Raw genomic sequence first — 72,089 nt, 5'->3', positions numbered from 1 at the left:
AAAAAACCGAAGTTAAAAGTCTCCAACGGGTATGACTTAAGGACCTTTAACTTCGGTTTTTTGGTGAAAACCGAAGTGGAAAGTCCACTTACTTCGGTTTTTACCAAAAATCGAAGTTAAAAGTCCTTTATAAGTCCCTTCCCTAGACCCGAACGGTCATCTTCTCAAAACCTCTCTCCCCTCTGTGCAAAATGAAACCCCCAAAACCTCCATTAACCACCGTGAGCCAACACCCATTTTGATTCTCCAAGCCTTTTTTTTTTGTTTTTTCTTTATTTCTTGCAATATTTCTACCCTATAAACCGAAATATAGTCCAAAAATCTTTTTTTTTTTTGTTTTTTAGAGAAAAAAAGGCATTTGGCCGTGGGTTTTTTCTCCATTTGAAAGTGGTGTTTCTTGCCGGATTTTGGCCGGATTTTTGACATTGCAAGGGGATTTTGAGCTTCAAAACAGGTATAGATTACTAAAATGTGGTTTTGATGATAATTTTTTAATTTTCTATGTTTTTTTTAATTTTTTTTATTATTCTGAATTTAAAATTAATATAATTAATATTTTATTAATTTTTATAATTATTTGTTTATTTTGTTAGTTTAAATAATGTGATAAAAATTAGGTTTATTATAAATATATATATGCATATTAGTTAGTTTTAGAAATTTTTACAATAGATAAATTTGTTTTTTAAATATTTGAAAAAAAATAACTTGAAGATGATCAAAGTGTTGTTCATTAGTTTCATTAACTAGTTTGATTTTTTTTATTTATTGATTTGATAATTAATTATGTAGTTTACTAATTATGTAATGTTTTAGTAGGGTCGTTGATTGAGTGGTGAACTTTGTTGTTCATTTCGGGTGCATTGAAGATTAATATTGAAGGTTAGTTATTTTTTGTATTTATATTACTATAAGATTTATGTATAAAGATAAGACTAATGTAATCATGCATATTAGATTTAGTGAAAGTTATGTTTGAAAATTAGTGAAGTAGGCTCTGGGAAATTTGCGTGCTGTGGTGATATAAGGATGGATTGATTTATGCTTGATTATTTTGTTTGTTTGTATTGTTGTTATAGGAAATTTTGAAATTGCGGTATGCTATAGAAACAGAGGATACTCTGCCGAATTTTTAAAAAAATTTATAAGACTAGAAACTAATAATGATAGATTCATCTATGCTTGATTATTGTGTTTGTTTTAAATGGTTTTATAGGTAATTTTTAAATTACGGTATGCTATAGAAACAGAGGATACTCTGCCGAATTTTTTAAAAAATTTATAAGACTAGAACCTAATAATGATGGATTCATATATGCTTGATTATTGTGTTTGTTTGTATTGGTTTTATAGGTAATTATGAAATTACGGTATGCTATAGAAACAGAGGATACTCTGCCGAATTTTTTAAAAAATTTATAAGACTAGAACCTAATATAAGTTTTTTTTCTAACTTATTAGGAATTGAATATTGTTATTAGTATGGATAAATCATGGATGCTTGAGAGGAGAGAAACATCACAATTTCAAGATGGATTCAACAAATTTTTAGAGTTTTGCCTAAAGAATTGTAGTGATCCACAAAAAATTCGTTGTCCTTGTATCGATTGTGGTAATAGAGTAAAGGGGAATATTACCATGATAAAGGATCATGTATTTTGTTGGGGATTTGATATGAGTTATAGTAAATGGTATTGGCATGGAGAATTATTAAATGATGACCCATATCCATTAGGTAGGCGAGGTATAGATGATTTTGAGAGTAATGATTTTGATGATCATCCTATAGAATTGCTTGATGAAGCACAAGAAGAGTTTTTTCATAATCCAGAAAAATTTGATAGTATGGTTAGAGATGCAGACAGACAATTGTTCAGTGGTTGCAATAAACTAAGATTGCCCACAATGGTTAAATTTTATAACATAAAAGCAGAAAATTGAGTTAGTGATAAGTGTTTCAGTCAATTTTTAGCTGCTTTCAAGGAGATTTTGCCGCTAGAAAATTGTTTTCCGGAGTCTACATATGAAGTAAAGAAAACATTAAGTTTGATAGGGTTGAAGTATGAGAAGATTCATGCATGTCTGAATGATTGTATTTTATATCGTAAGGAGTATGCAGACATGGACGCTTGCCCAGAATGTTGTTTATCATGGTACAAACCTAACAAAAGTAAAGAGATTAGGAAACTTATTCCTTAGAAAGTGCTATGGTACTTACCTTTGATTTCGCGGCTGAAGCGATTATATCGAAGTGCAGAACACTCTAAGAACTTAATATGGCACGAGACTGGACGAGTGAAAGATGGTAAACTCCGGCATCCTACAGATTCACAGGCCTGGAAGAAGGTAGATTATATCAATCCAGAATTCAAAAATGAACCAAGACATCTTCGTCTTGGTTTAGCTGCTGATGGAGTAAACCCGCATAGATCTCTTAGTAGTAGGCATAGTTCATGGCCTGTCTTCCTGGTTATGTACAATCTTCCTCCTTGGTTGGTGATGAAAAGGAAGTTCATGATGCTTTCATTAATGATTTCGGGCCCAAAACAACCAGGACATGATATCGATGTTTACTTGGCACCATTAATTGATGATTTGAAAGAGTTGTATGAAAATGGTGTTGAGGCATATGATGGTTTTAAAAAAGAAGTGTTTAATTTGAAAGCGGTGTTGTTATGGACTGTTAATGATTTTCCAGCATATGGTAACCTATCAGGTTTAAGCACAAAAGGTTACCAAGCTTGTCCAATTTGTTGCACCAACACAAGGGCCCGTCGCTTGTCAAATGGACGCAAAATGTGTTATATGGGTCATAGACGATATTTGCATTTAAGTCATCCTGACAGAAATAAAAAAAAAAGCATTTGACGGTACTGTGGAACGAGACATTGCTCCTTTGCCATTGTCAGGTGAGCAAATTCTTAAGGAAGTAGAAAAAGTTGACTTTAGGTATGGGAAGAAGAATAAAAACAAAAAAGTCAATGGATGTTTTCAAAGAAAATCAATTTTCTTTCAACTTCCTTACTGGAAAGATTTACTCGTTAGACATTGCTTTGATGTCATGCACATAGAAAAAAATGTATGTGAAAGTATAATCGGTACATTACTTGATATCCCAGGTAAAACCAAAGATGGTTTGTCTAGTCGTTTAGATCTTGTTGAAATGGGTATAAGACACCGCTTGGCACCTGAAGAAAAGGGGGCTCGCACATATTTGCCTCCTGCTTGTTTTACATTGTCTAAAGAAGATAAGCAAGCCGTATGTCAATCATTGGTAGGGATGAAAGTGCCTAATGGTTACTCATCGAATGCTCGAAACTTAGTGTCTATGGAAGATTTGAAGTTAATTGGAATGAAATCACATGATTGTCATATATTAATGCAACAATTACTTCCAATTGCCATTCGGTCAGTTTTACCAAAAAGAGTTAGAGATAGTGTGACAAGTGTGTGCATCTTCTTTAATCAACTATGCGGAAAAGAATTGGAAATGAAGAAGTTGAATGCATTGCATGATGAAATAGTTGAAACTTTATGCAAGCTTGAAAAATATTTTCCACCATCATTTTTTGACATCATGATACATTTGATGGTCCATTTAGTAAGAGAAGCCAAGTTGTGTGGGCCAGTTTGGGCGAGATGGATGTATCCATTTGAAAGGAATATGAAGGTGTTGAAAGGATATGTACGTAATCACCATCGCCTTGAAGCTTGTATGGTTGAGTGTTATTTAGCTGAAGAAGCTGTGGAGGACATTTGTTAGCCACCGTTTATCTCCTGAGTTTATGGTACTATTGTGTATATCTATTATGTATATGATTTATTAGTTTTGAAATACTAATAATTGCTTAAAAACTTATTGTTACCTATTTAATGTAGGCTTTGCGGGAAGCACAACGTGAAAGAGCTCTCAAATATACTTCGAGGCATCGTACATCTCGTAGAGGGCTTGCCAATGTTAGAGAGGACCTGGTAAGTAATTCGCATCACTATTTTATAACTGTCAACTTATTATGAAGAATATTGCACTCACCAACTTTAATTAATTGTTGTATGTTGTAGAAAACTAAACTAGGTGTGGCAGATGTAGAACGGTACCAAGTATGGATAAGAGCACGAGAAAAAAGGAAGGTTCTTGTTACAGATTTGGACAAACAAATTGAAGCAAGAATTGTAAGTGGTTTCAAGCAAGTATTTTAAAGTAATTTAGGAATGATAAAGTTCTTATAAGTCACTAATATAAGTGACCACTGGTTTGTTCCACAGAATGAGCTGAAAGAAAAAGTTAGTAGTGGAGAAATCATTGCAAAGGGTCGGAATGACATATTAACGCAAGCTTTAGGGACACCTGAGCACCCAGGGCGTGTTAGAGCACTTGGGTATGATATTATTTTTTATTTGTTGCATTTAACTTAATTCTATAATATTTTAGTTTTAAAATAAATTTGGTTGATTATTGTAGGTCGTTTGCGAAGATTTCGTCCGTCTTTGGAAGAAAACCAAAAATAGCAACAGAAATGGCTGATGTTGTTAGTAAGAAAGATGCAGAAATTGCGAGGCTCAAAGCAGAACTTAAAGCTTTAGAGGAGGAAAAAGCTAAACAAGCAGGTGGGATAGATGATATGGATGAACACGACAAGGATGACGAGCAGAGCGACGAAGAATACCACACACCGCACATGCAGGATGACACACCGTACATGCAGGATGTGTTACTTTGTTCGGATAATATTCATAATGTGGTGGCAGAGGGTGTTATCATTGATGGGGTGGGTCCACTGACTATTCATGGTATTCAACTGACAGACGAATATGCGAGGGTGCGAGTCACCAAAATGTTACAAGAGGATGCTGAAATCCCATGTTCTGTTGGGGAGATACACTATGTTCGAGATACTTATGACACATTTCTTCCTTGGCCAAAAGATTTAATTATGACTGACCAGGTATAAATGAATTCTTTAATTTGTTACCTATTAAAATATTTGTTGGTCCAGTATTTTAATATTATTTTAACTTGATGTTGTGTAGGGTCCTCTAAGAAAGAAACCTCCTATGTCAAAAAGTTCATCCAAGGATATGTCAAAACCTCCTATGACTAGCCCGCATCTATCATCAGCTGGGTCTCACATCAATCCAGAAAACACTCTGACCGAAGGCCAACCATTTGCCGATCACATCATGAATCGCATCCATGTTAGCCTTCAGTTTATGGTGAGAGAATTTTGCAGAGTTAAGGGAATAAACTCAGTCGTCTCCATTCCAGTGGACCCAACATTCATGAATCGCGAGTCAATATTCCTAACTTCAGAGGATGTGGAACAAGTTGCTACCTTGCATATGATTGGAGGCTCAGCAATGATATTCGGATTAAGGTATCCCTTAAACTAATTCTTTGGAATGATAGGAATTTAGAATCAGTTATGAGTACTGCTCTGTGATCTGTTGAAAATTTTCATAGACATTGAATGTTTACAGGTTTGGGAAGTCCAATTTATAGGGGAAACTCTGTAGAGTCCAAGAACTTTACTTAGCTAATTGTTTAGTAGTATTATAGTATGTTTAGTGTTATCTTTGTTACTATGGATTTTTGGTTCAGACCGGGAATTATTTGGACACTCATAGTAGTACTTATAGATTTTCTAAGTTTAACCTATAGTTTAAGAATATTAAGTATAACCTAAGGTTTGATTAATGTGACTGATATTAAGGATTATATTATTATATTATAAGGTTTAGACATCAACCAATAGGATTTTAAGCACATGTTATGAATGGTAATTAAGGATTAAGTATTTTTGAGGATTAAATTAAATAAGGGTAAAGTTTGAATGTTATAGGGTCAGTCAGCAGCTTTGAGTACGTTGGGGGCTTAGTCAAGGCTGTTTACTCCATTCAAACTTAGCTAAAAATGTGTAAATTCGTGTTTAAATATTCAGCGTATGCCGATATATCGCAGCTATAGGGGGCGATATATCGCAGCACGTAGATACGGAAAACACGAATCGATGCACGGTCGCCTCGGGAACAAAGGTCCAGGCGATATATCGCCTATAGGGGGCGATATATCGCCTCCACCAGCATGTTTTCAAATACTTTTGAATTCTTTTCCTTTCAGCCATTCAAACTCCTTCAACACTCCAGCATCTTCTGAACGAGTCTTCAGCCTCTGCTGAACGATTATTCAAATAATTTTCACCTAAAAAGCCATTATTTTTATTCAAGTAAAATCAAGATATTTTCATTCCCAAACTCTATAAATAGGACCTAGTACCCAGCCATTATTCACCATTTGCTCTAAGTTCAGAAGCTGCTAGTGTTAAGTGAGTGTGAGAGTGTAAACACTTGGTTTGGGGGAAAAACTATAAGCTTAAACATCATAAGCTTATCAAACACTTTGGGAAGTGAGTTCTATAGTATTTCGGTGAATGTTAGATTGATCTTGCAATCTTTGAGGTAAACCCAAAACTCTAGTTCCTTTCTGTATTTTATGTTATTTTCCTTTCTCAAAACCTTCTACTCAGTCCCCTAACCTTATTCTTATTTTGGTTAGGGAATCCAAGCTCTTAAGCATATAAGTCGGTAAGTATGTTTGTTTTATGGTTTAGTCTTTCCATCTCTTTCATTTCATCTCCTTTCTTAGACTCACTCTTTCTTATGGTTTTAGGAGTGTTCCAAAAGTCCCAACTCAGTCCATAATCCCGGTAACTTTGGTAAGGAAAATAGGCTAGAATCTATATGTTTATGATTATGCTATTTTATGTGTTATGTTTTCATATGTTATATGTTATTGATGTGTATGTTGTAGGCTTGGGCATATGCCCTATTTGACTAACAAGACCCCAAAAAGATTGTGGGCATAAGCCTATTTAGCTGGTAAGACCCCACTAATCTCATGGACATAAGCTTGTTTAGTCTATGGGACCCCAAGTAATAATGGCCATTATAATAAGTGTATGTTATATGTATTATGTTAAGTCTTTATGTTTTCTTATGAAATTATGTATATGACTTGGTGTTAGATTTTCCTTACTGGGCATTAGGCTCACTCCTTTCTGTTTATGTGCAGGAAAATAAGCTTAGAGGCGGTAAGATTCGTGACGCTTGGAGGATGTGTATCGATGATGAATGGAGTCAAGGGGCCGAGCGTTATTTGATTCGAGGATATAGTCTCCTTTTATGTTTTCTTAATGGTTTTTATGTGTATTTTCCGCATTATTATGTAATGTCTTTTATTTTAAATCATGTTTTGTTTTAAAAACAATGGGATCCCATAATCCTTCTTAGTATTCTGTTTCTTTGTAAATAACTCTTATTTTTCAAGTTACTCAATAAATTATGGTATTTTTGTAAAAATGTAAGTTTTATGTATAGTTTCGATAATGGTCCAATTAGTCTAGATTAGTGGGTCATTACAAACTCTGCCGAAATTTTTCAAAATATTTAACACTAAAGAAAATTTTGCAGATGCATTTGGGAGTCTCTATTTCCAAATCAGCGTGTCTATTACAAGTTTTATGACATTGAACGTCTTAGCATTAATAATGTTAACGATGTAGAGCGATCAACCATTGACTTTGCGAATTGGTTGATGACCATGGATAGAGTTGGTCAACTCTACTTTATACCTTGGAACATACGGTAAGAAATAGTGTAAATTTTTTTTATTTGATTAGTCATATATTAAAAATTTAATTATTTTACTTAACATACGCTTCTTATTTTAGGGAACATTGGATGTTGGTGATTGCTATGCCAAACGGAAAAATCGTGTTCTTAGATCCATTGAAATCACAAAAACGTCCAGAAGAAATTGATTCAATGATAATGAGGTAAGTTTTAATTTTTTTAAAATATTTCTTAATATGCAACAAATATTACATGTTACTACATTTTAATAACTTTTGTTAATAATTTTCTTTTTAAATAGTGCATATTATAGAGCTTCTTCCAATGCATTACTCAGCAATCCCACAAAGATATTCAATGTTACATGTCCAAGACAACCACAAAGTCATGAATGTGGTTTTTATGTCTTGAAGTACATTAGAGATCTTGTACGGGCATCAAATGCAATGACTACCCTAAAAGAAAAAGTAAGTTCATTTTTTATAATTTATTTGCTATCGATAATCTATGAAAGTAATTTATATTTATTAATTTTACAGTTTGGTGGGAAGACGCAATATTGTGAGATTGCAGACCTCTTGCCAATCCAGCACGAATGGTTAGGCAAATTGATACCATACATTTATCAGTAAGCCTATTTTTGTTTAGTTGTAAGTTTAGTCTTTTGTAAATGTATTAATGTTAAGGCTAGTTATCTTACTTAAGTACTTGTATTTTATATGTTTATGTACAACATTTTTAATTAATAAAAGTTATCATATTTTTATTCAAAAAAAATTCTTAACCAATTTCAATTGTAAAAATATATATAATTGTAATACTATATAATTAAATTGTTGAAAAATAATTAGGCCAAAAAAAAAATATATTAATTAGATCAATTAAATAAAATCAGGCCAATATATATATATATATTTATATAAAATAGAAACCATCCATTTAAAAATAATTAGAAACATATATTAAATAAAAAATGCGGGCACTTTCTACTTCGGTTTTTAGGTAAAACCGAAGTAAAATGTACACTTTCTACTTCGGTTTTACCTAAGAACCGAAGTAGAAAGTCCCCTTTTACTTCGGTTTTTAGGTAAAACCGAAGTAGAAAGTGTACATTTTACTTCGGTTTTACCTAAAAACCGAAGTAGAATCCCCACTTTCTACTTCGGTTTTACCTAAAAACCGAAGTAGAAAGTGCCCAGGATGCTAGCGTATATACACTTTCTACTTCGGTTATTAGGTAAAAACCGAAGTAGAAAGTGGGGATTCTACTTCGGTTTTTAGCTAGTTTTTACTTCGCTCCGAACTACTTCGGTTGCGAATTTTAGCGAAAACCGAAGTAAATCAAGCTTATAAACCGAAGTAAAAGCCCATTTTCCTTGTTGTGAGTTTTTTCCTTAGAGCCTATTAGGGTAAGTTCTAACAAGTTCTCGACTGTTAGAAATTTTGGTGAAGATGTCGCTCCGAAGATCTGCACGTACCAACGGAAACGTCTCCAACGTTGATTCCAACGACCAATGATGCCCTCCAGTTCGCAGAAGAGGAGTGCGTGCTACTACTAGCCGCAACGCGCCGACACCGTCAGCTGACAACACCGCGGAAATCGCTAGACGGCGACAACAAGTCGAGGAACTCTTGCAGCAACAACGTCAACAGGCGCAGACTCAGCCTCAGCCTCCGCCGCAACCGCAGCCGCAGCTACAACAAATGGCCCTAGCACCCCAACAAGTTGGTCCATATGGGGGATGCCCAGTGACGAACTACGCGCCACATCCAGTACCGAATATGGAGTCAGTGTATGAAAGGTTCCGCAAGCAGCACGCTCCAAACTTCGAAGGGACTATAGACCCCTTTGAGACAGAAGAGTGGCTAAGGAATGTGGAGCCAATTCTTACGCACATGAATCTCAGTAATGCAGACCGCATATCCTGCGTCTCGTCAATACTCAAGAAGGATGCCAAAATATGGTGGGACTTAGTTCGCCGGACTAACGATGTCACCACCATGATATGGACAAGATTTGTGGAGCCGTTCCACAAGAAGTATTACACCTCGGCAGTCATCGCTAATGGTAGAAAAATATGCTCGTCAGTTCAACATATTAGTCAAGTTTGCACCAGAGTTGGTCCCAACCGACTTTACGAGGTTGACCAAGTTCGTCAGAGGACTTAGACCAAAGATGGAATTAGGGGTTAAGTTAGCAAACATGGGAACCACTACCTATGCCAATATTATAGAAACGGCAATAGAAGTAGAAAGGATTCAGAGGAATGTTAGTGAGGAGAAGAGGGATTAAACTAGGGGTGCACACGGGTCGGATTTTCAGGTTTCGGGCTCATCGGGTTCGGGTTTTGCGGGTTTCGGGTTAAGAAAAATGGTACCGAAACCGATCCGAAATTTTCGGGTTTTTTCGGGTTCGGGTTCACTCGGGTTCGGGTTCGGGTTCGGGTGTAATTTCGGGTTTTCTGGGCCATTTGTGATTTTGGGCCGAAAATCCCAGATTTGCAAAAATGCCATTTTTTTACACTTTTTTTTCAAATATACCATTTTTTTTTTTTCAGATTTCAGGTTTGATTTTGGGTTGGGCTGAACCTATTGGGTTTTGGGCCAAAAAGCTAAAATTTGCAAAAATACCATTTTTTACACTATTTTTCAAAAATACCATTTTTTTCGAAAATACCATTTTTTTTTTCGGATTTCGGGTTTGAACCCGAACCCGAGGCTAACAAATTTTCAAACCCGAACCCGACCCGACTTATGTCGGGTTCGGGTCGGATTTCACCCGATTTTGACGGGTTTTCCCAAAAAACGGGTTTTCGGGCTGCGGGTCGGGCGGGTTTGCGGGTTTTTCGGGTTTTTCGGGTCAAATGTTCACCCCTAGATTAAACGATGGTTCTAGACCAAAGTCTTTGCCTTGACCCAAGGAGGAACCCATGCTAGTAACAAGCATTTATAGGTCAGATCCTATCCTCGATAGTATATGTTCTAGTATCGCTTGATTGGTAGCAGTATACTCGTATATCTCGTTAGGAATGATAGAAAAACTAGACAAACCTAGTGAAAGATTTAGAACTAGGTTTGTAACCGAGTTGCCGTCGGGCAAAGTAGTTCTATCATCACGAATAGTACGAGGCGTACCGATCAAGATTGAGGACATAGAACTAGAAGAAGACCTGATAGAGCTAGTGATCAAGGACTTCGACGTAATACTAGGCATGGATCGGCTAGCACGGCATGGCGCAACGATCGACTGCAAACGCAAGAAGGTGATGTTCGAGACTCCTGACGGCCAGAGACGATGCTTCATGGGGCAAGCTTCAGGATTACGCACCCCGTTAGTGTCATCTCTCAAAACTCAACAAAGGATAGAGAAAGGATGTCATGCATTCTTAGCCAGCATCACGAACGTGGAAAGGGATACGCCACTTAAGGATGGAGATGTTCGAGTTATACAAGAATTTCCAGAGGTATTTCCCGATGACTTGCCAGGATTGCCGCCAAATCGAGAAATAGACTTCACGATAGAATTAGTACCGGGCACCGAGCCTATCTCTAAGGCACCATACCGGATGGCACCTACGAAACTCAAGGAGTTAAAGACGCAGCTACAAGAACTCCTAGACTTGGGTTTCATTAGGCCAAGCCATTCACCATGGGGAGATCCGGTACTATTCGTGAAGAAGAAGGACGGAAGTATGCGAATGTGCATAGACTACCGCGAGCTGAATAAAGTAACAATTAAGAACAAATACCCGCTACCTCGGATTGATGATTTGTTTGATCAACTCCGAGGCGCGACTGTATTTTCTAAGATCAATTTACGGTCCGGGTATCATCAGCTCAAGGTAAATGGAGAAGATATTCCTAAGACAACCTTTAGGACTCGTTATGGACATTACGAGTTCTTGGTTATGTCTTTTTGTCTTACTAACGCACCCGCCACGTTTATGGACTTAATGAATAGGGTCTTCAAGGACTACTTGGATAAATTCGTCGTTGTGTTCATCGACGACATTTTAATTTACGCTAAGGATGAAGTGGAGCACGAGGAACACTTGAGGATGATTTTGACGCGATTGAAGGAGCATCAACTCTACGCCAAGTTCAAGAAATGCGAATTTTGTCTTTCGCAAGTGGCGTTCCTCGGGCACATCATATCGAAAGACGGAGTTGCAGTAGACCCATCAAAGGTAGAGGCCGTGAAGGATTGGCCCAGACCAAAGAACGCATTTGAAGTAAAAAGCTTCTTTGGGCTAGCAGGTTATTATAGAAAGTTTGTAGAGGGCTTTTCTAAGATAGCCACTCCACTCACCAACCTGACCCGGAAGCAACAAAAGTTTAACTGGAACGATAAGTGTGAAGAAAGTTTCCAGTTGCTTAAAGATAAGCTTTGCTCAACACCAGTACTTAGAGTACCGACACTCGACGATAAGTTCGTTGTCTAATGCGATGCATCAAAGCTAGGATTAGGATGCGTGTTGATGCAAAAATGACAAGGTGATAGCCTACGCCTCACGTCAGTTAAAGGAATATGAGCAACGCTATCCAACTCACGATATGGAGTTGGCAGCGGTGGTCTTTGCGTTGAAAATCTGGCGCCATTATCTTTACAGAGAACGGTGCGAGATTTATACGGACCACAAGAGTTTAAAATACTTCTTTATGCAGAAGGAGCTCAACATGAGGCAGCGCAGGTGGATAGAATTAGTCAAGGATTACGACTGCGAAATCCTATACCACCCGGGGAAGGCAAACGTAGTTGCTGATGCACTTAGTCGAAAAAGTTATGGGAACTTAGCAGCCTTATCCGGAATAGAAAAGCCGCTACAGCAGGAGCTTATCAGTGCCGGAATAGAAATGGTTGTAGGCAAGCTGGCTAACTTGTCTATCCAATCGAATCTGCTAGAGGACATACGAATTGGTCAGGGACATGATGACACGCTAAGCAACACATATGGAAGCAGTCAGAGAAGGCAAGAATACAGATTTCTCAATATCTAGCCAAGGATTATTGAGATATAAGGATCGGGTATGCGTGCCAAGTGATCGAAGTATTAAGAGGACGATCCTAGAAGAAGCGCACAATACCCCGTACTCAGTTCATCCAGGGTCTACCAAGATGACTCATGACATCAAGGCATGCTATTGGTGGCCAGGGATGAAGAAGGAGATAGCGGAGTATGTAACTAAGTGTCTAGTATGCCAGCAAGTAAAAGCGGAGCATCAGCGCCCTGCAGGATTATTGCAACCACTTAGCATACCGGAATGGAAGTGGGACGATATAGCCATGGACTTCGTGACGGGTCTACCAAAGACGAATAAGCAGCATGATTCCGCTTGGATAGTCATAGATAGACTAACCAAGTCGGCTCATTTTCTGCCTGTTAGAACTTCATACACGGCAGACCAATATGCAGACATCTACATCCAAGCGATTGTACGATTGCATGGAATCCCCAAGACGATAGTGTCAGATAGAGGATCAGTATTTACGTCAAGATTTTGGAGAAACTTACAGAGAGATATGGGTACTAAGTTAAGCCTTAGTACAACTTTCCATCCTTAGACAGATGGGCAGTCTGAGCGTACGATTCAGATCTTAGAGAATATGCTACGCGCATGTATACTTGATTTCGGAGGATCGTGGAACACGTACTTACCACTGATCGAGTTCTCGTACAACAACAGCTACCAGTCGACGATCGAAATGGCACCTTATGAGTTGCTATATGGAGGAAGGTGTCGAGCACCGTTGCACTGGGACGAGGTAGGAGAAAGGCAGCTTCTAGGGCCCGAAGCTGTTAGACAAGCTCAAGAAGCAGTAGCGCTTATTAGACAGCGTATGCTTGCTGCTCAAAGCCGTCAGAAAAGCTATGCGGATACCAAGCGACGCGATGTGGAATTCTAAGTTGGAGATCAAGATATCTCCTAAAAAAAGTGTCAAGCGGTTCGGAAAGAAAGGCAAGCTTAGTCCCCGATTCATAGGTCCTTTTAGATATTGGACAAAATGGGAACAGTTGCGTATAGACTAGCCCTACCGCCAGCACTAGCCGATAGTCACAATGTCTTCCACATCTCGATGTTACGAAAATATGTGTCAGACCCATCTCACGTCCTCAAGTACGATACGATAGCGCTCCAGAAAGACTTAAGTTACGAGGAACGACTGGTTAGCATCCTAGATAGAGGGATGAATTAGTTACGGTCTAAGAGCTTTCCTATAGTCAAAGTCCTATGGAGCAATAGTTCTGAACGCGAGGCAACGTGGGAGTTGGAGGAGGACATGCAAGGCCGGTATCCGGAGTTATTTGATAAGTAAATTTCGAGGACGAAATTCTTTTTAGTAGGGGAGAATTGTAGATTCCAAGAACTTTACTTAGCTAAGATAGATAATAGTATGATAGTATTTATAGCATTATCTTTGTTACTATGAATTTTTGGTTCAGACCGGGAATTATTTGGACACTCATAGTAGTACTTATAGATTTTTCTAAGTTTAATCTATAGTTTAAGAATATTAAGTATAACCTAAGGTTTGATTAATGTGACTGATATTAAGGATTATATTTATTATACTATAAGGTTTAGATATCAACCAATAGGATTTTAAGCACATGTTATGAATGGTGATTAGGGATTAAGTATTTTTGAGGATTAAATTTAATAAGGAGTAAAGTTTGAATGTTATAGGGTCAGTCAGCATCTTTGAATACGTTGAGGGCTTAGTCAAGGCTGTTTACCCCATTCAAACTTAGCTAAAATTGTGTAATTTCGTGTTTAAATATTCAGCGTATGCCGATATATCGCAACTATAGGGGGCGATATATCGCAGCACGTAGACACGGAAAACACGAATCGATGCACGGTCGCCTCGGGAACAGTGGTCCAGGCGATATATCGCCTATAGGGGGCGATATATCGCCTCCACCAGCATGTTTTCAAACACTTTTGAATTCTTTTCCTTTCAGCCATTCAAACTTCTTCTTAAGTCCAGCATCTTTTGAACGAGTCTTCAGCCTCTGCTGAACGATTATTCAAACTATTTTCACCTAAATAGCCATTATTTTTATTCAAGTAAAATCAGGATACTTTCATTCTCAAACTCTATAAATAGGACCTAGTACCCAGCCATTATTCACCTTTTGCTCTAAGTTCAGAAGCTGCTAGTGTTAAGTGAGTGTGAGAGTGTAAACACCTGGTTTGGGAAAATCATAAGCTTATCAAACACTTTGGGAAGTAAGGTTCTATAGTATTTCGGTTGAGGTGTAGATTGGTCTTTCAAGTCTTTGAGGTAACCAAAACTCTAGTTCATTTCTGTATTATGTTATTTTCTTTCTCATAGTCTTCTACTCGATCTCTAACCTTAATCTTCATTTTGGTTAGGGAATCTAAGTTCTTGAGCACATAAGTTTCGGTAAGCATGTTTCTCAAATGGTTTAGTCTTTCCATCCCTTTCATTTCATCTCCTTTCTTCTTTAGACTCACTCTTTCTTATGGTTTTAGGAGTGTTCCAAAAGTCCCAACTCAGTCCATTATATCCCGGTAACTTTGGTAAGGAAAATAGGCTAGAATCTATATGTTTATGTTTATGTTATCTTATGTGTTATGTTATGATATGCTATGAATATGTTATGAATGTGTATGTTTGTAGGCTTGGGCTTATGCCCTATTTGACTAACAAGACCCCAAAAGGATTGTGGGCATATGCCTATTTAGCTGGTAGGACCCCACTAATCTCATGGGCATAAGCTTGTTTAGTCTATGGGACCCCAAGTAGTAATGGCCATTATAATAAGTGTATTATGTGTTATGATATGTCTTTACGTTATTATGAAATTGATGTGTATGACTATGTGTTAGATTTTTCCTTGCTGGGCATTAGGCTCATTCCTTTCTGTTTATGTGCAGGAAATAAGCGTTAGAGGCGGTAAGATTCGTGACGCTTAGAGGATGTGTATCGATGGTGAATGGAGTCAAGGAGCCGAGCGTTATTCGATTCGAGGATGTAGTCTTGTTTATGTTTTTTTATGGTTTTAAATGTATTTTCCGCATTTTTTTTATGTAACTCTTTTTACTTTAAGTTATTTTTGTTTTAAAGACAATGGGTACCCATATCCTACTTATTTTGTGAAAGTAACCTTTGTTTCTACAAGTTCTTAATAAATTATGGTATTTTCGCAAATGTATGTTTTAGTAAGAATTTGTATGTATAGTTCGATAATGGTCCAAGAAGTCTAGATTAGTGGGTCATTACACCTTTTAGTTTGGTTCAAGGTGTTAAATGATAGATATCTCATTTCAGTAATTAAATTAGTTTACTGAAATATCATTTACAAGGAACTAAGTGTTTTAAGGATAAAATACAATGAGGGGTAAAACGGCATTTTAGTCCTATCTCATTGTAGACCGTCTATAGAGGATTGAGTGACAATTATGGTTGTAACAATGGATAATTAATAGCGTATCTATATTTTTTATAGAGCGTTCTATGAATTCAAGAGTGCAATTCCGAGTCTATAGTGGAGTCACGATGAATTAATAAGTTAGTAAATTTATTTGTTATATTTATGATAACTTATTGGAGTTTGATTTCATAGGCCCATGGTCCCCATTGGACCTTGGATAAAATCATCTAGATAGTCTCAATTAATTGATTTAATCATCAATTAGAATTATCAAAGTTGACCAGGTCAATTTTGGATAGTTTCACAGAGTTGTGTAATTTTGAGAAGAAAAGAGAAATTATGGCAGATTTATTAATTAAGATAAATTGGTATCTAAATTAATAAATAAGTTTAAATCAAGGTTCAAATTATAAATAATTAATTTGATAAAGGATTTAAATAATTATTTAATTAATTAAATCAATAGAAAATAATACAAGCCTTGATTTTAAATCCAATGAGCTTATAATCAAATGAGAAATTTCACGGGCCTATAGCCCATGATAATTTCGACCTAGGGCTTCAAAATGGCTGTTATTTTATTGATTTTTTAATTAAATTAAATGGCCTAATTGAGTTTATAAAAGGAGTGCTTAGAGAGAAGTCAAAACATAAGTTTGATAAGTCACAAGTCAAATTTTCTGATAGTTTTATATTCTCTCTAAACACAAGTCCTTTTCTAAGCCACTTTGTTATTTTCTCTTCTTCTCTCTATATCTATCTCATGTGTTGAGAATTGGCCACACTAGTCTAGGTGGTTCTAAGGATACATTGGAAGATTGTGAAGAAAATAGAAGATCGGTTCAGTTTCTTGATAATACTCTGCGACAGAGAGGATACAAGAGTTCGAGAAACTGAAGGAATGACTCTTTAAGTCCGCTGCATATACTGTAAGTATTCTATTCTTTGTTTCTCTTTGAATTCAATTTTAGAAACATGTTTTAGGCTATCTCGTATTAATTTGTTCAATATTAGATATACATGAAAATAAATAAAGATCCTGTATAAGCTTTTTCCAACATATGGATCAGTATCAAGAGTTGTATATGATAGAGATTGTGCAATTTTGTGGGGCTCTGAAGCCTATTGTGTCAGATTCAGACTCCCTATGTGCTTCCAAGCTTTGGGGAAAGCTTATAGAAGGTTATGAGTACACAGTTGGAGTTTAGTATCGGTTACCATCCTCAGACTGATGGACAGTTGAAGAGGACAATTAAGGTATTGGAAGACATGCTTCAGGCATGCATATTGGATTTTGAAGGGTCTTGGAGTAAGTATCTACCATTGATTGAGCCTTCCTACAACAATGGTATCAGTTGATTATTGGAGTAGCTCCATATGGATGTTGCAGGGTAGGAAGTGTAAATCATCCATTTATTGTGATGAAATGGGTAAGAGAAAATGTTCGGGTCCTAAAATAGTTGAAAGGAGTAATGGGATATGGAGAAGACTAGAGCTCAGATACTCACTGTCCAGAGTAAATAAAATAGCTACGCTGGTCTTAAGTGTAGGGATATAGGGTTCCAAGTTGGGGACTATGACTTCATCCAAATTTCACCTTTGCTTAAAGTGAAGCAGTTTGGAAGGACGGCAAGTTAAGCCCTAGGTTAGTGAGACCTTTTGAGATCCTAGAGAGGATCTGAAACTATGGGCATAATTATTCTATGAGGAACAACTGATTCATGTCATGAATAGAAAAGATAAAGTCTTGAGGGACAGGACTAGTCCTCTAGGTAAGATATTATGGAGGAACAGTAAGGTCGAGCAAGAAACCTGGGAATTAGAGGCAAATATTCAGGATCAGTATCCATAATCGTTTAGATAAATTTTGAGGTCAAAATTTCTATAAGGAGGAGATAGTTGTAACGTCCCAAAATTTCCTAATAAGGCTTAATGCCTTGATTAGGGTGCTGGGAGAGCATAACTAGAATTATACGTGATTTAATTGAATATTATGAGATTATGTGAATTACATGAGTTATATTATAATATGATTGACTATGTATGTGTTAAGTGTATTAAATGTGCTTATACGCATGTTTCTGTTAAAAATAGCATTTTCGAAATTTTAACCTGTCGATGGTATAACTGCGATTATATTGTATTATGTGATTGCGATCAATTTATTATGTGGATATATTTGAGATATTCGACAGGAGTCGGTGCTTTTGAGCAAGGTAGCTGTAAAGTTGCAACAGGGACTAATACCCAGCTCGGGTGAGCCAAAGGTTATTTTGGTAATTCGGGGAGTTACTAGGACTCATTGGAGTACGAGTCGTATTTTGGAAATAAAATGGTATTTGGTGTTTGGCACAATTAATTGGGAATTATAAGGGTTAAGTGGGATTAGAGAATGTCAAATGTAATTTTTGCCCTTGGAGGTTTCAAGGGAAATACTAAGGGCCAAGGGCATTTCGGTCTTTTTGAGACCATGTGTACTTAGTCAAGGGGGTTGAGTTGATAAACTTCAGAAAAATATAACACACTCTCTCTCCTCTCTCTTGTTCCTTCTATTTCTCTCCCTTGTGTGAGTGCTCATTGAAGCTTTGAAGGAAACTCTTGAATTTCAAAGCTTGGAGGCAAGTCTTGTGGGAATTGAAGCCTGTTTTGGGAAGATTGAGGGCTGTTAAACTTGGGAAAACAACTGGGAAACGTTTTAGCAGAGGTAAATCCAAGTTTCTAAGTTTTAGTTTTGGTTTTTAAAGTTTTATTGAATTCTGATAATACAAACATGATTAATATTTATTTTAGCCTATAACTTTTTATAATAAAAATATATAGTTACATAATTAATTAATTCATAATGAATCAATTGCCCATAATTATCACATAATTATTTCCTTATCTTGGAAAATTAATTCCTTTGCAATTAAGTCATTTTCTCTACAAATCTTTCTTTTGACATCCTTACCATTGACAGTGTAGGACAGAGGTATAGTGACCATGGACTATAATAAGAAGCTCCAATAAACCAAATTATTTATTAAACTCTTTAATATAATAATCTTATTTATTAATTCCATGATTACTCCACTATAAATATAGAATTGCACCCTAAGTATTTATAGAATTATATTTATGGAGTTTTCTTTTTGTAGTCCATTGATATAATCAATAAATGTAGTTTTGTCCTCCATTTTTTGGTTCGATAATTAAAGTTAGTCAAGATTATCGTTTTACCCTTCTAATTACCTCTTGATCCTTAAGTACCATTAATTCACTAGCAAATAATTAATATATAATTGTATTATAGATTTGACTATTTAGTTCCAAAATTAACCCTTAAAGGAACCAATATTTGATCTGTTAGGAAAGTATGGATTCCATTGTTGTAAATCATGTTCCCAACCATTCATGATATTGAATCTCCAAAACAAAAGTCATTAGATTCATTATACTAAGAAACCTTATTGACTGAATAAAAAGATCTAATAAATACAAACAGGAACTCATAAATACTCAGGATTTAGACTAATCTATAAATGATAATCTATTAAAGAATTAATTCTTTATATCAAACGACAAGTTTATAAAGATAATCAATTCTTATCAGTCTTGTCATATATACTCTTAATTATATACAACACCTTTGCTAAGATGTCTATCCACATTAGTAATCTGAATCTAGATCACTCGCATCATGTATGCTTAGTAAACCGCACCAGTAACCATTTATTAAAGATTTCTTACTTTAATATGTTACTGACTATTTTATTCATTTTATATAATCTTAATTCTCTTATACTAATACAAGATCATATTCTCATGAATGAATACGGAATTTTCTTGATATTATTATATAGTTTATTCAAACATTAATTGTAACATTCAAATACAACAAAATTGTACTTTTATTCAAATCAATCAAATGTATTTATATGCTTTTAGGGCATTAATACTAACAACTTGTTACAATGAAAACACTTGATAACTTTTCGAGACTTGGATCTCCCTCTAGAACCATGAGGATTTCTAGTCTTACTCCTTCTCCGTCTTTCTTGTTTTCAATAACAAGTGCCCCAGAAGAAAATTCACCTTGTGCTTTCCTAATGGCATCTTCATTAAGCAAACTATCATTAACCATGTCCATGTTCAAAGTCCCATCTGGCGCGAAGTTGGAAATCGTTATTTCCAAAGTTTGCCAACTTTCAGGTAAGGATTTAATAAGTATCGATGCTTACATCTTGTAATGCCCCAACTACTCTAGACTTTGGAACATTAACAAAAACTATCCATAGACACTAATCCTTAATAAAACTTACAAATGAAATGATCATAACTTTATTAAAAACTTGTAAGAATAATCGTTAAACTTACATAAAACTAAAAGTAGGATATGGGATCCCATTGTTTTAAAATCAAAACAAAACATAATTGTAATTAAAAGAGATTACATAATAAAGTGTGGAAAAATACACATAAAACCATAAGTAAAGACTTCATCCTCAAATAGAAACTCTCGGCTCTTTGAATCCATTCCGCCTCAATACACATGCCCAAACTACCAAGAACCTTTCCCGCCACCAAAACTATTTTCCTGCACATATAAACATAAAAGGAGTGAGCCTAATGCCCAGCAAGGAAAAATATAACACATAAACCATATACATAAATTTCATAATGTAACATAAAACATATCATAACACATATGTCACATACATACTATAATGGCCATTATTACTTGGGGTCCCATAAACTAAACAAGTCATATGCCCATTAGATTAGTGGGGCTTGCTAGCTAAGCAAGTCATATGCCCATAATTTATTGGGGCTTGTTAGTTGTACAGGTCATATGCCCAAGTCCACAATCATACATATTATAGCATATTACATAACATATAATCATAAGATAACATTTATCATAGCATATAAATCATATAACACATAAATCCTATCTTATTTTCCTTACACAAATTACCGGGATATGAGAACAAGTTTGGGACCTTGGAACACTCCTAAAACCATTTATAACAGGGTGAGTATATTGATGAAAATGGATGAAGGTGAAGAAGAACTATATTATTAAGAATATACTTACCAAAAACCTTATGCTCAAGAACTTAGATTTCCTATCCAAGAATAAAGAATGAAGTTAGGGCTGAGTCGAAAACTATAAGAATTTTAAGGAAAACAATACAGAAATGGAATAGAGTTTTGGAATACCTTGAAGGCTTATATGACCGATCTAAACCTTGAACCGAAATAAGCTATAAACCTTACTTCCCAAGTGTTTGGTAAGCTTATAGTGATCAAGCTTATGATCCCCAACCCAAGTGTTTACACTCTCACAATAACCTAGCAACTTGCAGCCTCTGAACATAGTTTGAAGAATGAATAAATGGCTGGGTACTAGGTCCTATTTATAGAGTTTAAGAGTGAAAAGATCTTCATTTAACTTGAATAAAAATAATGGCTTTTTGAGTGAAAAACATTTGAATTATCGTTCAGCAGAGGCTGAAGACTCGTTCAGAAAGATGCTGGACTTATCAAGAGGTTGAAGATTTGAATGGAGAACATTTTCAAAAAGTTTCAAAATGCCCTGAAGGAGGCGATATATCGCCCCCTGTAGGAGATATATCGCCTGGGCCAGTATGCCCGAGGAAATCGTGCGACGTTTCGTGTTTTTCGTATCTTCGTGCTGCGCTATATCGCCCCTATAGCTGCGATATATCGGCATATGCTAAATATTTAAACACGAAATTACACATTTTTAGCTTAATTTGAATTCAGTAAACAGCCTTGACTAAGCCGTCTATCGTTTTCAAAGCTGTTGATTGACCCTAGGATATTCAAATTTTACTCTTAATAAACTTATTCCTCAAAAATACTTAATTGTCATTAAACATATATGTGACAAGTGTTACTTTCTTATTGGGTCCATCTAAACCTTATAATATAATATTTATCACCACCAATATCAGTCATATTAATCAGACCTTAGGTTAAAATTAATATTCTTAAACTATAGGTTAAACTTAGAAAATCTACAAGTGTTACTATGAGTGTCCAAATAAATCCCGGTCAGAACCATAATCCACAGTTATAAAAAATTCTACTACTATTACTATAATACTACTATCTAACTAGCTAAGTAAAGTTCTTGGACTCCACAATTCTCCCCTACTAAAAAGAATTTCGTCCTCGAAATTTACTTACCAAATAACTCTGGATAGCGGCCTTGCATGTCCTCCTCCAACTCCTACGTTGCCTCTCATTCAGAACTATTACTCCATAGGACCATGACTATAGGAATGCTCTTGGCCCGTAACTGCTTCATCCCCTTATCTAGGATGCTAACCGGTTGTTCCTCGTAACTCAAGTCTTTCTGCAGTTCTATCATATCGTACTTGAGGACGTGAGATGGGTCTGACACATATTTGCGTAGCATCGAGATGTGGAACACGTTGTGACTATCTACTAGTGCTGGTGGTAGGGCTAGTCTGTATGCAACTGCTCCCACTTTTTCCAATATCTCAAAAGGACCTATAAACCGGGGACTAAGCTTGCCTTTTTTCCCAAACCGCTTGACACCTTTCATAGGAGATATCTTCAAGAAGACTTGATCTCCGACTTTGAACTCCACATCGCGTCGCTTGGCATCCGCATAGCTTTTCTGACGGCTTTGAGCAGCAAGCATACGCTGTCTAATAAGCGCTACTGCTTCTTGAGCTTGTCTAACAGCTTCGGGACCTAGAAGCTGCCTTTCTCCTACCTCGTCCCAGTGCAATGGCGATCGACACCTCCTTCCATATAGCAACTCATAAGGTGCCATCCCAATCGTTGACTGGTAGCTATTATTGTAGGAGAATTCTATCAACGGCAAGTACTTATTCCATGTTCATCCGAAATCAAGTACACATGCGCGTAGCATATCTTCTAAAATCTGAATCGTACGCTCGGACTGCCCATCTGTCTGAGGATGAAACACTGTACTAAGACTTAACTTAGTACCCATAGCTTGCTGTAAACTTCCCCAAAATCTCGATGTGAACACCGATCCTCTATCTAATACTATTGTCTTGAGGATTCCATGCAACCGTACTACCTCTTGGACGTAGATGTCTGCATATTGGTCTGCCGTATATGAAGTCTTAACAGGCAAGAAATGAGCCGACTTGGTTAGTCTATCTATTACTATCCAAGCGGAATCATGCTGCTTATTTTTCCTTGGGAAACCTGTCATGAAGTCCATGGCTATATCATCCCACTTCCATTCTGGTACGCTAAGCGGTTGCAATAAGTCCGCAGGCCGCTGATGCTCTGCTTTCACTTACTGACATATAAGCAAAATAACTATAACTTAAATACTTACTTGGCGGTCAGATTCGGAGCTTTGATTATGTGTATCGAGGAGAACTTCATACGAAGAAAATGTTTGCTCTGATACCAACTGTAATGCCCCAACTACTCTAGACTTTGGACCATTAACGAAAACTATCAATAGACACTAATTCTTAATAAAACTTACAAATGAAATGATCATAACTTTATTAAAACTTGTAAGAATAATCGTTAAACTTACATAAAACTCAAAGTAGGATATGGGATCCCATTGTTTTAAAATCAAAACATAACATAATTGTAATTAAAAGAGATTACATAATAAAGTACGGAAAAATACACATAAAACCATAAGTAAAGACTTCATCCTCGAATCGAAACTCTCAGCTCTTTGAATCCATTCCGCCTCAATACACATGCCCAAACTACCAAGAACCTTTCCCGCCACCAAAACTATTTTCCTGCACATATAAACGTAAAAGAAGTGAGCCTAATGCCCAGCAAGGAAAAATATAACACATAAACCATATACATAAATTTCATAATGTAACATAAAACATATCATAACACATATGTCACATACATACTATAATGACCATTATTACTTAGGGTCCCATAAACTAAACAAGTCATATGCCCATTAGATTAGTGGGGCTTGCTAGCTAAGCAAGTCATATGCCCATAATTTATTGGGGCTTGTTAGTTGTACGGATCATATGCCCAAGTCTGCAATCATACATATTATAGCATATTACATAACATATAATCATAAGATAACATTTATCATAGCATATAAATCATATAACATAAATCCTATCCTATTTTCCTTACCAAAATTACCGGGATATGAGAACAAGTTTGGGACCTTGGAACACTCCTAAAAACCATTTATAACAGGGTGAGTATATTGATGAAAATGGATGAAAGTGAAGAAGAACTATATTATTAAGAATATACTTACCAAGAACCTTATGCTCAAGAACTTAGATTTCCTATCCAAGAATAAAGAATGAAGTTAGGGCTGAGTCGAAAACTATAAAAATTTTAAGGAAAACAATACAGAAATGGAATAGAGTTTTGGAATACCTTGAAGACTTATATGACCGATCTAAACCTTGAACCGAAATAAGCTATAAACCTTACTTCCCAAGTGTTTGGTAAGCTTATAGTGATCAAGCTTATGATCCCCAACCCAAGTGTTTACACTCTCACAATAACCTAGCAACTTGCAGCCTCTGAACTTAGTTTGAAGAATGAATAAATGGCTGGGTACTAGGTCCCATTTATAGAGTTTAAGAGTGAAAAGATCTTCATTTAACTTGAATAAAAATAATGGCTTTTTAAGTGAAAAACATTTGAATTATCGTTCAGCAGAGGCTGAAGACTCGTTCAGAAAGATGCTGGACTTATCAAGAGGTTGAAGATTTGAATGGAGAACATTTTCAAAAAGTTTATCATCATATTATAATATGGTCTTATCAATTAACCAATCCACATACAATGTGGTCTTATCAATTAATCACAAACATGCACCAAAATACACAATTATGCCCTCAACGAGCCAAATTACCAAAATGCCCTTATAATTAAAAAAAATAAACTCATATGCATGCATTTATCATCATATTATAATATAATTCACATAAACATGTATATAATCATTTAATATCATAATAAAACAATTATGGCCCTCCCGGCCTCCTAATCAAGGTCTTAAACCTTATTAGGAAATTTGGGGCATTACTACTATCCCCTCCTTACAGAAATTTCGTCCTCGAAATTTATCTGAACCGCCCGGAATAAACATTCTGCACAATTGCTTCCAGTTTCCAGGTCATTCCCTCAACCTCACTGTTTATGTATCATACCTTAATCCAAGGTACATCCTTGTTTCTCAGAACCTTATTTCTTCTGTTACAATCTGAACTGGCTATTCCTTACCGGAATACCTAACCTTATCCTTCAGATTCTTATGACTCAATTCATGAGTTCCTTTTAACCCATGTCCATTGTTGCAAATTTTTACTACTGCGCTTGTATACGCAATCGAATTAACAAGTAATAGTAGTGGAAATATATTATCGTTCCGTCAGGGAATTGATCTAATAATTACCAATAGCAAACTTTTATTTCTATTTGACTAATGAAATTTTAATGACAATTAACAATGAACAATAAACTAAGAAAGCACAATTTAATTAACGAAATTTAATATAAGCGAAAGATTAGAGTATTCTAATTTCATCAACCTTCAATTCTATTCAATCAATAATACAACTAATATGTTTCTTTGATCTATGATTATAGCAAGTTTACTATTGACAATTCTATTCTTTCTCAAGATATAAAATATTCAGTTTACCTGTGAATTCTCTACATGTCTGTGATAAATTCGACACATAAACCGCATTAAGAACAAAAACCTAATTGCTACACAAACCAATTTGATACTTTCGTTCTAAATTGAAATTTATGTCTATTGTCTAAAGCTATTCCAATTCTCACTTTTCAGATATTGAATTAAAACCAATAATCATGCAACAGATGGCCGATCAATTACAAGCATTAAACATAGAACAATAGATAACCATAAATTCAAAGATTCATAGAAATTGCATTAAAGACGAATAGAATATCTAGTGACTACATTAAAATACTCTAAATACGAATTTAGTTCATAATATTAAACTTCATCACACAATCTAAAATTCAAAAGCATAAATAAACACAAACAAAATAAACGTGGATTCTTCTCTGTATCTTTCCCTTTGCCGCTAGAATGCTTCCCCTTTCTGTCCCTTTCGATCTTCTTTTTATTCTTTTTACAAAAAATCCCAAAACCCTACGAATTTCCATGATAATTTCCAAAAATGCCCTTGTGCCGATATATCGCCTATAATGCTGCGATATATCGCATGGTGAATGTTCTCGATAAAAACGCGAGTTTCTGATGTCGTTCTGCTAAGCCAAAATTTGGAATTCCACAAGTGGCGATATATCGCCCAAGACAGGCGATATATCGCCTGTACCATATTTCCAAATATTAGCCAATTTTCGGCTACTAAAACAAACATTTATCCAAATTCTCGAACAAATCAGAATTATAACGACAAACTGCACAAGTTCACCAAATAGATTAAATAGAAACTTTCTCTTGAGAAAAACAACCAAATCAATATGAAAATGTTATAAATAAGCGTATATTTTGTACGCTTATCATCCATTGCATGGAAATACATAATACCCTGAATACAACTGGCAGTGCAAAAGATAAGGTTGATCCAAAGTCAATCTCACCAGTCCTATCCACAACCCAACTGCCAATATAATTTAGGGCTTAGCTTGCCCTTAGCTCCTCACCCCTTTCCATGGTGATACTTTAAGGAAGATACATTCTCCTACTTGGAATTCCACATTCCTACTTCTCAATTCAGTAAAACTTTTCCATTTATTCTGAGAAATGAGCATCTGAGCTTCAACCTCTAATAATCTCAATAGTCCCCTGAACCACCTCAGGATCCAGATATATATTAACTCATTCATCTTATAAGATGTTCTTCCAATAATAATTAGATAACCCTCTCTCTCTGATTTACCATCATTCTGAGAGTAATAAACTATACTAAATTCCATCTATATACTCATGACCTTCTTAACCCTTCCAAAACCAAATGGGTATAGTGAGAGAGCACCTTAGAGAGGACAAACACCAAATCGGAACCGGTAAATTTGTAGAGCACCTTGAAAGGGTTCACCACCCAAAATTTGTGCTAAAATGGATGAGAATCAACCACTCAATCTTCAAGTCAAAGTGCCAAATCCTCCTCTCTCTAGCTTTTCTCTCCTCTTTCCTTTTCTTTTTCTTCTTAGTTTCACGGCTAGGTTCTCTCATTCTAAAAGCAAGCCTTTTTTTCTTTCTTTTTAATCAATGCTGCCTTTTATTTGAGAAATTATAGTAAATGACCCAAAACAATGACATCAAGAAGCTAATATACTCATTTTAAAAATTGTACAAAAATGACAATTTTATGTTGTTGATTACCTAAATTGTCATATTCTATCATTTATTTATTTAGGAGCGTGTGACTTTAATATAGTTATATATGTATATTAGTTTTGTTTAATTATTTTTTATTTTAAAGTTATATTAAATTTTTAAGTTTTTTATGGGTTGTTGGTATATTATTTTCCAACTAGTGTATATTTTTTATGGTATGATATATCATTTATTTATGAGATTTAGTTTCTATCTTATTATGCATAATGGTAGTATATAATTTTGTTAGCATAGTATATATATTTTTTAGTAATAATTTTGTAAATTTTGTTGCTATATTATTTTTCAACTCAATATATGTATTTTGTAGTATGATATATCATTCAATAACTCATAAAAAATAAAAAAAAAATCAAAATAATATTAAAATAGAAACTAATTAAATAAAAATAATATACATATATTATAATATTAAAATATTTATAATAAAATAGTAATTTACTAAATATCATATTTGATAATATGTAATATCAAAAAAATGGTCACACTATTTTACAACAAAATATAAAATGAGAACATTTACTTACTATCATTATGTCATTTTGGACCAAGCCCATTTTTTTCACTTGGGCCCATGGCCTTATTTGGTCCAAATCCACAAAGCTGGGGCGGATCCAACATATACAACGGGCGGTTATACGGCAAAGAGTGGATATCATCTGGCTGCTCTCGTGATACTAACCAGGCTTCTCCATGCTCTTTATCTCATCAAGCTTGGTGGACGAAGTTCTGGTCTATCTTTGTCTTCTAAAGTACGTCAAAATATTTTCATGGAGAGTTATTAATAATGCTCTCCCTGTTGCTGTCAATTTACACAGACGCAAAATAGATTCATTTACCATATGTTGTCTGTGTAATAATGAGTGGGAATCTGTGGGGCACTCTTTATTTGGATTTTCACGAGCCAAAATGGTCTGGAAGCTCTCAAGTTTCTCTATGGATTATAGGCATGCTGAACGAATTTCCAGTGTCAAATTCATCCCATCACTATCTCACACACTCTCGGAGCAGGTTTTTACCATTATGTGGAGTATCACGAAGGCAAGCACAGACATCCTCAGGACCTATTGAACTCTGCACTTAGTTATCTACACAAGTTTCAGCAATATCGCAAATGCTCTAATCCTTCCCTTCAGGTGCTTCAATCTTCTAATACCACTGATAAATGACGCCCTCCACCACTGAATTGTTATAAATTAAATGTGGATGCCGCATGTTGTTTTCTTTTACAAACAATTGGTATAGGGGCTATTATTCGCAAATTTAGAGGGTGCACCAATGGCTAATCTTGCTATGCCTATGACTGGACGTTTTACTTCGAAAGAGATGGAGGCTTTGACTTTATTTCATGGTGATACATGGGCTTTGGATATTGGACTGCCAATTTCTATTATAGAATCTGATGCATTACTGGTTGTGGATGGTTTGGTGAAGCATAGTTTTCATAATTCTATTTTTTCTGATATTTTATTAGATATAGATCAATTTCCCTCCATTTTCCCCGATGTAAAAGTCTCTCATATTAAGAGAATTGCTATAAAGTCTGTCCTTTGGGGCTGGATAGCAAAGTTTAAGTTAAATTACAGTAAAGGTTAGAGTTTTAGCCCAAACAATATCTGAAAATTGATAGGCAAGTAATCTTAATTTGAATACCAATTTCTAGTAAAGGTTTGAGTTTTAGCTCAAAAAATACCTTTGGGAAATTGACGTGCAAGGTTTTTAATGTGAACACCAATTATCAAGGTTAACAACCAAGTGAATCCATTGTCAAAAAATTAGACAGTTAACATTGACTACGAATCGATTCTCTTCATTTACTGCCATCAAAATCAACACTATCTTTTCTATGTTTCAGCAGTAGCGGATAGATATGTCATACGCAAGAAATTTCTATGATGAAAGCAGAGAAGAGACCAGTCCTTTCATGGCTGCCTCAAAGTCTCTTCTGAAGTCAACATGTTTATACAATTCCGTGTTCTTCCACGAAATTGAAAAGTAAACTATCCTCCTTCTTTATAGGAAACCAGATACTCTTTTCCCACAAAATCCCAATCATAGTTGAAAATGGTGATTAATGCATGATTCTAACATATGCAAAGATCTTACCATACCTCCAGATTCCTACATCATTCTCCAATGGCTTCCAAACTTGCTACTCTCCTTTTCTTTTTCTCGTTTATAAATCAATGTTCTACCTCAAAATCTTGGTTAAAAGTCGGTTATTATGATTCTCAATCAGAGCTCCCTGTTTCAGATATCAACTCTGCTCTTTTCACTCACTTAGTCTTTGGTTTTGTTTCTGTAAATTTTTCCTCATACCAGCTCCATATTAACTCCTTTACATCAGAAAAGTTCTATACTTTCACAAATCTTGTCAAGCTTAAAAACCCATCCGTGAAAACCGTTTTGTCCATCTGGGTCGGTGAAGAACAAAATTCAAACTTTCTCTCAACTCTAATAAAGTCTTCCCTTAGAAAATCCTTTATTGAATCTTCAATAAGAACAGCTAAGCTTAATGGGTTTGATGGGCTAGACCTTTGTAGTGTGCAACCAAGCTCGAGCTCGGAGATGACAATTTTGAGAACCCTCCTGGGAGAGTGGCGAGCTGCCATAGATTCTGAGTCAAGAAACAAGAACCAGTCGAAGTTGCTTTTGGTCATGGTGAGTCATATCATGCCGAGTTTGAACTCAGTGAGCTACCCGATTGACGCGATGAAGAAGAACTTGGATTGGGTCCATCTTAAGTCGTTCAACTACTATATGCCAACCACATCGAATTTCTCTTACCCTCATGCCGCTTTATATGATCCATCGAACCAAGTTATTAACACTAATAGTGGAATTCACAAGTGGTTGAACAGAGGATTTCCTGCTAGTGAACTGGTCATGGGATTGTCACACCTTGGCTACGCTTGGACCCTTGCGAACCCAAACGACAATACAATCCAATTCGGGCTCGATCAACAGGTCCAGGAATCACCTTGGACGGGTCTATGTCCTATAGCTACTTAAAGTGGTACATAAGAAGTAATGGGTACGGTGTAGAGTCTGTGTACAATGATACTTATGTTGTCAGCTTTTGCAAACTAAGGCAAAACTTGATTAGCTTTGATGATGTCGAGGTTATCAAGGCTAAAGTTTCGTATGTAAAGAAGATGAATCTTCTGGGCTTTTTTATGTTCCAAATAGGAGACGACAATAATTGGATTCTCTCTAAAGCAGGTAGCTGAAATCTCATTTTTACCTTTTGTATGCCATTTCGTAAGAATGGTTTTGTCAGTATTTACCTCTTGCAGATTTGAAACAGGATTGGTTATTTACCTTTTAGCTTGAAATTTCCAACTGAAGAGCGCCGTAGTTATTCATGTGTTGTTGTAAAAACATCACGGGAATTCCTCATTTACTTGATGACTTGAAGGGTTTATTTGCATTATTTTGAATAGATGTTGAAGAACTTGTGGTATATTATAATTCATAGAATCAACTACTTTGATAGCTCAAGAGGGAAATGGAGATCGGCAACGAATGAGGCAGCGACTATTGACCATTGTTCTGGTTACCACTGCTATGATTATTCTTTTGCTGGCCACCATATTGTGTTTATTACAAACAAGAGCACTCAATTCAACAAGTAATGTTCATCTAGCTGTGCGTGATTATAAAAGTTTACTGCTACTTTTGTCTAAATGAATTTAGCTTGTTTGGTTGTAGGGATTACTAATTTTATTGAAAGATCACTTTATAAACTAAAAATCAGATCAGCTACTGAACTTCGTGACAGCGATGCCTCTAATCTGCAAGTATTTAGTTACTCAACTGTCAAGGCTGCTACAAATAACTTCTCCACTCAAAATAAGCTTGGAGAGGGAGGATTTGGACCTGTGTACAAGGTAATACATGTCATGCTCCAAGAGCCTGTAGTTGTTGCTTTAACATTTTACTATACTAGATAACAAATTGAAAGCACATGGAAACCATTTAAGCTGCAAGTGCATAAAGATTGGGTTGTAATTTTCATCTTGTCAACCATTGTGTAGAGAAAGATAACTGCCTTTTTATCTTAATCATAGTACATTTGGTTCACATGATTTGGAGACTGCTAATTTTTCTATTGAGTTCATTGGTTTTGATAGGGTACTTTGGGGAGAGGAGAAGAAATTGCAGTTAAGAGACTTTCGAAAACATCAAATCAAGGTTTTGAACAGTTTGAGAATGAAGTTAAGCTGACTGCAAACCTGCAACATGTAAACCTTGTTAGAGTGCTAGGATATTGCACAGAGAGGGAAGAGAATATGCTTATATATGAACACATGCCGAACAAAAGCTTGGATCACTACCTCTTTGGTATGAATGTGTCAAAACTAGCCTAAATTGGTCCAATTTCTCTTGATGTTTCTTAGTCTTTCTTCTCCAGTCATTAAAATCTTTTTGAAAACTACTTTTGTTAGGCTCATGCTAATTAATTAATAAACCAGTGGCCATAGAACTACTTTTGTTAGGCTCATGCTAATTAATTAATAAACCAGTGACCATAGAACTAATGACTAATGCAGATCCAACCAAAAGGCATCTTTTAGATTGGAAGAAACGTGTCTGCATTATCGAAGGAATTACACAAGGTCTTCTATATCTCCAAGAGTACTCAAATTTTCCTATTATACATCGGGATGTAAAAGCTAGCAACATTTTATTGGATAATCAAATGAATCCGAAGATTTCAGACTTTGGTTTGGCCAGAATGTTCAGAAAAGATGAATTTGAAGCAATTACTGGTCGGATTGTTGGAACATAGTAAGTAACCAAGTGCGAGTAATTTATAACATGCATTGTGTGTTTGTGCTAATTCTTAATTCTGACCAACCATTGCTCTTACACCTATGCAATATCCAGTGGCTATGTGCCCCCTGAGTACATAAGGAAAGGCATATATTCAATGAAATACGATGTTTATAGCTTTGGTGTTCTGCTTATCCAAATCATAAGTGGCAAGAGAAATACTAGTGCATATGGCCTGAATGAAAATCTAAACCTTTTGGAATATGTAAGTTTGTTTTTACTTGTATGTTTATTCAAGGAGTTTCCCCTGAAAATGTGTAAATGGATTTAATCTACACTATTTCAGGCATATGAACTTTGGAAAGAAGGTCAAGGAGCACAGATCATTGATCAAACACTAGATGACTCTTCTTCAACCTGCAAAATAGAAAGATGCATGCAGGTAGCTCTACTATGCGTGCAGGAAAGTCCGGTTGATAGGCCATCCATGTTGGAGGTTTCATCGATGCTCAAGAACGAAGCTGCAGCCCTCATTAGTCCTAAGAAACCTGCATTCTCCATTAACAAAAGTGGCGAGTTGAATAAAGAATGCTGTATATGCAGGGCGAGAGGAGAACTCTATTCCATTGATGATGCAACGATTTCGCTGTTAGAACCCCGTTGAGGGAGCAAGTTCTCGTAAGGCATATACACAAATGTAAATAGACTTTCAGTAGTCTAGTTCTTAAAATATTGATTTGGTGGGATAATGAAAATGTATTTATTGTCTATGGTACACAATTATCATTGTGTCACTATTGAAAAGTAAATCAACAGAAAGAGCTTTTGACAAATCTGAACAGAGAATATTTAGAGAAGTAAGAGGGAGTTTTAAGGACATGAAACGAAAGAACTCTCTAATCAAGAAAATCAACAAAGTAGAGCGTCGTTAGACTCGGTCTTCCAACTTATATTTTAAAATAATGTGGAGCCAAAGATATACATTTTATTTTAATGAACGTTCTTCATTTGTACGAATGCGTTAAGTTGTGTGAGTTATCTCATATTAACGTTGAAACTATATTACCTATTTAGTCTCTCTTTTTTTTTTTTCAGACAGTCTTAGATTAAGTACTGGTCTTATTCATAATTACTCTTCTTATCTAATCTTAAAAATAATGTCATGTTTTTCTAGATAATCAGTGTTCTGCTTTTTTAAGCCATAAGTGGTAGTACACCGTGACATAACAAGTTTCGGTTTGACATCTCCAGTAAATGAGACTTGATAAATAGTATGTTTTTAGTGAAGCTAAATTGATAAGTACATGGAAAAATAGCTATATGAATGATCAACAAGCAATCAGAAAAAAATCAGAGGATTTAAAATATTAAATTAAAGATTTGGTAACTGTTCACGCTCTTAGATGTAAATGACAAGTTTTGTAACTATTTCTGTAAGAGAAAAATAAAACACAAAACAAAAGCCTATCTGAGGCTATTACCGGGCTACCAGCTCGGAGATTGTTGCATCATTGACTGAAGAAGAATTATCCGGATGTGATGTAGCATTACTTCCATGACGATCTTCATTTCTGCTTAAAGAAGCATGCTTTTTGGGAACTGCCATTGCAGCGTTTTCATACCTTATCAGTGAGGAAACTTCTAACATGTATGGCCTGTCATTTGCCTTCTCCTGAACACATAAGAGAGAGCTATTTGCATGCATTTTGTTAACTTGCAAGGTGAATGTGTGTCATCAAGTGAAGGGTCCATAAACTCCATGCCTTTTCCTTCTTTCCACAGTTCATAAGCCTGGCATTGTTTCATAATGTTATCCATATTCATATATGTGATTCATTCATCTTAGACAAAGAAAAAGCAAAAAGCTTGACTATATGTAACTTACATATTCTAGAAAGTACATATTTTCATTTGAACCATAGTAATAAGCAAATCTCTTGCCAGTTATTATCTGTAGAACGAGAACTCCAAAGCTATAAACATCTGATTTTGTGGAATATAAGCCTTTCTTGGCATATTCAGGTGGAATGTAACCACTGCATTTCGTGGTACAACTCAATTGTATTAGACATTTAACTAGCATGAAAGTTTAAGGTAGCTAGAGGCAGCATATACTACTTACTATGTTCCAGCAATCCGGCTTGTGTTTGCTTCTAGTACATCTTTTGTGAAAATTCTAGCCATACCAAAGAAACCCTAGACCTGATCCCTGATCGAAGAAAGAAGAAACTCTACAATTCGAACCCACGCTTAGGACGAAAATTTTGTGATCTTGGGAGAAACTCTGGAGAATTCGTTCTTGAAGAATTTCCATAAATCATCTTGAGTTATAATAACAAATACTCGTCGTGGACTAGGCAGAGTTAACTGCTGAACCACGTAAAAACTCTTGTTTGTGTTATTGTATTTTTCTGGCTATAACTAATTATTGTTTACGTGCTCTATATTCATTGTTGATGAAAAATGGCGTCAACAGATTTATATTTTATATATGGTGATTATAGTTTTAAAATTAAATACTTTTCTATTTTTCTTTTAGGAAAAATATTCAATATAATAAAATATACAAAAATTTAATTAAAACTGTTAATTTAAAAAATTTATTTGATCAAATTGAATTATTTAATTTGAAATTTTTTAAAGCCAACAAAAAGTTATATACAAATAATTAAATTTTTTATTAAAAAACTAAATAAAAAAAAGAAATATTTATATTTATATCTTATGTCATTATTACATATATGTTTGGATGTTCAATACCCCAAATTTTCCCAAATGCAAGAACTCAAAAGTTTCTTCTTTTTTAAAAAAAAAAAAACGATAACTACCTTATCTTTCTTCGACCCTTTGTTTGCTTCCAGTAAACACGTTTTAAAAATATTTTGAAAAGAAGTTAGCATTTTGAAGTGGTAAGATCCTCTTTTCAAGGAATTCTTTATATCTTTTTAAAATAAATAATAAACTAATGTTCCACAATTAAGTTTAGAAATTTTGACCAATTTTATGAATATTTAATCATGTTAAATCAGAAAAATAAAGTCTCTAAAATGTCCCTTGAACCAATTCCAAACTTGAGGGTATTATGGTCTTTTCAAAAATTCAATTAGTTATTATTATTTAATTCAATTAAATAATAATATTATGGCAAATTAAAAATTACACATAAGATGATAAAATAATTTCAAGCATATTATTATTACTATTATGCCCATAATAATAATTTTTAATTAAATAAATAACAACTTAACCTGAACTGTTATTTATTCACTTGACATTATTCTCATGCTGTGATTCCACAAAGAAACTCAAACATGAGAAACCATAAATTTTATTGCCATTGGAAATCATACATATCCAATATTCCATCAAAGGAAAAGAAAAAAAATGACAAAGATGCACACAGTAGAAAAATTACGAAATCGTCCTTCCAGAAAAACAAATATCACATATGTTGTAGCTGAAAAAATAAAACCTTATAATTTAAAAAGCACAAGTTTTATTTTTAGTGGATTGTTCATCTTCCAAAAAAAAAAAAAAATCACACGACAACAAAAATTACAAAACAGTAAACTTATAAAGCATCCAGACAATTTAAAAATTACAAATAAACTGATCTGCTTTTAGCACTTGAACTTAAGCTCTTGAAATTTCAAACTGCCATAGCTCCACTCCATCGTATGAGATCATCCAAAGCTATTTTGTATGTACACAGTTCATAAATTCAAAAAAAAAAAATTAAATTAGAAAAGCAAAATAATTGATAGCAACCTCCTAGAGTGATTTTAGCCCATTTAAAAACATAAAAAAATCAAAGTATATAATACATTACCTGCTAATTAATTTGAAAACATTCTCTTCAATTGGGCCATTTTGATAGAAATTGTCACATAAAGCCAATTCTCCATGCTATTTAAGAACTGGAAATAGGCAATTCTCCAAGATTTTATAAGCAAAATGTTGGCACAAACTCCAACAAATCCAATGTCAAATCCAACTTCAATTCCCATATGAAATTGTTTCATGTCAAACCATTTTTCATCGTCTTCAACAATGCTTTCATCACGATTTGAATCTGGGTTGCCTTGTAAAGTTTCATCTCCAAAGCATGAGTTTGGTAGAGGAGGTCCACAAAGTCTAAGGTTTCCTGTATAGCTAGAGGCTTCAAAACTTTGTAGTTGAGTGCCTGTGGGGATTTTTCCAGACAATCGGTTGTTCGACAACTTCAAGTAGCTCAAAAATGATATTGTTGCTAAGCTAGAGGGAATTTCACCGGAGAGCTTGTTGTTGGACAAATCAAGTGATTGTAGATTGCTCAATTTCCCAACCTCCTTTGGGATTGCTCCATGCAAATTGTTCCATGATAGGTTAAGTTGAGTTAATTCAACAAGATGTGTTAATTCTTCTGGAATTTGTCCAGTCAATTGATTGCTTGAAAGATCAATGAGTCTTAATGATCCAAAAATCTTTTCATTCTCAAGGTACACTCCTTTCCACATAATCACTAGTGATACTAAATCAAAGAATAATATACGATTCTCACCAAAAGGTACACCCACCATAAAGGTATTGCCTCCCGGATGTAATTCATTGTGATCTCGTTTTTCCACCATAGAGGTAAAATTGTCTAGACATGGAGGATAGTCCCAAATATTCTATTCATGGAAAGGTCCAACATTTCAATGGCATGGAGATTACATAGATTAGATGGAATACGATTACTGAATTTATTAGATTTTAGAGACAGAAAGATCAAATTTGTCAGTTTTTGGCCAATCCACAGTGGAATTTTTCCTTCCAATGCATTATCTCCAATATCAAAAACTTGAAGCTGCTCACTAGTTTGTAAGGATGAGGGTAGATTTCCTGAGAAGTTGTTGTGCCTCAATTGCAAAACTCGAATTTGTAGTAATAAACCCATTGACTTTGGAATAACTCCAGATAAATTATTGTTACCTAAATTGAGAACAATCAAGTTGTTCAAATTCCCCCAACATTCAGGAAGGCTTCCAGATAAGAGATTATTTGAAAGGTCAAGAATATATAATTCATTAGTGGATAAAGACGATGGGATAGGACCAGAGAATTGATTGAAAGATAGATCTAGATAATCCAATTTCGTAGTCAAATTGCTAAACCAATTCATTGGAATAGTATCTTTGATCTCATTGTGTGAAAGATCGAGCATATGGATATTTACTTGAGTTTTCAGCCAACTAGGAAACTTCGGACCTAACTTGCAAGAGCTAAACCCTATAGTAGTTAGTTGAAATGGTGGAATCCAAGTGGAGTTAAATTTTATTGCTAAGGAGTTAGAAGACAAGATTAGCACGTCCAAGTTGGAGAGATTGTGAAAGTGAACTTCAGAGACGAGACCAGAAAAGGAATTTAAAGAGACATCCAACCATCTTAGGTATGGCATATTTGAAAGACTAGGGAGTGGTCCTTTTAATAGATTAAGTGAAATTCGTACTTCTCTTAGAAAGATGGGAAATGAGTTCATTTCAGGAAATGATACTCCATACATGCACAAGCACAAGCACGAGCACGAGCACTACTGCAACTCTCATTTTTAATTATATAGATAGCTAATTCTGTGTATACATCCATCCACTTAATCCATTTATATGTATATATATATATATATATATATATATATAGATATGAAAATGAAAAGCACTTAATACAGGAAAATAGATGGGTTGTAATTAATTGACTTTTATGTCTTCGAATTCTCTTTCGACTATTATGAGATATTTCTTTTTTTCTAATTTATATATTATATATATGATTTTTATTTTTATTTTTATTTTTATATGAATTTTTTTCAATTTATCTTTTATACAGGAACTAATTAATGACTTCAAGAGTATTAGAACTACAAGTGGGGTGACTAAAGGGCCTTTAATCTAGCAGACTATTCCATGGGAAAGAAGACAAGGAAAAGTGACTAATACGATAGTCAATATTATTCATTTATAAATGTGATGTGAACATTTATTTATTCATTTATCAATGTAACAATAATTCTTATATTCTCCAATTAAATTTATATATATGAACTATTTAATGAATTTACATAATCAAAGTCGATGTGTGGATATCTAGACCAACAAAGTCTCCCACTTATAACTCTCAAAACGAAGTATAATTCAATACATAAAGTCTCAACAAAGACTTTGCATCTAGAATTAATTTTTCTTAATATATATATTTATTTATAGAGAAATTCTTTTATAGGGCTTCACTTTAAGCTCTATTAGTGGAGCTCTTTTTTGCACGCATAACTAATTTTTTTATGCGCATGGAAAACAACATGTTTGAACCTAATTTTTGAAATTCTAAATTATTCAGAATTTTCTGAAAATTTTACAGGATGCTCTTAATAGCTACAATATACATAGTCATAAAAAAAATCGCGTCGAAAATTGTTCAAGAGTCGAGAATACAGAGAGTCTCACCGGTAGGGCTTAAAGTATATAGTACATGAATTATTTGTATTTGATGTCTACTTTATAAAGTGATCAAGAATATTTATATAAATATAAATGTGGTGGTTCACTTTCCATTTTGAAGTATCTTTCTAAGAAATTTCTTGTTTATATATAAGAACTATTCGAACAACTTCAAAATGGGAGAAGAGAAAAAAATGGTGACAATAAAAGTTAACTACTATATATTTATAATTTTGAACATTTATTTATGAATGATGTTGATAATTCCTCTCGACAACTCCATCAATTGATGTGGGCACTTCAATTTGGGAAGTATGAGTCATTTCAACTAGCAATAAATATGATTGGTTGAAGTGATTTGTCATATAGGTGTGTATAATATTTGTGTGCACATATTATTACTCTATTTATTTATAATGTAATATTTTTATTTATGATCACTTTATTAATGTCTTATCAAAACCATATTTAATTTAAACAAGTGAATTTGTTTTAATAAAATAAAATAAATATGATGACATCCTGATACAATTTTTCTAAATCATAACACTTTAAAATCTATAATTTACCAAACACTCAAAAGTTTTTCCCTATAACTGCAATTGCGTTTTCTCACAGTATAGCTGCTTTTCCCTATAGTGGAACTGTACCAAGCTAGTCCTTAGATTACTGTGTATAGAAAAGGAAAACACAACTAATTGAAAATGTTATCACCTCTTTCATTAATTGGGAAGACTTCAAAAGTCTATTTTATTCAATACTATTGGCCAATAATGTTAGAAAACAAGTAACACAGCCCATACTCATTTTTTCTTTGGGGAAATCTTTGCAAATATAACTTATATAAATTGTGTGCTGGTTCGCTAATAATAAGAACTATATACATATATCTTAAAGGTCCGTTATTTACTAAGACTTATTACTACCTCAGAATCTACTTTAAATTTAATACTACGATCATACCTAAAATAATAAAACATATATTTAAACTAGATTCATGTCTTTCATACAATAATGTGTTGTTCTTATCTAATCTAATTTAAATTTCAAACCATAAAGGGAAGGTTTAATTTTAATATACATTAACAGACTAATTTATTAGGAATATCACAGTGCATTAATTTTTGTGATACGTGTTGGTAGGCCATTTTTATTTTTAAATAAATAAAATAAAAAGTATAGACAGAAGGGTGTATTAACACCACACAACACAATAATACCAGTACATACCATATTTGATGACCAATAAATTTTATTCTTGAAACGTTAACGATGTTTTAATCAACTTAGAAGAGTAATCACTCTTGACCAAGACCAAGAGACTTACCCAAGTCTTCTGGTGAAGCAGAATACAACCATTTGTTTTATTATCGTATATTTTGTAGTTATTTAAAGCATCATGCAAATTTTATAAAAATTCATGTTGTTTTTCAAGAGCATAAAAAAATTAGTTAAGCATGCAACAACTTAATTTGAACCTAGTTTTCAGCACTTTTAATTATTTATAATTTTTTAAAAATTTGTAAGATGCTTTAACTAACTACAAAATACACTGTCATTAAAAAAAATTGCCCCGAAAACTATTCACTAGTTAGGAATACACAAGAACTCCACTAATAGTGCTCTTTTTGAAGCACCTATAATAGAATCTCCCATATAAATATATTATGAAATCACTTTCTATAAAAATACATGATTATTATTTAGAATTTTTTTTATTTGTGATTACATGAATATACGTGTTTGATTCATTGGGAATTTATGTTGCCCAACAAAATGTCTATATTTGATGCCAATGAACAAAACATTTTATAAAACAAAAATATATACGTGAAAGTTTAGCATTGAATTTACAACGTGATGACATAAATAACTTAACAATAGTATTTAAGATTATGTGCCTAAGTATTTTGGTATTTTTTTTTTCAGATTCAGTATTTTAAGCCTTTTTTTAAAAAAAATTTATAGTATTTTTGTTAACTTCCAATTATTATTTACTAAAAAATAACATTAAGAAAAATATAATTTTTGGTTTAAATTATAATTTCATTTAATTTTTTTTTTCAACAAAATGTTTGTACACATGTAGATGTAAAAGATATTTATATATTTATTAATTACTAGAGGAGAAATGCCTATTAAAAAATACTCAAATTTGAATTCCACAAATCTTTAAACAAATTAATATAGCTTAAATTTTATATTTCCCTACTATTCAAATTAGGATTATAAATACCTAATAAATTCATATTAGAATTTTATAATTATCATTTTATTTTCAGTTTAATTCACAAACATATACTTAATATATGTATATATGGTTATTAATATATGTGGGTTAATCCTCCTAAAGTTTAACTGCACCAAACTAACCTTGGCTGGAACTAGAGTCAAGATTTACTTTCTTGTAAAAGCTATGTTTATAAATAGCTTATTTTTATTTTCTGTTTTGAAGAAATAAAAAAAAAAAAAGGAGAAACAGTATACGGAAGAGAGAGTTTGGAGAGAGAGAATTACAATAAGAAAAGAGTGAATCCTAGAGTGAGAAGCAGTGAAACAGAGAGATAGTGAGAAGTTCTTTGAGACTAAGAACTTGGGTTCTCTGCAGGAAGAACTGAGATTGTTCTTGAGGGGCTGCTGTGTTTTTTTCTAGGCTCTTTTCTACCATTGTAAAGTGTACAAACTCAAGATTGATATAGTGGATTGGAGATGATGATGCTCAGCTAGATGTACGGCCTAAGATCGAATTGATCTTAGGACCAGAACCAGGATAAATTCTCTTGCCTCATTTCTTTTTATGATTATTTGATTATTGCTGGTTTCTTACTAATCTGTTTGCTGATTTAAGTCATCGTCAGTTTGATCTGGGCGTGTGCCAGATGAGTCTGCAGTCGAATAATTCCTAAAAAATCAGAGCAAATTCCTACAATATAAAATCTAAATTATCTCTACCATCAAACACAATTAAATTTGTGCATTGATTTGCATTTGTACACTCTACTTTAGGGATTTCTATTTTTCTTCTTTAATTAAAAGTAATAATGAAATAGTCTTAAGGCATTGTTTCGTTTGATATTAGTACTTTCTAAGGAGATTGACAATGCATGCATGGTGTATCGCTTTCCATCTATGAAATTTCTTGATTTGAATGCCACTTGTTTATATATATGAACTAGTCCATGGAAAAGAAGACAGAAAATTATTAGTGTGATGATGATATTCAATTATTAATTTGAGCATTTTTTTTATAATGTGACACCTAATCCAACTCTCCAATTAAATTTATATATTTGACGAATTACCCATTTACCAAAACTTGCGTGTTTGCTCTCGTAATGAATAAATTTCCCCATAACAATTACCATCCACATACTCACAAATAGGAGATTTAACAATAATCACTTTTGTAGTTCCTGGCTAAATCTTAAAAAATAATTGTTGTCCTTTTTGTTGGGCAAATATAATCTTAAAAAAATGTTTCCTTTGTAACCACTAAGATTTTGCCAGGTTATTGAGCAATTGAGCTAAACAAAACAAAAAAATACATTTAAATTATTCTGTTAAAGTAAATATAAAGATTTAATCCTGTGTAAATTATACTTATAAGATCCAATAATAATACAATCAAATTTTTGCAAAGATTTGCATTTAGAGTCAACTTTTGAAATAATCATAATGAGTTATTAATGTCTTGTTTGTATGTATGACCTATTCAAACTATATCACTACAACAAAAACGTTTATTACCGGCGGAGAAAACCACCGGTAATACTTTTACCGGCGGGCTCCGCCGGTAAAAACCGGTCGATAAAGGTCGTTATTGCCGGCGGAACTAGCCTCCCGCCGGTAATAATATTATTACCGGCGGATTATTACCTGCGGATCCCGCCGGCAATAATATGGTCGGAATTCATGTCTGACACATTATTACCGGCGGTTTCCGCCGGTAATAATCCTCCGGTAATAACATATTTAAAAAAAATAATTAATTTTTATAAATTATATATAATTAATATTAAATAACTAAACTTATAATTAAAAAAACATTAATAAAATTTAGAAATAAAATCAATATTATTTAAATTAATATCCAAATTAAAAATACAACTTTAAAATACTAAAATTGTATTTTCAAAATAAAAAAACATACACTTAAATTTAATAATAAATAATAAAACCTAAACTAATTATTATTGTCTTCATCAAAAGATTCATTTAAAAAATCTTCAACATTCGCGCTTCGACTCAAACCTTCATGAGACTGTGGTACTGGCGGCGAAGGATAATATGGCTGAGGCTGTGGGCGAATCAAAGGAGACTGCTGCTATTGTTGATTCGGAGAAGTGTAGTACATCTGATTATAAACGGGCTGTTGTATCGATCCGCCATAATGAGGATATACCGGCTGCTGCTGCATGAACGACCCAAATTGACCATACATAGGTTGTTGTTGCTGCTGCTGCAGTAATCCTCCAAACTGACTTCCCATAGGTTGTGTCTGAGGAGACTGGGAAGAAAGCCCAAACATATAATTATTTGTTTATTTATTTAATTAGTAAATAATTAATTAGTCATTTATTATCTAATTTTTCCTTTACTAAAAAAATAGTTATTTAATTAATACTTAATTAATTAATTATTGTTGACGCCGTTTTTCGTCAAACAGTAAAAGAAGAGCACATAAACAATGAATGACAATGGCCAAATAAAATAAAACAAATCAAACACACGATTTTTACGTGATTCAGCAGTTAAATCTGCCTAGTCCACGAGTCTCTGTTATTAATCTCAAGATTATCTCTGAAAATTCTTAAGAATGAATTCTTCAGAGTTTTCTCTCAAGGATCAGAATTTCGGTCATTTACAATGGTGCATGACCTCTCAATTTATAGAGAAGGATGCAGAATACTATCCCACATATTTTGGGTAGTTACTCTTTTTTTGTAAATAAAATAAATGGCCTTAAATGCCTATAATTAGATATAAAAGGAAACGTCCCTGAAGACCAGGAAATGTATAACTGACCAAATAATATCCCACGATTCTAGGGGATTTACAATAATAAATGAGGATTACGTCTCATATTTATAACACTTGTAGATATTCAAGGTGGTTATCGCGTATCTCTAAGGCTTTAGCTTCCCAGGTTTCCCGTCATTTGTCGAGCTAGAAATATCTCTCGAGGCTACACGACTTTCGAGATCGTACGTGCGTCGAGCTCGGGACCCCTGATCTGAAGTTGTCCCTGAAGATGAATGTGTTCCTGGAGCTATCTTTCAAGATCATGAACTCTTCGAGGTTATCATACTCGAGATCGTCTATATCCCTGCAAGCTCGACATATAATCCTCGAGCATGTTTCCAACCTTATGAGTCCACTTATTTGCGAATCCAACTTTCGAGGTCATAATTAACATAGCTCGAAATCTGGGTGTAACAATTATTTAATTAATACTTAATTAATTATTTATTTATTTATTTAATTAATTAGTTATCTATCATCTAATTTTTCCTTTACTAAAAAATTAATTATTTAATTAATACTTAATTGTTTATTTATTTATCATATTATTAATTTAAATGTTTTCTTATTATTTAATTAATTAGTTAATTATTATCTAATTTTTCCTTTATTTAAATAAATTATTATTATCTAATGTTTACTAATTATTTAATTTATACTTAATTAATTAATTAGTTATCTATTATCTAATTTTTCCTTTACTAAAAAATTAATTATTTAATTAATACTTGTTATACCCAGATTTCGAGCCATAGTAAATATGATCTCGAAAGCTGAGTTCGCAGCAAATGGTCTCGTGAGGATTAGTAATCTAGGATTGTAAGTCGAGCCTGCAAAGTATGATATATGATCTCGAATGCGGTGATCTCGAAATGATCTCGATCTCGAAAGGTAGCTCCGAGAACACCTTCATCTTCAGGAACTTCGGAGCATGGGTCTTGAGCTCGATATCCCATCTCGAAAGCAAAGTTAGCTCGGGAGATGTCAGTGGCTTGCACAATGACATGAGACCAGAAACGCTGGAGCCTTGAAGATACGCTATAACCACCTTGAATATCTACAAGTATTATAACTATGAGATGTAACCCTCATTAATTGATGTAAATCCCCAAGAATTGTGGGATATTATTTATTCAGTTATACGCCCCCTGATCTTTGGGGGACGTTTCCTTTTATATCTGATTATTGGCATTTAAAGCCATTTATTTTTATTCACAAAAGAGTAACTACCCAAAATATGTGGGATAGTATTCTGCATCCTTCTCTATAAATAGGGAAGCCATGCACCATTGTAAAGGATGGAAATTCTGATCCTTGAGAGAAAACTCTGGAGAATTCATGCAAAAGAATTGTTCAGAGAATCTTGAGGTTAATAACAGAGACTCGTGGACTAGGCAGATTTAACTGCTGAACCACGTAAAAAACCGTGTGTTTGATTCGTTTGTTTCTTTTGGCCATTGTCTTTAATTGTTTACGTGCTCTCTTCTTTTATCTGTTGACGAAAAACGGCGTCAACAATACTTAATTATTTATTTATTTATTTATCAATTTATTAAACATATTATTAATTTAAATGTTTACTTATTATTTAATTAATTAGTTAATTATTATCTAATTTTTTCCTTTATTTAAATAAATTATTATTATCTAATGTTTACTAATTATTATTTAATTTATACTTAATTAATTAATTAGTTATTTAATTAATTAATTATCTATTATCTAATTTTTCCTTTACTTAAAAATTAATTATTTAATTAATACTTAATTATTTATTTATTTATTTATCAATTTATTAATAATATTATTAATTTAAATGTTTACTTATTATTTAATTAATTAGTTAATTATTATCTAATTTTTCATTTATTTAAATAAATTATTATTATCTAATGTTCACTAATTATTTAATTAATTATTTAATTTATACTTAATTAATTAATTAATTTTTTATTTATTTAATAAATTAATTATCTATTATCAAATTTTTCCTTTACTAAAAAATTAATTATTTAATAAATACTTAATTATTTATTTATTTAATACTTAATTATTTATTTATCATATTATTAATTTAAATCTTTCCTAATTATTTAATAAATTATTGATTAATAATAAATTATTTATTTATTTAACATATTTAATTATAACTATTTTAAAATTTTAATAATTAATATGTAATTAATTGAAATTATTTTTATTTAATTAATCCTATAACTACTCTTTTATATAATTACTTAATAATTGTTTATATATATTATTTAATAATTACTTTTTAATAAATAAATTTTTTTTTATTTAATTTTTATTATTCTCATTTCAATTACTATCTAAATTATTAAAATAACTTTTTTCTATAATTTAATATTTATTATATTATTTATTAATATTTTATTTCTCTACCATTAAACTATTTTTTAATAATTAATAACAAATTTATTATAATCTAAACTTCACAATATTAAAATAATTTTAATTAAACTATAACAAAAATACATTACAACATTCTAACAATATAATAACAATTTAACAATAATAAAAAATTATCCATTAATAATATTTAACAATATTTTAATATTCTAACAACTTAACAATAAAAAAAAACAATATATTATCAATCTATCAAACAAAATATTATTACATAATAACATATATTACTATATAATCATTTTTTTTTGTATAGATTTACATTAACAATATTACTAACATATTAACCTAATAACCTAACAATATTATTATAAAATAACATATATTATTAATATAATAATAACATTACTAACATTAACTGTCGGTCACCGGAATCACCGAACGCCGGAAAAAACTTAGAAAGAGCGGAGTCCACTAAGATGAGTAGAGAGGAATCCGAATGGCTAAAAAAAAAACAATAAAAGAAAATTGAGTTTTTTTATATAAACAATAACATAATTATTTTCTTTATATAAAACTATAATAGAACAATATATAGACGTACCCCCTTCGCTGTTACAGTTGCCGGCCACCGGAATAGCTTCTGGAACGCCGGAAAACTCCACGGGCAGAGAGTACTCGGCGGATTAGAAGAGAGAATCGGAAGAACAAAAAAATGGAGGAGAAGGAAATGGGGGAGGGGAATCAGGTTGCACAAATATATAGATTATTATTACATATATGTTTGGATGTTAAATACCCCAAATTTTACCAAATGCAAGAACTAAAAAATTTCTTCTCTTTTTTTTTTTTTTTTGAAAAAAATGATAACTATCTTCTCTCTCTTCGACCCTTTGTTTGCTTCCGGTAAAAACATTTTAAAAATATTTAGAAAAGAAGTTAGCGTTTTGAAGTGGTAAGATCCTCTTTTCAAGGAATTCTTTATATTTTTTAAAATAAATAATAAACTAATATTCCACAATTAAATTTAGAAAATTTGACCAATTTTATGAATATTTAATCATGTTAAATAAAAAAAATATAGTCTCTAAAATGTCCCTTGAACTAGGGGTGTACACAGTTTGGTTTGCGGTTTAGAAGAATTTTGAAACCAAACCACTCATGCGGTTTTTTCAAAATGAAAAACCAAACAAAACCATTAAAGTTAAAAAACCAAACCAAACCAAACCATAAATAAACGGTTTGGTGCGGTTTGGTTTCGTTTTAACCATATAACCAAATTATTAAAATTATAAACTTTTTTTATTATAAAATAATTAACTAAATAATTGTATTTAAATAATAATAATAATGTTAGCTTTACTTTTAAGACCATAAAAGTCTACAAGAAGCTTATTTTCTTCGTTGTTGTAAGTGTAAGTATTTTGAATCATTTTACAGAAGTGAGAAAAAGAAATGTTTACTTTCTAAACAATGTGGGACTTTACATTTATCTTTTTTTTAGTTTTGAAAACTTGTGCATGTATTAAATACTACTGAAAACATATCTTAAACAATTAAATTGTTTGACTTGGATGGTTTGATAGATTTTATATTAACTTAAGTGTAGGTGTTCAAATCTTTGAACCATCATTTCTAAAAACTATTTTTTTAGAAAAATCACGGTCCGGTCCGGTTTAATTGGTTTTAAAAAATTAGAAACTGTGATCAAACCATTAAAGTTGCGGTCCGGTTAAAACCAAACCATCGAAAATGATTTCACCGGTGACGGTTTTTGGCGGTTTGGTGCGGTGCAGTTTGGTTCCAGACCACGGTTTGCAGTTTATATGAACACCCCTACCTTGAACCAATCCCAAACTTGAGGGTATTATGGTCTTTTCAAAAATTCAATTTGTTATTATTATTTAATTCAATTAAATAATAATATTATTATGGAAAACTAAAAATTACACATAAGATGATAAAATAATTCAAGCATATTATTATTACTATTATGCCCATAATAATAATTTTTAATTAAATAAATAACAACTTAACCCGAACTATTATTAATTCACTTGACATTATTCTCATGTTGTGATCTCACAGAAAAACTCAAACATGAGAAACCATAAATTTTATTGCCATTGGGAATCATACATATCCAATATTCCATCAAAAGAAAAGAAAAAAAATGACAAAGATGCACACAGTAGAAAAATTACGAAATCGTCCTTCTAGAAAAACGGATATCACATATGTTGTAGCTGAAAAAATAAAACTTTATAATTTAGAAGGCACAAGTTTTATTTTTAGTAGATTGTTCATCTTCCAAAAAAAAAAACAAAAATCACACGACAACAAAATTACAAAACAGTAAACTTATAAAGCATCCAGACAATTTAAAAATTACAAATAAACTGATCTACTTTTAGCACTTGAACTTAAGCTCTTGAAATTTCAAACCGCCATAGCTCCACTCCATCGTATGAGATCATCCAAAGCTATTTTGTAAGTACACAGTTCATAAATTCAAAAAAAAATTAAATTAGAAAAGCAAAATAATTGATAGCAACCTCCTAGAGTGATTTTAGCCCATTTAAAAACATAGAAAAACCGAAATATATAATACATTACCTGCTAATTTTGATGGAGGAATAATAATTCAACATGTAGCCCTTCAGAAGACGAAATATGTTATTGATTAAGTCAGTTAATATAAGTAATCTTCTTATACTTAACTATTTGTAATTTTAATCTAATAGAATGATCAGTTATATAGTAATACTAAATTTTTAGTATTTAGTTGAAATACTTAATGTCTCAGTGTGAAGTTTTTCATTATATATGCTACGTTATAAGTTTCATATGATTCTCTTGTTGCACTCGTCTGCTTGTGAATTGATTTATTGTTATTTGTTCCTATTTTATTTGTTATTTAGCCTAAATGTATTTATTTTGATAACTTTAACAGAATATTCTAAATATTTAATAAAATATACATTTAAAACTAACTAAAAATAAATATTTATTAATTATATTAATATACATTTAAATTTTATAAAATATCATTATTATAATATTATTTAATATAATCCTACATATATAATAATTATATTAATATAAATTTAAATTTAAATTCAAATGTTATAAAATATCATTATTAAAATAATATATAATTCAAAATTATATATTGAATAATTATATTAATATAAATTTAAATTTAAATTTAAATGTTATAAAATATTATTATAATATATTATATAATCCTAGTTTTTTTTACTAAATATATTAATATAAATTTAAATAATATAAAATATCATTATAATAATATATAATATATAATTCTCATGTTGTGATTCCACAAAAAAAAAAAAAAAACTCAAACATGAAAAATCATGAATTTTATTGCCATTGAAAATCATACATATCAAATATTCCATCAAAGGAAAAGAAAAAAAAGGCAAAGATGCACACAATGAAAAAATTACGAAATTGTCCTTCCAAAAAAACGGATATTACATATGTTGTAGCTGAAAAAATAAAACCTTATAATTTAAAAAGCACAAGTTTTATTTTTAGTGGATTGTTCATCTTCCAAAAAGATAAACAAAAATCACACGACAATAAAAATTACAAAACAGTAAAATTATAAAGCATCCAGACAATTTATAAATTACAAATAAATTGATCTGCTTTTAGCGCTTGAACTTAAGCTCTTGAAATTTCAAACCGCCATAGCCCCACTCCATCGGATGAGATCATCCAAAGCTATTTTGTATGTACACAGTTCATAAATTCAAAAAAAAAAAATTAAATTAGAAAAGCAAAATAATTGATAGCAACCTCCTAGAGTGATTTTAGCCCATTTAAAAACATAAAAAAATCAAAGTATATAATACATTACCTGCTAATTAATTTGAAAACATTCTCTTCAATTGGGCCATTTTGATAGAAATTGTCACATAAAGCCAATTCTCCATGCTATTTAAGAACTGGAAATAGGCAATTCTCCAAGATTTTATAAGCAAAATGTTGGCACAAACTCCAACAAATCCAATGTCAAATCCAACTTCAATTCCCATATGAAATTGTTTCATGTCAAACCATTTTTCATCGTCTTCAACAATGCTTTCATCACGATTTGAATCTGGGTTGCCTTGTAAAGTTTCATCTCCAAAGCATGAGTTTGGTAGAGGAGGTCCACAAAGTCTAAGGTTTCCTGTATAGCTAGAGGCTTCAAAACTTTGTAGTTGAGTGCCTGTGGGGATTTTTCCAGACAATCGGTTGTTCGACAACTTCAAGTAGCTCAAAAATGATATTGTTGCTAAGCTAGAGGGAATTTCACCGGAGAGCTTGTTGTTGGACAAATCAAGTGATTGTAGATTGCTCAATTTCCCAACCTCCTTTGGGATTGCTCCATGCAAATTGTTCCATGATAGGTTAAGTTGAGTTAATTCAACAAGATGTGTTAATTCTTCTGGAATTTGTCCAGTCAATTGATTGCTTGAAAGATCAATGAGTCTTAATGATCCAAAAATCTTTTCATTCTCAAGGTACACTCCTTTCCACATAATCACTAGTGATACTAAATCAAAGAATAATATACGATTCTCACCAAAAGGTACACCCACCATAAAGGTATTGCCTCCCGGATGTAATTCATTGTGATCTCGTTTTTCCACCATAGAGGTAAAATTGTCTAGACATGGAGGATAGTCCCAAATATTCTATTCATGGAAAGGTCCAACATTTCAATGGCATGGAGATTACATAGATTAGATGGAATACGATTACTGAATTTATTAGATTTTAGAGACAGAAAGATCAAATTTGTCAGTTTTTGGCCAATCCACAGTGGAATTTTTCCTTCCAATGCATTATCTCCAATATCAAAAACTTGAAGCTGCTCACTAGTTTGTAAGGATGAGGGTAGATTTCCTGAGAAGTTGTTGTGCCTCAATTGCAAAACTCGAATTTGTAGTAATAAACCCATTGACTTTGGAATAACTCCAGATAAATTATTGTTACCTAAATTGAGAACAATCAAGTTATTTAATTTGAAATTTTTTAAAGCCAACAAAAAGTTATATACAAATAATTAAATTTTTTATTAAAAAACTAAATAAAAAAAAGAAATATTTATATTTATATCTTATGTCATTATTACATATATGTTTGGATGTTCAATACCCCAAATTTTCCCAAATGCAAGAACTCAAAAGTTTCTTCTTTTTTTTAAAAAAAAAAACGATAACTACCTTATCTTTCTTCGACCCTTTGTTTGCTTCCAGTAAACACGTTTTAAAAATATTTTGAAAAGAAGTTAGCATTTTGAAGTGGTAAGATCCTCTTTTCAAGGAATTCTTTATATCTTTTTAAAATAAATAATAAACTAATGTTCCACAATTAAGTTTAGAAATTTTGACCAATTTTATGAATATTTAATCATGTTAAATCAGAAAAATAAAGTCTCTAAAATGTCCCTTGAACCAATTCCAAACTTGAGGGTATTATGGTCTTTTCAAAAATTCAATTAGTTATTATTATTTAATTCAATTAAATAATAATATTATGGCAAATTAAAAATTACACATAAGATGATAAAATAATTTCAAGCATATTATTATTACTATTATGCCCATAATAATAATTTTTAATTAAATAAATAACAACTTAACCTGAACTGTTATTTATTCACTTGACATTATTCTCATGCTGTGATTCCATAAAGAAACTCAAACATGAGAAACCATAAATTTTATTGCCATTGGAAATCATACATATCCAATATTCCATCAAAGGAAAAGAAAAAAAATGACAAAGATGCACACAGTAGAAAAATTACGAAATCGTCCTTCCAGAAAAACAAATATCACATATGTTGTAGCTGAAAAAATAAAACCTTATAATTTAAAAAGCACAAGTTTTATTTTTAGTGGATTGTTCATCTTCCAAAAAAAAAAAAAAAATCACACGACAACAAAAATTACAAAATAGTAAACTTATAAAGCATCCAGACAATTTAAAAATTACAAATAAACTGATCTGCTTTTAGCACTTGAACTTAAGCTCTTGAAATTTCAAACTGCCATAGCTCCACTCCATCGTATGAGATCATCCAAAGCTATTTTGTATGTACACAGTTCATAAATTCAAAAAAATATATATATTAAATTAGAAAAGCAAAATAATTGATAGCAACCTCCTAGAGTGATTTTAACCCATTTAAAAACATAGAAAAACCGAAGTATATAATGCATTACCTGCTAATTAATTTGAAAACATTCTCTTCAATTGGGCCATTTTGATAGAAATTGTCACATAAAGCCAATTTCCCATGCTATTTAAGAACTGGAAATAGGCAATTCTCCAAGATTTTATAAGCAAAATGTTGGCACAAACTCCAACAAATCCAATTACAATTCCAACTCCAATTCCCATATGAAACTGTTTCATGTCAAACCATTTGTCATCGTCTTCAATAATGCTTTCATCACAATTTGAATCTGGGTTGCCTTGTAAAGTTTCATCTCCAAAGCATGAGTTTGGTAGAGGAGGTCCACAAAGTCTAAGGTTTCCTGTATAGCTAGAGGCTTCAAAACTTTGTAGTTGAGTGCCTGTGGGGATTTTTCCAGACAATCGGTTGTTCGACAACTTCAAGTAGCTTAAAAATGATATTGTTGCTAAGCTAGAGGGAATTTCACTGGAGAGCTTGATGTTGGACAGATCAAGTGATTGCAGATTACTCAATTTCCCAACCTCCTTTGGGATAGCTCCATGCAAATTGTTCCATGATAGGTTAAGTTGAATTAATTCAACAAGATGTGTTAATTCTTCTGGAATTTGTCCAGTCAATTGATTGCTTGAAAGATCAATGAGTCTTAATGATCTAAAAATCTTTTCATTCTCAAGGTACACTCCTTTCCACATAATCTCTAGTGATCCTAATTCAAAGAGTAATGTAGTATTCTTACTAAGAGGTACATCCACCCTAAAGGTATAGATTCCAAGTTCATTGTGATCTCGTTTTTCCACCATAGAGGTAAAATTGTCTAGACATGGAGGGATAGTCCCAAATATTCTATTCATGGAAAGGTCCAACATTTCAATGGCTTGGAGATTACATAGATTAGATGGAATACGATTATTGAATTTATTAGATTTTAGAGACAGAACGAACAAATTTGTCAGTTTTTGGCCAATCCACAATGGAATTTTTCCTTCCAATGCATTATCTCCAATATCAAAAACTTGGAGCTGCTCACAAGTTTGTAAGGATGAGGGTAGATTTCCTGAGAAGTTGTTATGCCTCAATTGCAAAACTCGAATTTGTAGTAATAAACCCATTGACTTTGGAATAACTCCAGATAAATTATTGTTACCTAAATTGAGAACAACCAAGTTGTTCAAATTCCCCCAACATTCAGGAAGGTTTCCAGATAACAGATTATTTGAAAGGTCAAGAACAATTATTTTGTGATGAACTACTAGCCGTGGTTCGCACAGGAAAGATGTTAAACTGGTGAGCTTATTATTTTGAAGATATAATTCATTAGTGGATAAAGTCGATGGGATAGGACCAGAGAATTGATTGAAAGACCACTACAACAAAATAGAGGTTTTATGACTTTAATTGGGAGACATTGGAAGTCTACAATGTCTCCCACTTAGTGAGACGTTGTTGCTAGGGTCATTGTAGGTATATATCCCACGTCTCCCATTGGGAGACGTGGGAAGTGACTCACCTCTCCCAATGGGAGACGTGGGAAGTCCCTAGGAGACATCTCACGTCTCCCATTGGGAGAGGTGAGTCATTTCCCACGTCTCCCAATGGGAGAGGTGGAAAGTCAACATTTGACTTTCCACCTCTCCCATTGGGAGACGTGGGAAGTCTCCCACCTCTCCCAATGGGAGACATTGAAAGTCTCCCACATTTAAAAAAAATAAATTAAATAAATTTATAATTAATATTATTTTAATTTGATTTAATAATTAATTAAATTGAAATAATATTAATTTAAATTGAAATAATATTAATTTAAATTGAAATTATTTTAATTTAAATTGAAATTATTTTAATCTAAATTGAAATTAATTTAATAATTAATTAAATTGAAATAATATTAATTTAAATTGAAATAAAAAAAATATATTTGTTAGATATATACAAGAAATACAATATTTGTTAGAAATATTCAAAATGAACAAATATTGCATTGTGTATGAAGAAAGAGTTAAAAAATTAAAAAAAAACCTATCAACGAGGTCGGTAACTTTGGATTATCGGCAACATATATGTCGCTCATTCTTGTCGCAACTCATCAATTTGTGCCTCTGTATATGATGTGCTTGTTAGCTGCAAGAAATATAAAGTAAAATATATTAATTAATTATTTGATTACATTTATAGTTTCAAAAATAATTTGTAAATTTTAATTAATAATACCGTTCTCAAGTAATGCCTGGGACTTGCATGTTCAATCAAGTAATGCCCGTTCTCAACTAATCGTTTATTATCCTAAATAATATCGGGCAGCATTTCCCCTATAATAGTGACCTAACCATCTGCATGTGAATAACAAAACAAACAATTCAAACAACATACAATAAGTTTCTTCCTTATAGAATGCCTATATAAAATTAATTGTTTATTATCCTAGATAAAATCGGGCAGCATTTCCCCTATAATAGTGACCTAACCATCTACATGTGAATAGCAAAACAAACAATTCAAACAACATACAATAAGTTTCTTCCTTATAGCTCCGCAGCACACAGTCAAATTTCTCAGAACCTACTTCACTAATACACACAAGTTCTCAACCTTCCGTTATCACCGCAGCACACAATTTTAATCTCAGAACCTACTTCACTATGGATGAATATTTAAAATATTCAAACTCTTCTAACATTTGTTTAATAATATTAAAAGTAGAAATAAGAGAATATATATTTACCTCTTGCAATTAATAATTCAAAAGCTAGCAAAATTACTTCAAGTAGTAATCGAATTCGCTATTAAATTCACAAACCAATATAAATAAATTAATAAATAATAAATAAAATATCACTAAATATCTAGCAATATATAACTTATTATTATAATTTTAGAAACTTAATTACCTCAAATGTGTGATTGATAGATATAGAAGTTTTGATGCAAAGTACTCTCTAAAATCTCACCACCAAAATCACAACCTACGAAATTAAATTAATTAATGTGTTAAACATTACTAAACAAATATCACTAAATTCCTAATAAGTAATTGATTGGTAAACAAATAAAAAAAAACTCCAATGAGCCACTAATTATAACCTAAACAAAAAATCAATAAAAAATTTCATAACCTAAAATCTCAATAATCAACAAAAACATAAATTTTTGCATATATTTATATTTTTAAAATTATTTAATAAATTTATTTTAACATAATAACTATATATATAACAAAATAGTTAGAATTTAAAAAAAAAAGTTTAAATATACATACAAAAATATATCTAAATTTCGAAATAAATAATGATAAAAATTAAAAAAAATCATGAACATATATATTATAATGAAATATATACAATGTGATAGGTTAAATTAAAAAAAAACTATGAAATCTTAAATTTATAAAAAAACCTCCATGGAAAAACAAATAAATCTAACAATGTATAGAAAAAAATGCATAAAAATGTAAAATTAACACAAAATCATGTATATTACTCATCCTAATGCTAAACCTATGATTTTTTATCAAAATAATTAACTAAAATTCATAAAAATTAAAAAAAACTAACCTTGAAAACCCTAAAATCGCAACCCCTTTCGTGCTCTCTGTTTGGTGTGCTCTCTCTGTTTGGTGTTATGAGGAAGAAGAAGACCCAAAATTCATTAAATGGCCAGGGGGACATCCAACGTCTCCCACTGGGAGACGTGGGACACGTGGCACGTCTCCCACTGGGAGACATTGAATGTATAGAGGGGTACATCCAACGTCTCCCATTGGGAGACGTGCCACGTGTCCCACGTCTCCCAGTGGGAGACGTTGGATGTACCCCTCTATACATTCAATGTCTCCCAGTGGGAGACGTGCCACGTGTCCCACGTCTCCCAGTGAGAGACGTTGGATGTACCCCTCTATACATTCAATGTCTCCCAGTGGGAGACGTGCCACGTGTCCCACGTCTCCCAGTGGGAGACATTAGATGTCCCCCTGGCCACTTCTCAACCTATTTCCAACGTCTTCCACCATTTTTAATGTCTTCCAATTGTAGTCATTAATAAAAACTTTCAATGTCTTACACCATTAGACATTTAAAACCCCTGATAAGTTTTAATGTCTTACACCAATGGTGTAAGACATTGTAGGGAGTCATTGTATGTCAAATTTGTTGTAGTGGACAGATCTAGATAATCCAATTTCATAGCCAAATTGCTAAACCAATTCATTGGAATAGTATCTTTGATCTCATTGTGTGAAAGATCGAGACGATGGATATTTACTTGAGTTTTCAGCCAACTAGGAAACTTCGGACCTAACTTGCAAGAGCTCAACCATATAGAAGTTAGTTGAAATGGTGGAGTCCAAGTGAAGTTAAATTTTATTGCTAAGGAGTTAGAAGACAAGCCTAGTACCTCCAAGTTGGAGAGATTGTGAAAATGAACTTCAGAGATGAGACCAGAAAGGGAATTTGAAGAGACATCCAACTTTCTTAGGTATGGCATATTTGAAAGACTAGGGAGTGGTCCTTTTAATAGATTACGTGAAATTCGTAATTCTCTTAGAAAGATGGGAAATGAGTTCATTTCAGGAATGGATCCTCGAAGTTGGTTTGACCTCAAATCCAAAATTTCTAAAGAATCCTTAGTGCAGCCACCACTAAGCCATTCTAAAAAATCATGGAGTGTTGTATTGAAAATGTTCAACATCAAAGACAACGGTTTAAGGGTGCAAAGATTTCTCAATGAATTTGGTATTTCTCCTTCAAATCCATTCCCCAATAAGTCAATTTTTTCAAGATTTCTCATATTTTCAAACGAATTTGGAATAGGACCTCCGTCGTTACTATAATATAGGGTGAGGTTAACAAGATTGATACTCACATTGAACAACCAAGGAACTGTTGTAGGATGTATGGAACTGTCGGAGACAAAAAGATTTGTGAGAGAATCAGAAGAATTTTTATTGGAAGGAGACAAGAGATCTACTTGCGGAAGTCGACAAGAATATAATGTCAAACTTAACAAGGAGGGGGCTGCTTTAATTGATTGAAACCAGTCTATGGCTTTGGATAAATCAATTCTCGATATTCTATAATGTCTGAGGGATGTGAGACGAGAAAGCCATTTGAGATTGTCAGCTTTCAATTGACCCTTACTACCAAGATAGAGAGAATGCAATCTAGTAAGATTCCCAAGATGAGAAGGAATAGCTCCAATAAAAGGATTATATAGAAGATTGAGATATCGGAGTCTTGTTAAAGAGCCAATAAACTTTGGAATTATAGTGAAGCTATTGGAACTAAGATCAAGGTGCCTCAATTGTTTCAATTCAATCAACGAGGGACCAATTTCACCATCCAAATCATTGGTACGAAGATTAAGCACAACAATATGATGAGTTTGAGTTAAGTTATCACACCTGATTCCTTCCCAGGTACAACAATCTCGTCGGCTACTTGTCCAGGAGGATAGACGGTTGTCTCTATCAACAAGGCCTTTCTTAAACCCAAGAAGAGCTTGTCTCTCACTCTCTATGCATTGCCCACTTCGTTCTTCATTGCTACTCGTAATACTCCATACATGCACGAGCACGAGCACCAGCACCAGCACTACTGCAACTCTCATTTTTAAAAGATAGCTAATTCTGTGTATAAATACATTCAGTTAATCCATTTATATGTATATATATAGATATGAAAATGAAAAGTACTTAATACAGGAAGATAGATGGGTTGTACTTAATTGACTTTTATGTCTTCGAATTCTCTTTTGACTTTTATGAGATATTTCTTTTGTTCTAATTTATATATTATATATATATTTTTTATTTTTATATGAATTCTTTTCAATTTATTTTTTACATCTTGAAATAATTTATACAAAAAATATTAAAATAATTTAATTAAATCAATCAATAAAATATTGTAAATATATATTTACTTTTTAATTTGAAAGTGTAGTATAATAGTGTTTAAATAAATTATTAATTTTTTTCAAAAATATTCAATTTAAAAATAAAGTTATTATATTGTTATTATTTCAAAATACTTAATTTCTTTGATTTTATTTTAAATCAGAAAAAAATAAAAGAATATTTTCATAAATATTTTAAGTCCTATTAATTATTATTGTTTTAAAGATATTTTATAAAATAGTCTTTTTATTCAAACATAGGTCCTTAAGTTTTCAAAATTATGCTTTTTAAAGTTTCATAATTACAAAAATATAGGCATAATGAAAACATATATGTTATACAATTCTTATCCAATTCAATATAGTTAGAAATAATGAAATTTTGAAAATTATCATCTAATATATCTGTAGCTAGCATCCAATACATTCAAATTATTGCAAAGACTTGCGTAAGTCTAGAATCAAGTTTACAAATAATTATAGTGAGCTGTGCTGTATCTATCATTTTCCATCAATTAAAGTATCTTTCTAAGAAATTTCTTAACTGTAAGATCTTGTTTGTATATGTTTAATTTCGAATTTTGAAAAAAAAAAAAACAACTCCAATAAAAAACAAACAATACCTATTTAATTATATTTATGTAGTTTTAATAATATCAAAATATAGTGTGTCAAAAGAAAAAATTAAAATATACTACTAATCGATAAAAAATACTTTTTAAGCTAATTTTTTTTTTTTATCAAAATTAATTTAATAATAACTAGTGAAGAATACTCTTTATTCTATTATTAAGTTCTTGTGTAATTTACCATCCACCATCTACCATCTAACATCCAATCCAATAAAATTTATGCATAGATTAATTGCGTCTTCAATTAACTTTTGATCGAGATAGTCATATATCTCTTCTATATAAAAAGTGTGTGCAGATAACATAATTTTTTAGTTTTAACAATTTTTATTTTTTTTCGTTAACTTTAACAGAATATTCTTATATTTAATGATAGATTGTAAAAAAAACTTAAACTTAAATAAAATTAAATAAATAAACAATTAAACAAATTAGAATAATCTATTTTTTAAAATATTTTACAATGATAATTATTTAAAATAATAAAATCATACGTTTTATAACTTAAATAAAATTTAATTAAATTTAAACTTTACATTTGCTTAGTTTTAAAGTTGTAAACAATGTCTATAATTTTAATAAAAACTAGTTGACTGTTTTTTTAAATATATATATATAATAGAATGAATTATAATTCTATAGTATATATAAATATTTATATCAATAATCTCTATATATATGATAACTAAACACAATGTTGACATAGATATATATTTACATTGCTACATGACATATATATATATATGTAAAATACAATAATATTGTAAAAAAATTAATAATAGAAATATAATAAGAATAGAAAAATTCATAGTGTAGACAATAGTATATATGCATCAACTATTTTTAGTTTGTACTGTATCTCACAATCTTCTTTGATGAATTTGATGAAAAAAAGAGTTTCAATCACTTGATAAAAAATAAACTATCACACAAATTTATAAGCTAAAAAAATGATATATATATATATGCCTTTATTATTTTAAAATAAATATGATTTAATTATTTAAATTATCATAAAATATCTTTAAAATATCCTATTTTATTAATTAATTTTTTTTTGTTTAAGTTTATGTTTGTTCTAGTTTTTGAATTTGGTAATTAAATTTTATTTAAGTTATAAAATATATGGTTTTATTACTTTTAAATAATTATCATTGTAAAATATCTCAAAAATATCATCTTTTATTTATTTTTTAATTAGTTATTTATTTAATTTTCTTTAAGTTTAAGGATTATGTTTATAATATACCATTAAATATAAGACTATTCCGTTAAAGTTAATGGAAAAAAAACCGGTAAAACCAATAATTTATGTTGTCTATATACTTTTTATATAGAAGAGATATATCTAGTTGTCCCATACATTGATTGTAGAAAACATTTTTATTTATGATATTTATAATTAATGGCTTCAAGAGTATTAGAACAACAAGTGGGGTGACTAAAGGGTCTTTCACCTAGCAGACTATTCCATGGGAAAGAAGACAAGGAAAAGTGACTTAGACGATAGTGAATTATTCATTTATAAATGTAACAATAATTCTTATATTCTCCAATTAAATTTATATATATGAACTATTTAACGAATTTACATAATCAAAATCGATGTGTGGATATCTAGACCAACAAAGTCTCGCATTTATAACTCTCAAAACAAAGTATAATTCAACACATAAAGTCTCAACAAAGACTTTGCGTCTAGAATTAATTTTTCTTAAAATACATTTGACATATATTTTATAGGGGCTTCACTTTAAGTCCTATTGGTGGGACTCTTCACTGTTCTCGACCCGTGAACAGTTTTTGGTACGATATTTTTTTATAACCGTGTATATTGTAGTTGTTTAGAACATCCTGCAAATTTTCAGAAAATTCTGAATAATTTACAGTACCGAAAACTAGGTTCCAACATGTTGTTTTCCACGCGCATAAAAAAAATTAGTCAGTATTGTATGTTGTTTGAATTGTTTATTTTGTTATTCACATGCAGATGGTTAGGTCAGTGTTATAGGAGAAATGGTGCCCGGTTTTATCTAGGATAATAAATAATTAGTTTTATATAGACATCCAACTTTATCACGTCCTTATTTAGTGTCGGTTATTTTCTTTTTTCATAGACATTACTTGGGAACAATATTATTAATTAAAATTTACAAATTATTTTTGAAACCGTATATATAAATCTAATCAAATAATTAATTAATATATTTTACTTTATATTTTTTGCATCTAACAAGTACGTCGTATACAGAGACACAAGTTGATGAGTTGCGACAAGAATGAGCGACATATATGTTGTCGATAATCCAAAGTTACCGACCTCGTTGATAGGTTTTTTTCTATTTTTTACCTCTTTCTTCATACACAATGCAATATTTGTTAATTTTGAATATGTCTAACAAATATTGTGTTTCTTGTATATGTCTAACAAATATTGTGTACTTCTTGCATATTTTTATTTTATTAATTATGTCAATTTTAATTTAAATTAATATTAAATTGATTTCAATTTAATTAATTAATAAATTAATATTAAAATAATTTCAATTTGATTAATTATTAAATCAATTTAAATTTAAATTAAAACCATTTCAATTAAAATCAATTTAAATTAAAATCATTTCAATTTAAATAATTATTAAATCAAATTAAAATAATATTGATTATAAATTTATTTAATTGACTTTTTTTTTAAATCTGGAAGACTTTCAATGTCTCTCATTGGGAGAGGTTGAAAGTCTGGGAGACGTGAGAAGTCACTCACCTCTCCTAATGGGAGACATTGAAAGTCTCCCAGGGACTTTCAATGTCTCCTATTGGGAGAGGTGAGTGACTTTACACGTCTCCCTATGGGAGAGGTTGAGAGTCAACGTTTGACTCTCAACTTCTGCCACTAGGAGACGTGGGAAGTCTCTCACCTTTTCCATTGGGAGACGTGAGACATATACCTACAATGACCCCACCAACAACGTCTTCCCAATTGGGAGACATTGTAGACTTTTAATGTATCTCAAATAAAATCATAAAACCCTTATTTTGTTGTAGTGATTTCACGTTGCTTGTATCTAGTATATATATATGTGGTGGTTCACTTTCCATATTGAAGTATCTTTCTAAGAAATTTCTTGTTTATATATAAGAACTATTCAAACAACTTCAAAATGGGGGAAGAGAAAAAAAAAATGGTGACAACGACAGTGAACTACTATTCATTTATAATTTTGAACATTTATTTATGAATGATGTTGTTAATTCATCTCGATAACTCCATCAATTGTTGTGGGCACTTCGATTCGGGAAGTATGAGTCATTTCAACTAGCTCTGTATCAACTCAACTCATCTACAATCTTTTTCTCCAAAATAAGATAGTTATAAAAATTATGGAATATTATGCATGGTTAACTAGATTTATAATTTATATATCATGTAGTGTTGCAGAGAAAGATTATTATGAGTAGTTGTATTGGTGAAATAATTTGGACTTTGGGTTCTAAACAAGATCATATATATGATCATATGCAATCGCTTTTTTTCTTGTTCATATTTGAACTTTGAGTTTTGGTTAGTATTTATAATACATAGGTTGTTTTGACAAATTTTGTATTAGCAGTGATGATTGAAGTATTGTTTTTCGAATGTGTAGTTATAATGAGATTGTTTTCTTTGAAATCAAATAAATTATTTTCCTAACTTTTCACATATTCAATGACAATAATATTTTCCTAATTTTGGAAGCCTAAACTAAACCTATTATTGTAAATTCAAGTAATTATTAATATTTTATTTATACTATTTTGTTTGGCTTCAATGATGTTTTTTTTGGTTACGTTGTTTGCAAGGAAAAAAAGTGTTGTATAGGATTATATGTATGACACTATAGCAAAAAGTGTTGTATAAACTATCATATAAACAACAAAAAGGAAGCACTATAATAACACTTATCTATAACAATAAAAAAGTGTTATGCAACTACTCCAACTTACGATGGCATTATTTTCCGTAAGACATTAAAGTGTTTTATGATATGTATTTCATAATACTTTTTGGGTATTATTTGAAACAAGTTTTCTGGTAGTACACGTACCCATATACAAAAATTATATAAAAAAAATATTATATGTCATAGAAATTAAATATATATAAACATAATTTTAAAATAAACCTTAGCCCTCATAAATCGAAACATTGTAAATTCTCATTTAATCCAATAATCTAATTAGAATTTAAAATTTAAAAATTCTCATCTTATCTTAGTATATTTCATCTCTAACATTCAATCCATTAAAATTTATGCATATTCATTTCCATGTACAGTCAACTATAATTTAGAGATTTTATTTCTTCTTTGAATTAATTGAATAGAGTTAAGAGTAATCAAATATAGTCATAACGTGTTGTTTCGTTTGATGTGCACTTTATAAAGCGACAACATACATGATCACTTTCCATAAACTATAAAGTCTAGTTCTATGAAATTTCTTAATTTTAATGTCTTGTTTATATATATAAACTATTCCGTGAGAAAGAAGACAAACAAAAGTGGCGACGAAGATAGTCAATTATTAATTTTTATAATTTCGAGCATTTATTTATGATGCGACACCTAATTAAACTAAATATTATGTTTCCATGTTGTAATATTTCTTTATCTAATTAAATTTATATATGAGTTATTTAACAAATTTATATGCCAACAACGAATTTATATATGTGTTACTTTTGTTTGTCATTTGGCCTAGTGTTGTGTGAGGTATTGTGTGGTAGGCCATAAATACTACCAACTGCAGATAAAAGGGAGATGACCTTGTCCCAACGATTTTAGTCATGCTACTAAGTTAGAGCATGACTAATGGGGTGCTATAAAGGTGGTATATAGCCATTTCTAGCATATCATTATAAAATGGAACTCAAAGGTCTAAAATGTGTACTAAATTTATCACATGCTAAAAAATGCATCGAATTTAACACAAAATATAGGGTAGGTCAAATATGGCACAAAATAAATATCACTTTTTTTAACTACTCATTTGTCACTCATTAACATGATTTATTAATTGAAAAATGTTTTTAATTTTGAATTTATATTTTAATAAAAAATTAGTTGTTTTGTATATTTTCAATAAGCATTAATAACTGTATTGACTTTTTTTTATTAACAAGTTTGTACCTTATGCATTGGAGTACAAATGTAAAAAGTTGGCCAAATATAGTATTGCCACATATTTTGGGCCAAATTTGGCACAAAATATACACCATCTATAAAGACCCAACTAACTTAAATACATCGAACCATTAAAAACTACTAAGACATACTACTATCTTTTGGATATATACATAAAATAATAGAACTTTATTATAGAAAATCCAAAATACGGGATCTCATTGTTTATACATCAAGTCATAAATAAAATTAAACATTTATTATAAATGTTCAAATGCTAAATGCGGAAATCATAAATACATAAATAAAAGACTCAAATGTCAACGTCATTCTCAATCGATTCCATTGGTCCATTCCTTTAGTCCTCTCCCAATACACATGCCAAAGCCACCTAGGATTCGAATACACCGTCTCGCAAGAAGTCATTTATGAAGAAAATAAAGAAAGACCTATTTGGCGAGAGCCCTATAAAATTACCAATCTTCTGACAGGAGGGATAAAAACAAGTACTGGCTCTTCCACAAAGATCACGGTCATACGATCGCTGAATGCCATAACCTGAACAATCAGATCCAAGCCCTCATGAGGAGTGGGAGGCTTACCCAATACATCAAGGAAGCAGGCAGACCCGGCACCTTGCGGCATAATCGTGCTTTTGCCCCAGCACCGCAAGCGTCAGATCCCGTACACACAGCCTCTTAAGCAAGTCCCTATGATCCACGGGATCGTGGAACTCACTGAGAACCAAGAGCATATCACCAAAATCCATAAGAGGATGGAAGAACGAGTGAAGCGATACAAATCATTAGGCCACACGGTCAACCTTGTCACTTCAGAAGACATAAGTTATACAGCCTCTGCAATCACTTCACCGATGATGACCTGAAGGGTGTACACTTACCCCATGATGATCCACTCGTCATTTCCTTACAGGTTGACCAATGTCAGCTGGGCAGGGTTCTAATCGACGGGGGCAGTGGGGTCGACATCCTCTTCTAGGAAGCCTTCCAAAAATTGGGGCTAGAGGAGAATCAGATCCGGCCCTCCACTCCACCACACCCATTTTTGGATTCAACAGCCAAAGAGTCTATCCAAAAGGGGTCGTACGATTGCCTGTGGTAGTCGCAGAACACACCCTGCCAGTATATTTTCTTATTATAGATTCCACCACAAGCGACAACACCATCATGGGGAGGAATTGGATCCACAGGATGCAGGGGGTAGTCTCAACTCTGCATCAGGTGATGCGATGTCTATCACCCAACGGGCCCTACACTATCGACATCAAAGGATGCCAGAAGCAGGCCAAAAAATGCTTCCTTACCTTGAAAGAAATAAATAGTTCTGGCATTGCCTCCCATAGCAACTCCCTTGACAAATAGCAATTACAGCAGGACCTACCACCATGCCTCAAAGAGATCGATCTAGAGGAAGATCAAGAAAAACCCCTAATTACACTAGATACCCTAGAACAAATATGTCTAGATAGCGATGACCCATCTAAGACAGTGCTGGTAAGTGCCAAGCTCTCTGAAGAAGAAAGACAGACCCTCATACAATTTCTCAAAGCTAGAATGGGAACTTTTGCCCGGTCTCCGCATGACATACCCGGAATAGACCCCTCCATCATGGAGCACAGCCTGAATATTTCAAATAGTTTTCCACCCGTCAAGCAGAAGCATAGGAGGTTCGCTCCCGAAGTAAATCAAGTCATATAGGAGGAGGTGCAACGGCTCCTGAGCACAGGGGCAATCGAAGAATGCTTATATCCCAGTTGGCTTGCCAACCCTGTCGTGGTCCCAAAGAAGAATGGAAAAAAGAGAGTATGCATAGACTACAGAAACTTAAACAAAGCATGTCCCAAGGATAGCTACCCTCTACCAAAAATCGATCAGATGATAGACGCCACGGCAGAGTATGAAAGAATGAGCTTCCTCGACGCTTACTCAGGATACAATCATATCCCCATGAAATCAGAAGATCGGATTCACACGGCTTTCATAATAGAAGGTGGTCTATATTGCTACAAAGTTATGCCCTTCGGTCTAAAGAATGCAGGCACGACGTATCAGAGGCTGATGCACAAGCTATTTTCCTCATTGCTTGGGAGAAACATGGAGGTCTATATCGATGACATGGTTATCAAATCTAAGCAAAGCTCTTCACATATAGACAATTTGACCGAGTGCTTCGACATTCTTGACACTTATAAAATGAAATTGAACCCCTCTAAATGCGTCTTTAGGGTGTCCTCTGGACAGTTCTTAGGATACGTCGTCAGTCAGAGGGGCATCGAGGCAAACCCAACACAGATTGCATCCCTCTCAGAAGTCAAAGAACCCCGGACCATTCGCGACATTCAGGCTCTGACGGGCAAAGTAGTAGCATTAAGTCGGTTAATATCACGCATGTTGGACCGTTGCCAGCCCTTCTTGCAGTGCATAAAGAAATCCACCAACACAACCTGGGGACCAGAACAAAGAAAAGTGTTGGAAGAGTTGAAAGCTTATTTAAGCTCCCCTCCTATATTGAGCTCCCCCATAGCTAATGAAGATTTATTCTTGTATCTGTCCGTCTCGCAATTCGTTGTGAGCTCCGTTCTCTTCCGAGAAGAAGCTAATCATCAGAGGCCAGTGTTCTACTGCAGCAAGATGCTCCTGGATGTTGAAACTCGTTACAATATGATGGAAAAATTGGCACTCGCACTCCTCATAGCAAAGAAGAAGTTACGGAAATATTTTGAAAGCCACACCATCATTGTATATACGAACTATCCATTAAAGCAAGTACTGAGTAAACTCGACCTCTCTGGAAGGTTATCTAAATGGGCAAATGAGCTAAGGACGTATGATATTCAGTTCTCGCCACGAAAAGTAAAAAAAAAAAGGACAAGTACTCGCTGACTTCCTGGTAGAAATTCAATCATTCACCCCTGGCACCCTCCCAGAATTGTTAGAATCAGAAGATCAATGGGTGTGGACGATGCATACTGATGGGGCATCCAATTCCTAAGGGGCTGGTATTGGCATCATATTAGAGGCTCCCTCAGGCCTCAAAATCGAGGAAGCCATTCGCTTAAAACAATCCACGGCGAATAATGAAGTAGAATATGAGGCTTTAATCTATGGTTTAGAACTAGCACGAGACATGGGCATCCAGTGTCTGAATGTCAGAGGGGACTCACAGCTTATGATAGAACAAGTGGCTGGAAATTTTGATACTAAAGCACCCTATCTGGCTAGCCTTCTACAAAAGGTAACTAACTTGCGATCACACTTTCACCAGTTCGAACTCATACAAGTACCTAGGGAACAAAATCAGAAGGCCGATGCCCTTGCCAAATTAGCCTGTGCAGGAGGTTGCACGTGCCAATCCTCCATATCTATGAGCCGATCAAGCAAATACATGGAAGTCTATTCAACCTCATCAGAACGTGAGTGCTGGATGGATCCAATCATTCGATACTTATCCACCTTCGAACTCCCGCCTAATCCAAACGACGCAAAGCTTCTGCGCCTTCGGGCACAATGTTATTCCATAATCCATGGAATGCTTTACCGCAAGTCCTTCAACGGCCCCTACCTATGGTGTTTGCGTTCATCAGAAGCTAAAAAATTGCTAGAAGAGATACATGAGGGGACATGTGGAAATCACACAGGAGGACGGATTCTGGTGCATAAGGCACTTACGGCAGGGTATTACTGGCCATACATGATGACAGAAGCACGTGACTATGCCAAAACATGTGACAAGTGCCAACGATTTGCACCCACCATCCATCAACCTGCTCAAACTTTGCATTCCATCGTTGCACCTTGGCCTTTCGCAAAATGGGGTATGGATGTGGTGGGCAAACTACCTAAGGCTGCTGGAGGAAGACGATACGCTCTGGTAGCCACTGATTACTTCACAAAATGGGTTGTGGCAGAAGCATACGTCACACTCAGCAAAGCAGACACTATGACCTTCATTTGGAAGCATATCATATGTCAATTTGGTATACCGTGGGAGATAGTCGTGGACAATGGAACCCCATTCCAAAACGCGAGGGTACAAGAACTATGTGACACATACAAGATCAAGCTGAGCTTTGCCTCTGTCACTTACCCACAAGGCAACGGTCAAGCAGAAGCTTCCAACAAAGTTATTTTTGCCAACATTAAGAAGAACCTAGAAGATAAAAAAGAGCATGGGCAGAAGAACTACCAAAAGTGTTATGGGCGTATAGGACGAAAAAAAGATCCTCCATGGGTGAATCTCCTTACGCTATGGTATATGGAACAAAGGCTATCATCCCAATAGAAGTGGGCCTGCCTACACTTCGAACAGAGATCGCATCTAATCAAACAACAAACAACGTTCAACTACTGCACAACCTAGACCTTCTGGAAGAAGTACGTACGGTAGCACAATTACGACTAGAAAATTATCAAAAGGCTGCGGAACGCTACTACAACAAAAGAGTCCACTCACGCATGTTTCAGGAAGGTGACTGGGTTCTACGCAAGGTCACTGGCAATAAGAAGAAGCTAGAACCTAATTGGGAAGGGCCTTTTGAAATCATTAAAGTACTAGGCAAAGGGTCTTACACCCTAAAGAATGTGCGTAGTGGGAAAATCGTACCCCGTACTTGGAATTCAATGTCTTTGAAACAATATTATTGTTAATACTTGTACTGTATGATTCAAAAGTAATACAACAACTTTCCCTTTTTTCCACATCATTTTAAATTTATTTTGTACATTCAATTTTTTGGCATTATTATCCATAAAGATTCCACACTATGACATCACACTATGCAAGGCATGTGACAACTGACACTTCACCCGAAAGGTGCTATCAAATATATCCCCACCTACCCCCATTAAAAACAACATTATTCACGTGCACTTAAAACTACCTACCAATCTAACTATAAATAAGTAACTAACTGAGTGCTTGAAGTAATCGGTTTCCCATAGCAATACACCATAAACCTTTGGTCTCAGTACAGTCATCCCCCTCGTCTAGAGTAAAAAATAATGCATGGTGGAACGCAGCATCTCACCTCACAAATTTACATAAGGCAGATCCTCACTGGATCAAGGCAACAAGGCCACTATACACAATCTGTGTACACAATCTTGCTACCTCTGTCATTTCAGACGATGTTGTGCAGCATTCTAATCTGGCTTGACTAAGCTTACACGGAGCTAAGGCCAGCCATTTCGTAGTCTAATCTGCCCTGACTATGCCGATTTGGCTGCCCAACCAGGGTGCACCACCTACCCTGACCTCTTACTCGAATAAGAGGAGCTCCCTCTGCAATTTACTCTGCCCTGACTACCACAACAAAATCATCAGCTGCCATACTTTGGAACCATCACTAGTATACACTAACTGGTTTGGCAATCCAAGGCTGGGAGGAACTTTTCCTGCAGTCGCACCCACATCCTACACAACAGGTGCCTCTGCCAGAGTACACGACTAACTGGTTTGGCAATCCAAGGCTGGGAGGAACTTTTCCCGCAGTCGCACCCACATCCTACACAACGGGTGCCTCTGCCAGAGTACACGACTATCCAAGCAAGCCTTCACATATACTACACGGTATGGGTGCATTGGAAAGACATTTGCCTTATGGCCTTATGTCCAAACTCAGCATTTTGTTCCTTGCATCCGGCTTGTACCACATTAACCCCTCTAGCAAATGGTAGAGCATCAACCACGCTCTTTCATACGTTTTAAGGGTCGAACCCCCTCTGATCAGACATCTACACAACTCTCCAAGCGTAAGAAAGCTTACCACTTAACATTAATGACGGCTTCATAAAAGTACAATACTTTTATCACTATAACTTAACTTGGCAGATGCTAAGCGTGGGCACACATATTTGCTCAATTCCTTTTTTTTTAACAAAAAATGAGTATTTGTACTTCGCACAATCAGAAGGCCACGTGTAATCAAAATTGGCAATAAATCATAAGTTTTTATTTATAAATTATGTTACATTAACGACAATATTAATTTCTGATTCCATAATTGATCTATTCTCTATATACAAATATTCTCTTGCCCATGTTTAGTCCCATTCAATACGACACACGTACTCTGCCATCGCACTCTCTAGCTTCGGATGGCCTAACCCATAGCGTTCACACGATATGTAGTATGGGATGCCACTTCTGATAAGTTCCTCCATCGCCCACATTGAGTAACGCCATTGTGGGTTATCAAAGATTCTCCTAAAAAAAGGAACCTTCGTCCACTCATGGTGCTCACCTACAACAACAATGTTGCCAGCTCCAACCCATCACCAAAACTAAGACGGATCATTCACACAACACTTAACTGGGCATTCTCTCCCACCATCTGTATGATCTTTCACTGTACCTCGCACGCGCTGGCCTAAAGGGTCTATGAAGCTTCTAATCCGAATAAACCATATGACTCTCACCTGTCATCGTGCCTTCTATTAAATTCTAAACGGAAAAGAACACATCCAATAACACACCACGACAACCAACATGAAACAAAGCTCAATTTGAATTGATAATTAGCTCTATTACAATTGTCTACATACTAGCGGCCAAAAAAGACCAAAGAATGCATATACAAAAATTAATACAAAGCAAAACATAACAGAATTTAACAAAAAAGATAGTATGTCGTTCATTCTACGACACCTCTTTCACTATCTGGCTTGGCCTCTGCAACTGGCACGGATTCTACTGCCTTCTGTTCAGAAGCCTCATTAATAACACCATCTTCAACAACTTCCCCATTGGCATTATACATCGACCCCAGTGCGTCGCCCCTCAGCTTCAACTTCTCAAGATGACACGCCGGATAGGAAATTTGCAGATCCCTGAGTTCATTCAAATACTTGTCGACATCATACTCTCCTATTTTCACATCGACGTTTTTACAATACATCTCGAGTTTTGCCCATTTCTCCTCTAGGGTCTGCTTCTTATTACGTAATGCCAGATCGAGGTACTTCACAGTATCTACCTCAGCCACCCTCAAAAGTTTGTGTTTGGTGACTTCACGATCTCGGACACGCTGCCTTGTGGCATCAATCGCCGCCTCTGCTGCCCTCTGCAAAAGTAAAAAAAAAAACATTATGAAATCAACACGCATGCCCTATGGACCCATTAATTTTCAAATACATTAATAACTAAAGAAGAGTCGCACACCTTAGCCATCTCCTCCAACTGCTTCTTGGCTTCGGTCACCGCCTCTTCTGCTTCCTTCAACTTCTTCCCTAGATTAAGTTCAGTCTCCAGCTTCTGCTTCTTGGCGTCCACCATGTTAGCTTCAAGCTCATCTGACTTTCTCTACAGTTCTTTTTTCTCTTTTTCTAGGATCTCTTTATCATTCTGCAGCGACACTACATCCTCCTCAAGGTCATTTAACATACTGCTAAGCTTCTCCATGCGGGCTTCATGCTGCACGCAGACTTGATTTTTCTCCATCCACTTATTGGTCATACCCACCAAGTCAGCTTTCAGTTTGTCTCGCTCTACTTCGAGCCCGACAGTGCCTACCAGCTTCTCTTCTGTGGCGGTCACGTTCTTTTTAGCCTCCGCCAGCTCTGCCTCTAACTTCTTGATGGCTTCCACAAGCACATCCCGATTTGCTTCAGCCATCATTCTCCCCGCCCGCTCCTCTTCTAACTTCACCATCTGCTTCGCCAATTTGGAGCCATTCTGTACAGCCGCCGCATATTCTCGCCTTGTGGCAGAAGCGCATACATAGCTCTATGACACAGAAATTAAGCTCATTAAAAATAACATTATACACATATCACGAGATATAAAAAGGGCCTAATTTTTTAACCAACTTACCATCCAAATGTGGTCCGATACTTGTTGCAGCAAATCACCTTGCCCACTCAACGATCCAAATGCTTCTGTAAGTAGATGGGGTCTGCTTATGCGTAGCATTTCCTCCATCACTTCCGTAGACGCAGAAGGACCATATTCTGACACTACTCCTGCTCTGTCACTTGCTTCTCCCCTTGCTAATGCAGCAGCAGAAGCAATGGGGGCAACCGGCTTTCCACCTTCTGCTAACGTCGACACCATAACACTATCAGACGCCAGCGCAATTGTTCCCACTCCAGAAGAGTATGTCCTGAAAGGGCGTACAGGTAAGCTATCATCTTCACCCAAATCACTT

At 33.4% G+C, this 72,089-nt stretch overlaps 4 protein-coding genes, 1 long non-coding RNA gene and 1 pseudogene across 5 annotated transcripts; 1 reads left to right on the top strand and 5 right to left on the bottom strand.

The window, feature by feature from the left end:
* Positions 1 to 29,319: 29,319 nt before the first annotated feature.
* Positions 29,320 to 33,267, top strand: LOC133781567 (probable L-type lectin-domain containing receptor kinase S.5; annotated as a pseudogene).
* Positions 33,268 to 36,318: 3,051 nt separating this feature from the next.
* On the bottom strand, positions 36,319 to 36,794 carry LOC133784631 (putative receptor like protein 25). The gene is made up of 2 exons (XM_062223923.1): positions 36,388 to 36,794; positions 36,319 to 36,328 (listed from the first exon to the last, which is right to left on the bottom strand). Exons 1-2 carry the CDS (start codon positions 36,792 to 36,794, stop codon positions 36,319 to 36,321), a joined length of 417 nt encoding a protein of 138 aa, XP_062079907.1.
* Positions 36,795 to 36,808: 14 nt separating this feature from the next.
* On the bottom strand, positions 36,809 to 37,603 carry LOC133784630 (receptor-like protein EIX2). The gene has a single exon (XM_062223922.1). The coding sequence runs from the start codon at positions 37,601 to 37,603 to the stop codon at positions 36,809 to 36,811; it is 795 nt and encodes a 264-aa protein (XP_062079906.1).
* Positions 37,604 to 50,706: 13,103 nt separating this feature from the next.
* LOC133784629 (receptor-like protein EIX2) lies at positions 50,707 to 53,354 on the bottom strand. Its single transcript, XM_062223921.1, has 2 exons — positions 52,406 to 53,354; positions 50,707 to 51,035 (listed from the first exon to the last, which is right to left on the bottom strand). The coding sequence occupies exons 1-2, from the start codon at positions 53,352 to 53,354 to the stop codon at positions 50,707 to 50,709; spliced, it is 1,278 nt and encodes a 425-aa protein (XP_062079905.1).
* Positions 53,355 to 54,139: 785 nt separating this feature from the next.
* LOC133783757 (uncharacterized) lies at positions 54,140 to 55,945 on the bottom strand. The gene is made up of 4 exons (XR_009870944.1): positions 55,794 to 55,945; positions 55,131 to 55,205; positions 54,454 to 54,572; positions 54,140 to 54,363 (listed from the first exon to the last, which is right to left on the bottom strand). It is a non-coding gene; the product is annotated as an uncharacterized LOC133783757 (long non-coding RNA).
* A 562-nt stretch (positions 55,946 to 56,507) lies between these two features.
* On the bottom strand, positions 56,508 to 57,843 carry LOC133784628 (receptor-like protein EIX1). The gene is made up of 2 exons (XM_062223920.1): positions 56,632 to 57,843; positions 56,508 to 56,531 (listed from the first exon to the last, which is right to left on the bottom strand). The coding sequence occupies exons 1-2, from the start codon at positions 57,841 to 57,843 to the stop codon at positions 56,508 to 56,510; spliced, it is 1,236 nt and encodes a 411-aa protein (XP_062079904.1).
* Positions 57,844 to 72,089: the final 14,246 nt, after the last annotated feature.

This window comes from Humulus lupulus, chromosome 6, assembly GCF_963169125.1.
Source record: "Humulus lupulus chromosome 6, drHumLupu1.1, whole genome shotgun sequence".
NCBI lineage: Eukaryota > Viridiplantae > Streptophyta > Magnoliopsida > Rosales > Cannabaceae > Humulus > Humulus lupulus.
Note: the sequence above shows the minus strand (reverse complement) of the source record. Positions and strands in the feature narration are given on the sequence as shown.

Bases quoted from the DNA above. Each gene is read 5' to 3' on its own strand.
- LOC133784628 (XM_062223920.1), bottom strand. From the start codon at position 57,843: ATGAGAGTTGCAGTAGTGCTGGTGCTGGTGCTCGTGCTCGTGCATGTA. The intron at 56,532-56,631 runs GTACTAGGCTTG...CTTGCAAGTTAG, and splicing joins ACAATCTCTCCAACTTGGAG to GTCCGAAGTTTCCTAGTTGG.
- LOC133784630 (XM_062223922.1), bottom strand. From the start codon at position 37,603: ATGCCATACCTAAGATGGTTGGATGTCTCTTTAAATTCCTTTTCTGGT.
- LOC133784631 (XM_062223923.1), bottom strand. From the start codon at position 36,794: ATGGTGGAAAAACGAGATCACAATGAATTACATCCGGGAGGCAATACC.
- LOC133784629 (XM_062223921.1), bottom strand. From the start codon at position 53,354: ATGGGTTTATTACTACAAATTCGAGTTTTGCAATTGAGGCATAACAAC. The intron at 51,036-52,405 runs GTGCCAACATTT...TTCTCAATTTAG, and splicing joins AATTGGATTTGTTGGAGTTT to GTAACAATAATTTATCTGGA.